The following is a 72089-nucleotide window of genomic DNA, read 5'->3' on the forward strand; positions in this document are numbered from 1 at the left end:
ATCTGGCGGCCTCTCCTCTCTCCTCCCACAGAGTCTTCTCCCCTCCCTTCTTCCTTCAGCACACCCCCCATCAAGGGGGTGTTTATATAGGCCGTGGGGGTGGGGAGTGGGTCTCCCCCCACGTGGGGGAAACTGCCCATGCAACCCCTCTTTCCCATCCCCCCCCCACACACTCCCTTTCCTCCAGCCATGCATCGGCTGGGGGAAAGGGATAAATACATTAAAAAAAATTGCCTTTAATTAATTGAATTTGCCCCTCCCAAGAGGGTGTTCCCGTGCGGTTAGCGGTTTTTATCCCTCGGTTCAATTTACTACTCGCAGAGGATTCTATTTTCCTCGTGCGGCTCACACATTACGCGGTCAACAATTTCAATGCAAGAGATACCCTTTACACAGGGTTTACACGGTATACGAAAAGTTAATATTTACGGTACGGTACGCGGAAATATTACGCCCGGCCAACCGGGACCACCCATCCATAGGACGGACCCATAGCCACATCCACCACACTTTCCTCAAGTTGTTTTAGTTTTCTAATTACCTACCACATTTATTTGGACATGCATCAAGCAGCTTCCTTAATCAGCCCATTAGACACTGATTCCTTCACATAATCTTAGCACTTGACATAGAAAAGAAGTGTCAAACAAGTTCCTTTTTAACAGGTTATCATATTTATCTTTGGAATGCATTCATAAAGTCCAGCCCGTAGACTTATCCATAATCCGCCTGAAGGCTAACTAGCAATCCATAGGGATTACTAATCGAAGATTCTGCCCATAGACTAGTATTGGGGCCTCGAGATCCAATCTTGAGTCACGTTGTCCTCTTGTGCAGGGCCCGGAAGGTGAGGGATTTACGGCCAAAGCCCCCCCTGGCACCCAAGCATCCTTCTGCTCCAAGGAGCGCTCAACAGAGAGACCTCATGAGGCGGGTTCGGTCTACCTTCCCGACGCGGCTAACAACCCCCTTGGTTAGGGTCAGGCAGACAGTCGGGGGTAACTGAGGCTGCCTCTCCCTTCAGGCCTTCAACCTGAAGCATTAGATATCTTTTCATCCTTTAGTTCCTTGAGCAAACAAAGCAAAGAGTGCTTTCTAAACTATTACAAGCACAATCATATCTAGTGGTTGTCTATTTGGCCAACTACTAAGGAGTGAATCCTTCTCTCCGAATGTATCCAGCATTCGATCCGGGATCAATTGCGACTTGGAAAGATCCCAAGGCTTTGTTTATTAACCCTTATTTCCTTGTCTTAGGGCCGTTACCCTATTAACCCAACGTAACCAATACCTTAAGTTCTATTAACAGTAAATATGTTGCTCCAAATTATCGGTTGGTCCTCTGCTTCCAAGCAAATATCTGATTCCCTTATCTTGGTCACTTTTCCCAAGAAAGGTGCTATATCAGGATGACTACTCATCCTCTTGCAAGATAAACTTGCGTAAGAATCTGCCAATCTTATTCCAAGGAATTGGCCATTCTCTTGTGATCAAACCACAAGATCCTGCGTCGTTGCAACTTGTTACACAAGTGTCACATCTAATCCATGGGACTATTTCACCCACCATCGAACGACGTCTTCTATTCACGAAATCATGATTAGATAAGAAACATGGTTTAGGGTTCTTCATATCCAATCTATTCCCGATTGCACTAGGCCGTCCTAGGGGTTCCAACTCAATTCGAGTTTCATCTTTTGAACAAGTGATCTTTAGGGTAGAAACCCTAGATCATTTCTTGCAAGTACGTCCAATTGTCCCTACATTCCATGAAGGTGGGCACGACTTTAGGGTATGAGAGTTTCGACTTGGCAATAAGTGTGACTAGGTCAAGTCCTTAACGTGCTAAACCCTAGTTAGCACTTGGGATATATTGTATCGATTTAACCATCCTAAATGAATCCTTTGTGGTTTAGATGTTTTGGGTAAACCAATTTACTTGTCTTACGACAAGGACGAGCCATTCCTGAAGAGGTTTTCTTGATCTAAGAGGGGAAAAACTAGTTGCATTATGTCATAATTCATGTAAGCACACGACTCATTTCCTCTAGATTCGCAATCCCTACCTTTTCTTGTTAAGACCAAGCACGTTAAAATTCGCATAACTTCCACTGATCCTACTAGGAAATGCATTCAGGATTCATGCTACTAAGCTTTTAAGGTTTTATGTTAAAATGAATCATGCACCCTTTCCCTAACTACATTTTTGAATGAAATATTCATATGCTGAATGAGCATTATGCAACCTTTCCTAACTACTATGCAGTGAAATTTATGCCAATTGAAGCTAGAGTTAACCTACTTCATGCAACCCTTAGAATCATTTCCATGCCTTGCAATTTCCTATGGATGTTAGCAACTTTCTTAATGAATCATTATGAAGAAAGATTTCTCTAATAATACGACATGCAATTTAATCTTTCCATGCATAATCAAAGGTGTACTACAATAATCTCGAATTTGTAATGATAGTCATTAGTTGTTCTAGATTCGTTACTTTGCAATGCACAAAGGCAAGTTGCTAACAATGCATAGACATGTTATGTTCTTTTTCGTTCATTCCATTGAAAATTTACAAATGACCAATCTTCAATCGTGAGTTACTTCTTTTAAAATAGCCAATGAATTTCAATCGCAAAAGTGCATCCTAATTCCATGAATTAACCATTCATAGCTGCAATACTTTGACATAAATCAAAATTACGAAGAAAACTTGGACTTGTGGATTCGGTGAAATATCCACATGAATATTGAGAGATGATCCTCCTGCAGTTGCCCCTTGTGACCTTTTAGGGGCCATCTTGAATTCGACTTCTGGTTAGCCTTTGTGGATTTTGAACTTCTTGCCTTGGCTCGCAGTCTTATGATCTTTAGCCGTCTCCCTCGTATGTGCAAATCCCTTTGAGGTACAACACCTTGACAGAAGTACCAATTTGCAGAATTGGGCTTTGGAAGGCCTTAGGATTCGGAGCTTGGGCCGCCTTCTTTCGGAAAAGAGGGATTCATGAGAGGGTTCTTGCGAAAGCCTTGCGGAAATAGAGGCTTCAGAGATTCTTTTCCTTGAAATTCCGGGCTAGGAATGATTTTATGGGGCCTTGTAGAAAAGGAACTCCAAATCCCAAGCCTAGGGGCTTGAGGATGATTGGTGGGAAGGACTTTATACTTATTTTCTTCAAAATCCTGGGGTAAAGACCTTGAAAAAGGGGCTTAAAGAAACCCTCTTCTTCTCTACAAGACCCGAGGCGTTGACGGCTTGTGAAGGATATTGTAGGAAGGCCTTATAGGCTTCCTCTTCAAAGCCTGGGGGTTAAAATTGGCTTTTGGAGGGTTCAATGGGAAGGGACCTTTAAACCCGTAAAGGGTATGGGATTGAGACGGATGCAATGGAAAAGGGCTTTAAATCCAGGGTAAAATTGGCTTTATGAGGAATCCACGAGAAGGGGGCTTTAAAACCAGGCCTAGGAAATGGCTTGTGGGGGATGCAATGGGAAGGGGGCTTTAAAAAAAACCAAGGCTGATATGGACTTATGGTGGATCCAATAGGAAGGGGGCTTAGAGAAGCCCCCATAGAAGCTTCCAAGAAGCTTCTGAGATGGGTGCAGCTACATGGCGACATGGAGATGGCGACTTGGAGGGCTAGATGGCGGCTTTTGAGTTGGCGGTTGGCGGAACTATGGCAGCTAGCGGCGACTGAACGAGCCACAAGCGACCTATGGCACATCCAACGGAGCTGGCGGATTGGCCGTGGCTATCGAGCCTCAGGCGGTGGCTCTTTTGCAGCAAGCGGCGATCACCTGGGTTCACAGCACCCTCCTCTCTTACGAGGGTCTACAACGCCTCACGCAGCAGACATCCTTTCAGCCTATCGTAGCCTCCTTCGTCCTTAACAGCTACAATGGCAACTTCAATGCCTCCATAGTCTAGCCCATCCTCTCCCTTTCACCCCCTTGGAGGGGTGTATTTATTATCTGGGGGAGAGGGGACCTTCCCCCTATGTGGCCCCTTGCATGGCTTCTTCCCTTCCACCTCCTCAAGTTGCCCATAATAGCCCATCCCCTTCCCTCAACCACGCTTCGGTTGGGGAAGGTAAATAAAAAAATTTGCAATAATTTTATCTCAACATTATTCTCTTGACCTCCTCCCAAGAGGGAGTTCACCTGCGGTTATGCGGGTTTTGAACCTCGGTCCGAATTTGCCAATGGGGAGGTCATGATTCCTCGCATATGGTTTATAGATTGCACTATCGGTAACTCCAATGTCGAAATCGACCTTTGCATGGGTTTCACGAGGGGTGTGGAAAGTCGGACTAGTAATATTTCTCAACGGAAATATTACATCCATCCACTTCATCATCGAGTGCTTCTTTCTTTTCGACCGATGAGATAAAGAATTTATTGCAAACTCTTTCTTGAGCCATTATGATGCAAAATCAGCTAATGTAGTTATCTATGTAGAAGTAACATCAGTTCCATCAGCAACAATTGGATCAGCAACGAATGTTGTATCAAGAACAAGAAGCATACACATGGTGCTACCAAGGTGATCAAGGCTGTGGTAAGTGAGCGTAAATTATTTAATAGTCAAAATATTTCAGCCTATCTTAAAGCCTTTGAAAGCTAGATGTGTTTCTTTAGAGTTTCTACCAACTAGAGCAACTATTTCTTATGGCTTGTCATGCCTACTTTGCAGGTCAAAGTGGTTGATTTATTTGTGCAAGACTCAAACTAGAATGTTTTCAAGAAGACGCTCAAAGATGAATATTTTCTGGAGGATTATGGTATTGCTACATGGAAGACATTTAGAGAATGGGTCTATCAGCCCAACAAAGGACTTATTGGTTTCAAGTTATTGTGTGAGTTTGAAGAATGTTACAACCCGTTGGATGCACTTGAGCAAAGAGCCCTAAACTGGAAGAAAGTGGAGTTATTCTTGCAAGTGGCTAATCTTGCACTTCAAGATGAGTTGGGAGAGCTTCTTGAAGACTATGCATAGCCTATGGGATTGAAGATGGATTATCAAAATGCTGTTGATGTGGTTTCCACATTGACAATGAGGCAAAGATGGAAGGCTTGCTTGGAGAATGGCATGCAAACACCTCTAGCGATGTATTCTCCTACTTCTCATGTTGCTTCTTCCAATACTTCTCCTATTTCTCATCTTGTGTCTATGCCTACTTCTATGCCTATGCCTATGTCTTTTTCTACTATTGATTTTTGCTAGACCAACTTCAATACCGACTGTCAATGATATGATGGAGGAGATATTAAAGAACCTAAAAGACCTTTAAAACAATATGACTAGAAGGAAGCAGCATGCAGCTCCAGTATCACTCCCAATTTCATCTACCCCTGCAACATCTTTCAGAATGGTGAACCCTCAGGGAGTCAAAGTACCTGTTGAGGAGAAGCGGAAAAGAGATGATGAACAGACTGAAGGTTCAAAGAGTATGACTAGGAGGAGTGATCCAATTTCTCAGCCTTCTTATTCAGAACCAAAGCAGTGTATGGCAGATGTTAAGAAGCCAAAAGTTCAAGAAGATAAAAAAGCCTCAAAGTCAAAGGATTCAAAGCCGAAAAAGTAACCTGGATTCAAGTTGCTTTCCAACATTGGATAACTATGGACTTGAAGAAGATTAAGAAGAATGATTCTGATGAGGAGATTACTCGTGGTCATTATGATGGGATATTATGCTCGAATACTATGGAGGATCTTTTAGCATTGCTGAAAACTAAAAATCAAGAGTTATCGTATGTCTCACATATCAATTCTCTGGCAATGAATTGTGAGATTGCTGATTTCATGCTGCAAGAAAATTTGGGTACTGAGAATTCTCAGCAAACAGTGTTCTTTGCTGAAATATTTTAGCAAAAAGATTTTCAAAGTGCTGATTTACAACAGCAAATAGGATCTAGAGCTAAAGTAAGTTGTGAGCTTCACTGTTGGACTATTAATATGTAGTCTAAAACATATGTGACTAATTTTTTGTAGTCAAAAGAAATGGGTGATGTTTATACACAACAAAAATTTGTGTTTTCCAAGGTATTTGCAGCAAAATCTGAAATTTGCAGGTTGTAGCAAAGAAGCTACAGTACAGAGACAATATAAGTCTGTTGACCAGAAGGTCATATTACCTTTAGATAGTGTTGATGATTTGCCAATGATGGATATGAATAAGATTGAAGTCACGAGATGGTCATGATCTACCAGCCAAAGAAGATATGGATGTTGTGATAATCTATGACAAGCCACTAGATGAATAGATGATTTATGAAAACTTACCTACTTTGATTCTTCCATATGATTCAGGAGGATGTTGTGATAACCTATGTCAACTTACGTACTTGTCATATTACCTAGATGATAAACCATATGATTTTGATGGGAACAATGTTGTAAGTGGTATAAAGTTGGCACATGCCAGAGGATGTGCAAGTTTAGAGGGGGTGGATGTTGTAGTATTGCACATCCACACATGAAAAAACTGTAAAATCTCTATAGGATTTACAAGAAGTAGGACTGGTTACTAGAATAGTTTGAAATATCTAATATCATGTTTAAATGACTAAATTCCCACTTTAGATGGATCCAAATATATATTGTGACTTATTTTGAAGGGAATAAGTCATCCAAGACAAAAGATGGAGAAAAATAGTGTGATTTACAAAAATAATATATTTTGTCTATTTGTGATGGATTTTTGTAATTCTGCTCACATTGGCTTGTTGACCATATACATTCCAATCCTTTTGAGTACCTCGATGTCTATATTCGAAGTTCATATGATGAAGTTATGATCCAAATAAGTTGTAGACATGCACAAAGTAGAAAAAAAATGAAAATAGAGAAAAGTAGTAGAAAAAACATAAGCTGGAGAGAGACTAGAGGTTGAGCTTGTATCCCTCGCCTTCTTTAGAGACCGTCAACGAATTTTGGAGAGAAGGCTTGACGACGAGCTCTAAGCCCCTCATCTACATTGTAAGTTTCCATCATTGCGAGTCCCTATGAAGCTTGTGGTCCTTGTCTTCCTCAATTCCACCTTCTTCTCTTCTTTCTCAAATTGATTTTGATCATATCTGAAAAGTCTTTTGAACATGTATCTTGCCTATATCTTAATTCAAGAATTAGTTTACCACATTCAAGATTTTTCTAAATAAGTTATATTTCGTTGAGTTCTTCTCTTATCTCAAAGCGTCCCTGTAGTGAGTGACTTTTCACAAACCCCCCATGTAAATCCCGTGCGACACTATTGTTGGAACTTTGCTTTCAGCTATAACACATTCACTCTCTCAATGGGCTAGTTGGTAAGCTAAGTCTTTAACACAGTCCTCATTCTTAGCTGCCCTTTCTTCATCTGCTCCAACCCTTGGTTTTGGTATTGGGCTAGGGTATTGATTACCTGCTCTTTCTCTTGCCATAATATATTCATTTGTTCCTTTTCTTGGTTCCAATGTTATACTTATTCCCTTAGGATGGCCGACTTGTGGAGTGTTGCATAAAGTTGGTTATACGGTTCCATCATCTCTCTTCTTGCTTCTTGCTCATATTGTGCCTTTGTCTCTTATAGCTTGTTGGATAGCTATTCTCTTTATTGCTTCAATTTATCAACCTCTTCCTTAGGGCATTTCCTATCCTAAGATACGAGAACATATTGTACCTCTAGAACAATGTAGCTCTTCCTTTCTTCATCATATAAGTTTTTTAAACTTTCTTCGTCCTTTCTTACCTTTAAAGCTTCTTTTAGTGCCATCACCTCCCTAGTTACTATTGTCATTTACCTTTTTTTTCTTGGTGGTAGGTTGCAAAGGTATTTCTTTCTTCATACAATGCAACAAGCAAGGCCTTTGTTTCTTCATTCATCTTATCCCGTTGGCTTTAAAGATCTTTCACTAGTTTATCATACTCTTCTATATTGCATATGGTTGAGGGCATCAAAGTAGTTAATATATCTAGGAGGGGTACCTTTAGCCTATTGCATGATTTGGCATTAGCTTTGCTTTTAAAAGTATTAATTGAAGATCTCGGGGTAGCCACCATAAGAGAAAGGTAGTTGATTATTTTAAGGAAGTCTTTTGAGTGCTGCACACAATTTTGCATAGCTCTTAACCCATGGAAGTGCATGTTTGGGGTGCCTTATGGGCTATTGCTAGGAAATGTAGTCAGTTTAGTAGGGATCGTGACGACTGACCCTGAAAAGCTCAAGGTCATAGTCACCATGAGTTTGCCAAGCACTCTGAAAGAAGTGCACAGCTTGCTATCCTCTATAGGGTATTATGGGAGGTTCATGAATGCCCTAGCAGAAAGAACATTTCCATCTAACAAATCTATTATCCTTTAGTTGTCTATTTGTATGGAGTGACCCTTGTAAGGTAGCTTTTGATTATGTGAAACAGGAGCTAGTAAAAGCACCAGTTTTAAAAGCACCTAAAAGAGGCAAAGTATTCTAAATATTTTCAATAACCACCATGCATAGTATCAGCTACTCTTTATCTCGAATGTAAGAGGAAAAATGGTACCATTCGATTGCTTTTGCTAGTCCAAAGTTGCGCATATCAGAAATCAACTACACCTACATGGAGAAGTTCTACCTTGCAATGGTATTTACGACTAAAAAATTCACGCACTACATTCTCTATGAGAAGGTAACTTTCTATACAAAGATAGAGGGGCTTGAATTATTGATGAACAAGCTATAGTTGTCGATCATTTAGCAAAGTGGTTAATCACTTTGCAAGAATTTGATTATGAGATTAGAAGTAAGCCACCAAAGTTACAGGGTATTGTGAAATGCCTTGTGGATTTTGGGGAGCCAAAAGAGACTTTAGTCAATGGAAGTGATATTGAGGAATTTTTAAAAGTTGATACGGCCTCCATTCCATCTTGGTATGCTACTATCGCGCATTATGTATCAAGAAGAGAGGCTGGAGCCAGTTTATCAAAAAAGAAAAAGGAAAATCAGACAAGAGGCTTTGAATTTTCCTTGATCGTAGGAACACTATATTCGTAGGGGGTTGATGATATCTATCGCCGTCGATGTGTGATGTCTGGCAAGGTGCCATTCATTTTGGAAGAGTGCCATGACTCCGCTTGTGGTGGGAATTTTGATCCCCAAAAATCTTTAAGAGTCCAATGTTGGTGGTCATCCATTTTCCAAGATGCATTTGAATATGTTAAGAGATGTGATACTTGCCAATAACATGATAGTAGGGAGAACAGGAAGTGACCACTTACTCCAATTATGGGTATACTTCCATTTGAGAAGTGGGGCATAGATTTTGTTGGTCCTATTACCATGTCCTCTTTTACATAGAAGAGATATATCATAGTGACGACTGACTATTTTACAAAAGCACAAGTGACGAGGAAAGACAACGCAAAGGAGACTACTAGCTTCCTACTAGAGCATATTATATGCTGATTTGTTCCACTAAAAGAATTAGTATCAGACCCTGGAACCCATTTCCTAAACAAGGTGATTAAAAGCCTACACTAAAGCATGGCAAATTAAGCACAATAAGACAACTCCTTATAACCCACAAGCAAAATGGGTAAGTTGAAAGTACTAACAAGTAGCTTGTTGCTATTTTAGTGAAAATAGAGTCTGAAAATAAGTGAGATTGGGATAAGAAACTATATGTGACGGTGTGGGCTTATAACATGATGTTTAAACGATCAACTAGCCACACCCCATTCAAGCTATTCTATGGGGGACGAGTGTGTTTTTCCCTTAGAGATTTAGTTTCCAACTATAAGATTCACAATTAATCATTCTTTGGGTGACAAGGATGCACTCTTCGAGTACTTTACAACTCTGGTCCACTTGGATGAGCTCAAATTGGAGAGTTTGTTGCACTAGGAAGTGGTTAAGCATCGAATGAAGCAACTGCATGATTCAAAAGTCATGAAATGTACCTTTAAGAAGGGATAGTTGGTTCTATATTATGATGTACACAGAGAACTATTTTTAGGAAAACTTGAGCCCAGATGGGACAGTGCCTACAAGATCATAAATAAGGAAAAGTAAGTCCATAGCATTATCGGCTAATCTTAAGGGATTGCAGTTTACAAATAAGATTAATCTTAATAAGATTAATCTTAATAAGATTAAACCTTATTATCTTTAAATGCACAAACGAAATAAATACCTTGCAGGTCAATGTGGGGCTAATCATACACTTGCAAGAGAAAATATTTGTTGATGGGGCGGCTTATTCCTTACTTGGAACACCCATACTTGGAGTAGCGATATCATCAAGGAAAGCTTATTTGGTGGAATAAGGGATATAAAGTGATTGAGCAAGAGGACGGATCATTTTTCTCAGAAATCAAAGTCTTCTATCAATACTACTTATGATTTTTGACAAGCATTCGTGTTATATTCAATGAAGAAGGTGGGATGGAATCTTCAGTACATCCTCTAAATATGCTAAATTTTGACTATCATAATTATGAGTAGAGGTGACGATGGTTGGCTATGTGAACCCATTGTGGAGGTACACATTGTACTTTGATGGAGCATCTAGGGGTCGCAACAAGAAAGGGAGTATAGGGGTAGTTATTAGAGATCCTTGACATAGAGTTGTGATGAAGTTAGCTCTTTATCTCTAGGATTGATTTTACCAATGATGGATTACAAAGCTTTCATCATGGGCCTAAATATTGCTAAGAAGGGAAGTATCCATTAGTTGTTAGTAAAGGGGGATTTCCAATTAGTATTGATCCAACTATATGGACTTACATAGTACAAAATCTCGTTCTTTCTATGTATTATGGTGCTCCTATGACCATGCGCGATGGGTTTGAGAGTGTGTCTCTTCACGTGGTTCCATGTTATTGGAATTATTTTGCAGACTCATTAGCAAACTTTGCTTATGAAGAAGACATTTTCTTCAATTGTGGTCCTGGTTTGGATATCTCTATTAAGGATGAGATTATGGGGGAATCTTGGACCCATAGGTTGGTTAGATGACATGTTATGTGTACACCTGTTGCTATTTATGCAAGAGGCATGGGTCACAATCTTATGCATTTAGTTTAGGGCAAGAGCCCTATTTCATCCTTGGGATGGAGCATCTTGTCGTATATTAACAAGATTTTTACAAGGGGGATATATACAAGCTATTTCATTTTATTCCATTAGGCCAAGAGGGCCGGTTATTTTTTGTGTTTTAATGCTTTATTTCTTTCGACCAAGAGGGCTAGTTTTGTTAGGTGTGAAATGTGATATTTCCTTAGGCTAAGAGGGCCATATGTCTGTTTGGTGCAGGTATGTTTAATGGTTTTATGTTTTAGTGATTGCATCACAAAGGTTGACAAAGTCACTAGAGGGAGCCTTTACTGCGAAGGAGCGTCTTGTGGCCATTCGAGGTGGTATCGTCACCTTTTCGAGTTTTTTCCTTAAGCAGATGATGTTATATGTGTATGTGGGGGTTGCTTTCTTTTTGTTTGTGGGGACCAGCAATCAAGGCATGAAGTCCTAGGTTTGGTTAAGTATATTTGGGGGAGATTTGAGTGGTTTTCCTACCTCCTGTTAGGACATTGTCAAGCTATAAAGACCTCTCATAGAGGATAGTCCTTGTGACCTTCTCCTTCCTACTTGCTTGGATAGTTGTCCTAGGAGTCCCTGCTAGTGTGAGGCAGTTAGAGAAGCTTGCCTAACTATCAAAGAAGAGAAATTTCTAAATATATCTAAAAATAAAAATTACAATAGTGTGTAAAAAGGGGTTCTAACCCGTCAATAAGAAAATAAAAAGGAAAAAAATTCTTACAACTAGTTGACTATCACCTTGCAAAGGCCTGATAGGTTCTTGGGAATGAGTCGATGCCTTATCTTCCTAGGGGTAGCAGCTAGTTGAAAAGAAAAGAAAGGTAGGTTGGAGAGAAAATCAAAGTGAGCATTAAGAAAAAAGGATTAAGTGTCCCTTTGTGAGATCTTGGTAGGCCCTTGGGTACCGAGACAAGACCTGAGGCCATCGATGCCTTGTTTGTTGGGTCACTCTACACTCAGATCCATCATTTTTACACTCCTGAGTATGGAAACCTTGAATGAAATATGTGTTATAGGAAAAATATGATGACCATGCTATAGGAGTCCTCGCCGAATAAGAGGTCTTAGTCCAGTTGTCCTAACCTAGGTAGGTAGCTTAGACCACCACTAGGATGACCTCCTTTATGGGATTTTTAGCCAATCTGTGTTTGAGCAGTTGGTTAGAGGATTTCTCTAGATTTTTGTTAGATTATGTTGGGCCTATCCCTTGTAGATTTCATGCCTTGGTTCTGTCAGGGGGTAGGGTGAGAAATGTTCTTGTGCTTTGTTTATTATAATTTTTGTGGTAGCTTGTTGCTCTTTATGGTTATACATGTGCAGATCTATTTGTGGGATTTGACGAGCTCAGTCTCCCTATCCCCTAGTCACCAATAAGAAAGATTTAAAGACCATTAAAGTATGGGAAAGATGTAGAGAAGATCAAATTTAAGGTAGAATTTGACCTCGTCGAAAGTAACAAAGATGGATTTGGTAATGTTTACAAGCCACAGAATATGAGATTTCAAAGTGGTTTTGAAGAGAAATTGCATAATTTTCATAATTTTTCTAGATATTAGATCGAGCCAAAGCCAGTAAGTGCCAATGTGGGACCCTGAGTCAAATAGGCAGATATTTTTAGAAGTTAAATTGTAAGCCAAACAGTCAAACTATGGGAGGCCGAACGAGACAAAGCAAATGAAGGGCCAAAAGGGAAATGTTGGGCATGGACTTTTTTGGGGGGGTTCAAAATTCCCCTAAAAAAACCTCTTTTTTCTTTGGGGGTGCGGTGGAGGGGGGGCAATGTTTTGTAATGACACCATGCAGAATGTACCGCCCCCCCTCCATCTGGTGACGATTTTGAAGGAGGGGGTTATGAGGGCTACGAGTAGGGTTCCAAACAGACATCAGCAATGAGTTTCTCCATTTTCTTGCTCCCAAAACGCGCCTTCGCCTTGCACAATGAGTGACTGATGGTTGAGAACAAAACTCAGTCTTTCTCTCTCCTCCTCTCTCCTCTAAGGGGATGATTACACCCAAAAATCAGGAAGAGGATACAATGAAGGATGCTTGTCGTCGGATCGCTCCAAGATTAAAAAGGGGATGAGAGGCAATGTCCACCATGGTCATGGAACAAATGATGGGTCCATTGGTTTCCCAAAACTATTTCATAAAAACACGCAACACGCAAATAAGTGGTATGCTTAATTTTTACAAAAAAAATTGCATTGTTTGATATTTGATGGCTTTCATGATGTGCACATGGAAAGAAAATTTGTATAAATCATGTTTGAAGTATGTTTGAGGGTTATACATGAAAAAGTGCAAAAACTTTAGTCGTACATAGTCGTAATTAATAGTTTTAAACCCAAAATGCATCTTAAATTATGAAAAATGAGGATTTCTCCCGTTTCAAGTTGGAAAATGGAATGCATATGGGATAAAAAATTGAGAAAAATCAATGTTTATTCAATATGACATTCAAAGCACATAAATTAGAAAAGGTCACATTTTTATGAACAAATGAATGGGGGGGAATAAGAAAAGTTTTAGTTTTTGTGTCTAAAAATTTAGGAAAAATACATTTTATGTTTGTGAGCATATAATGAGGCTACAACAAGAGGATTGATGAAGAGACTCAGTCCAGCAATCCAAAAAGATGCCTCTATAATTCTGCGAATGGCTGATGACACAACTTGAAGGTTGTATTACCAAAGTTCTTGTGACTATTGCTAGTGTGGAATGCATAGTGGACTTTAGGGTTATTAGGTTTGCAAGACGGCCAAGCTATCAAGTATTCTTAGGAAGGCCATGGATCTTGCAATCCAACTATCAAGTGGATATACCTTCTAGTCATTTGATATTTGGCAAAGGTGCACCAATCACATGGTAGTCGATGCTTACCTTGAGTCACCTCAAAGCGAGAGGGCTCCTCTATCCTCTATACAATTAGAGATAGTAGAAGATATATCTGCTAGTAAGATGTCATCGTGTGATGAATCCAAAGAAGGGTCCACTATAGAGGACATCTATCAAATAACTCTGAATGAGCCAATAGAGCTTCAAGATGGAAAAAGAGATGTGGATGTAATTGAGTGGGATCTTGGTACACCAAATGATCCATGACTAATTAAATTAGGGTCCATGCTCAATCTCAAAGAAAGGCAGGATTATATGTCCCTTATTCAAGAATTTTGCAACATCTTTGCCTAGAGTTATGATGAGATGAGAGGTATTCCTCCTAGCCTCGCTCTTCATACCATTTCTCTAAAGGAAGGTAGCCATCATGTGCATCAAAAAGTAAGGCATATAACTTTTGAATTGAGGGAAGGGTTGTTCGAGGAGTTACAAAATTGTGACAAGCTGGTTTGATCTTCCTTGTTTAGCACACTGAATGATGTTCACTTGTTGTTATTAACAAAAAGAAAAATAATCAAATCAGGCTTTGGGTAGACTTTAGAGAGCTGAATAAGCACACAATTAAGGACTACTACCCATTTTCCTTTATTCACCAAATTTTGGACCACTTAGTAGGTAGGGAAATATATTCGTCTATGGATTTCTTTGTGGGATACAACCAGATGGAAATTGCAAAAGAAGATAAGCTAAAAACCACTTTTATTACTATCTTTGGTACCTTTGCGTACTATGTGATGGCCTTTGGTTTATGCACTCCACCTGGTTTATGGCAATGGACAATAGACAAGACCTTTGGTGACCTCTCCCAAGAGGAGTTGAAAGTATTTATTGATGACCTAGGGGTAGCCACCATAAGAGAAAGGTAGTTGATTATTTTAAGGAAGCATTTTGAGTGCTGCACACAATTTTTCATAGCTCTTAACCCATGAGAGTGCATCTTTGGGGTGCTTTATGGGCTATTGCTAGAGGCCATGTGGTTGGTTTAGTAGGGATCGCGATGACTAACCCTAAAAATTTCAAGGTCATAGTTACAATGAGTCTGCCACGCTGTCGTGATGTTATGAGGACACAGTGTGAAAAAGTATGGAATGTATCATCATCCGAGTTCTCTATTGATCTAGAGAGTCAATGTGATCTGAGCCATTAGTACTAGTATGAGTTGCATGGATTATCCAAAAATACTAGATTTTTGGATAATTTTAGTCTATTTTTTATATTATTTATTGTAAAAATTTGAAAATTTTAGAAAAAGCTTCTAGATTAGGATGGCATGCAAAAAGATAGTTGTTTTTTCAGCCAATTAGGAGATTTATCATAAAAAAGACAGATTGACAAAATCACGCGCGTCGCGATCACTGTAAACAGACTGAAAAATGTAGATTGAATTGAAGAAAGAAGGAGTGATCTGGGAGATCCATGATCGACTATCTTGAGGTTTTACCCCCCTTTCGAAGCCAACGGAGCCATCACATTTATGTTGCGGCCAGCAGAGAAAGAGCTGATTTTTCTAATCTACGTTTTTGGTCTTTGAAGGAGCTCCAGGAGAACTAATGCCTAAAGATTGCTTCTAAGTAGGGCAAAGATTCTAGGCTCTTTCAATACATATTGTTTCGATTCATTGTGATTTGTTTTGGTCGTGTTTACCACTTGGGTATTCTCTATCTTCTCTTCCATCTCCTATCTCTACTTCCTTCTACTTCTGATCCTCGGTGGATTTGACCTTTCGACAAAAACCCCTCCGACATTGGTGAACCCGACGTAAAAGTCAATGGAAGGCGGGTAGACATGGGTGACTTATCACGAGGCATAGTTCCAACTGTGAGTTCTATGGTGGATTTGAAGCAGTTTATTGACAGGTGTTCTTGGATAATTGAATTTGGAGATGCAGATATTGGTTTCAAAAAGTTTTTATTGGACACATGTAGATAGTTGTATGAGCAACATAAGCATATAGAAGAGCAAGGACAAAGCATGCTGGAAGAGGTGAAGACTGAAAAAGATGATTTGATCAGGGATTATTTTCAATGGATGACACAAGAATTGGGTTTCTTTGATGGGTCATATGCAGCAACATATCTCAACTATTTTGACATAGCGATGCAAAGGCGCGATTTGCCTAAGGTACAAAGGGTTGTCTATTTTCTCCAGCCTAGTGCAGCAAAATTTTAAGGACCAAATTGAGGGTATACAGCGAAGGCATGGTGCAACTTGGAAGGGGCTCAAGGATGCCTTGAAAGAAGAACTCCCTGAGTTTGACAGTGTTGATACACATGTGCATGATAGCAGTGATGGAGATGCCTTGCCTTGTAGTTTCCGTTGATGTAGATAATACTGGGAGTTTATCCAATGATACTTCTTTACAGGTGAATGACCATGTGCATGAGGCACATTCCTTACTTGAGGCTCTGGTTGATGAGTTTTTGCAAGAAGATGTTACCCTGTGGAAGGCTTTTGATGAAGCTATAGTCGAGGTTTTCTATTCAAATTTGGTGGTTGAATTCTTTGCTCCAGAAGTGAAAGTGAATGCAGCTTGTTATTCTATGACATGATTACAAGAGACTACTGAAGATATATAGATCCACAAGGAAGAGACAAAAGTGTTAGACCAAAGGACTATGCAAGAAACACTAAACTCTCTGGCTACTTGTTTACATGCAGATGACAAAGAGCATGTTGGAAACATTGAGGTGTTTTATGAAGAGGCAAAGGGATCCATGTGTGGTTCATGTGAGACTCACTTGATTTCTAATGCAGGTGATGACTTTGATACTGTTGCTATGGATGAGGCTTGTGCTCAAGAGGTTCCACAATATTTGGAGCAGGGTAGTCAACAGGATGAGAAGGATGCACTAGATGATTGGACAAATGCATTGGAGGATGGCGTGGTAAGGGATGATGAGGACGCACAAGAAATTATGAATACTTTTCTTGATGTGCAAGAGACAGAATCATTGTTTGCTATTGAGAAGTCAGTTCTTGATGCTTTATGTGTTACAGGTAACATAGGAAAAGATGCTTTGGAAAAGGAAGTATCAAAGCCAGGGGATGCCGAGGAGAGTGTGCTTCAAGGAACCATGCCTATGGCTCTTACGCACTGAGAAGACCTTGTTAATGAATGCAGGATGCCATTTGATGCTTTGCCCAGGAACTACAATGGATACCTTATTTCTGGATGCTCATGATGCTATGGATGGCTTGGATATGGATGATGTTTTGAAGATCTTGGATGTGAAAAATCAAGTAAAGTATCAACATGGGTTGCTTCCAAAGCAATGGATTCAGAAGGAGCAAGTGTGTTGTTATGTCTATGAAGATGGGCACATTGTGAGTATGTTTATGGTATCTAGAGGGTCTTCAAAAGTGAAGCTATGTGGATTGAATACGTTGATAAAGCCTTATGATCCAGGAGGGGCGAGTTTGGATGGTGAGATGTTCCTATGTTGGATGGAAGAGCATTGGATTTTTTATCCTAGAGGTGCTTTGTAGGTGCTTTGTCTATGCGGCAGTTACTTTGGAAGATAATGTTGTGGCCCTTCGATCCAGGAGGACTATTTTATGGCACATACCGGAGGATGTGCAGGTTCAAAGGGGGTGGATGTCGTGATGTTATGAGGACACATTGTGAAAAAGTATGGAATGCATCATCATCCGACTTCTCTATTGATCTAGAGAGTCAATGTGATCTGAGCCATTAGTACTAGTGTGAGTTGCATGGATTATCCAAAAATACTAGATTTTTGGATAATTTTAGTCTATTTTTGATATTATTTATTGTAAAAATCCAAAAAAGTTAGAAAAAACTACTAGATTAGGATGGCATGCAAAAAGCTAGTTGCTTTTTTAGCCAATTAGGAGATTTATCATAAAAAAGAAAGATTGGCAAAATCGTGCACGTCGTGATCGTTGTAAATAGGTTGAAAACTGCAGATTGAACTGAAGAAAGAAGAAGGAGTGATTTGGGAGATCCTTGAACAAGTGTCTTTGGTTTTTACCCCCCTTTCGGAGCCAAGGGAGCCATCAGATTTGACAGAAAAAGAGTTGCTTTTTCTAATCCATGTTTTTGGTCTACGAAGGAGCTCCAAGAGAACTAATGCCTAGAGATTGCTTCTGAGTAGAGCAAAGATTTCAAGTTCTTTCAATACATATTGTTTCAATTCATTATGATTTGTTTTTGTCATGTTTACCACTTGGGTATTCTCTATCTTCTCTTGCATCTCCTATCTCTACTTCCTTCTACTTTTGATCCCCAGTGGATTCAACCTTTCGACAAAAACCCCTCCGACAATGCACTCCGAGAGAAGTGCACAAATTTATATCCTCTGTAGGGTACTACCAGAGGTTCATAAATACCTTGGCAAAAAGAACATTGCCACTAACGAATCTATTATCCTTTAGTTGTCTATTTGTATGGAGCGACCCTTGTAAGGTACCTTTTGATGATGTGAAATAGGAGCTCGTAAAAGCATCAGTTTTAAAAGCACATTAAAGGGGAAAAGTATTCAATATATTTTCAATAGCCACCATGCATAGAATCAGCTACTCTTTATACCAAATCTAAGAGGAAAAATGGTACCATCCGATCGCATTTGCTAGTCTGAAGTTGGGTATATCACAAATCAACTACACCTAGATGGAGAAGTTGTGCTTTGCAATGATATTTGTGACTAAAAAATTCAGGCACTACATTCTCTATGAGAATGTAGTTTTCTATACAAAGACAGAAGGGCTTAGATTGTTGATGAACAAAATCTACAGTCACTTGATCATTTAGCAAAGTGGTTAATCACTTTGCAAGAATTTGATTATGAGATTAGAAGTAAGCCACGGAAGCTGCACGGTATTGTGCAATGCCTTGTGGATTTTGGGGAGCCAAAAGAGACTTCAGTATATTAAGAAAATCCTTAAAATTGACACGGCTTCCATTCCATCTTCATATGCTGTTATCATGCATTATGTATCAACAAGACAGTCTGGAGCCAGTTTATCAAAATTTTTTAAAAAGAAAAATCAGACAGCAGGCTTTGAAATTTTCCTTGATCTCAAGAACACTATATCGACTAGGGGATTGATGATATCTATCGTCGTCGATGTGTGATGCCTAACAAGGTTCCATTCATTTTGGAAGAGTGCCATGATTGCACTTTTGGAGGGAATTTTGTCTGCCCAAAAAGCTTTAAGAGCCGGATATTGGTAGTTGTCTATTTTCCAAGATGCATTTGAATATGTTAAGAGATGTGATACTTGTCAATGACATGACAGTAGGGAGAACAAGAAGTGACCACTTACTCTGATTTTTTCTATACTCCCATTTGAGAAGTAGGGCACAGTTTTGTGGATCCTATTACCATATTGTCTTTCACGCAGAAGAGATATATCATAGTGGTGACTCACTATTTTATAGAAGCATGAGTGACGAGGAAGGACGACACAAAGGAGACTACTAGCTTCCTACTATAGCATATTATATGCTGATTTGGTCTACCAAAAGAATTAGTATCGGACCGTGAAACCCATTTCCTAAACAAGGTGATTAAAAGCCTTGACTAAAGCATGGCAAATTAATCACAATAAGACAACTCCTTATAACCCATAGGTGAATGGACAAGTTGAAATTACTAACAAGTAGCTTGTTGCTATTTTATAAAAAATAGAGTCTGAAAAGAAGAAAGACTGGGATAAGAAACTATATGTGGCGACGTGGGAGTATAACGTGACATTTAAATGATCCACTAGCCACACCCCATTCAAGCTAGTCTATGGGGATGTAACGTGTCCACCTGTTATCTTCAGGACACGTCTTAGCAGTCCATCGAAAAGTATATCTAGAAGGCTCTGCCCGGCACTCCCATGGAATGTTACGGGGTTTCCGATCTAGGAATCTCCGCATCTGCCATATAGCGGAAGTATTCCGGCCGTTCCCACTTAGGACCGACCTGAATTAGGGTTTTCCCTATTGGTCATTTCCTAACAGCAACTAGCGTCAAACCCGAGTGAACTACTTTACGCAGAAACGCCACGTTCAAAGCGGATTCACGCTACACTTGGTTCAAGGAGAATGGGAAACAACAGGGATGCAAAGCTTAACCTCTCTAACATAAGGCATAGTCCCATTCCGTTCCCCTAAAATAGCGTAAATCGGGATCAGTTATAATTCTAGGTCAACGCTCTTGTTGTTTGTGTTCATTGACGATCTTCTGGCTGTCCATCGTGATTTGAGAAAAGTTCCCGGCCAACTAGGACCACCCTGGTGCGCAGATCGGTCGCAGATAGCTCACGTGGTGAATCCCGGAAGGTCCCCAAGAACAAAGTACTCTACCTTTTTGCACAAAAACCTATGTAAAAGCATGCACGACAAGAGGCAAGAGACAAATTGGGTTCAATCTCCCCCATGCCTTGTGTGAGCGCTTCACAAAGCATGTATTTTATGTATATTTCCAATCTTCATGCTCAATAATAGCCCAATTACAAAAATATGACAAGCTTTTAGCTTTTGAGTTTGCTTTCTACAAAAATAGGAAAATAAAGCTAATGGACGGTGCCCATAGAGTCTGGCACGCCCAATCTCAATGTCCAAATAGAAATAACATATCCAGGCGCATAAACGCATACAAAATAATAATAAATAATCGATGTCTCTATAGACATAACAAAATATAGGCACGGCGCCTATCAAGATATAGTCCAAATGTCGAATACCCGCTAGACTCCAATGCTTTCCTCCGCCACTGCTGCTATCTCTACACATCAACTAAAGCATTCACAATCATTAGTAAAATAATACAATTAAACCGACAAAAGTGAATACCTAGCAGTCTTCAGCTACATAAATAAATCAACTGGTTAGAAATAAATCCTAACCTTAATTTATTACGAGTGCGCACTCTAAACTCATAAACGTTTATTAATTTAATATGCATTTTGCGGAATCACCCGCTATGGAATCACCCATGTACACACTAAATTAATGAAACGCCCGAAAGGGACAGGCGTCCCCATCAACTTCTCGCATAAAGAATCCTCTTTGTGTATGAGCCCCGGTCATCTAAGTTTACGGAATCCACCGTAAAACCTCACGGAATCCACCGTGAAATATGCCTCCTGGCATCATACCCCCGGGGTGGGATAGCAATTGACCTCAATTGCTATTAGCTCAATGTGGAGCTAACAGAGTGGGGAACTAGAATATGCTATTGGATGGTTGTCTTGCATTAATACAGCTCCTATTCCTGATCTACTAGCATCGGTCACAACTAGAAAGAATGGTCTATCAAAGTCAGGCAATTGTAGAACAGGGGCATTGGTTAATGCATGTTTGAGTAAGTCAAAGGATTTCTGTTGATTTTCAGTCCATTGATAAACAATTCCTTTCTTAAGAAGTTTGGTCAATGGTAAAGCAAGTAATGAGAAATTACATACAAACTTCCTATAGAAACTAGCAAGACCAAGGAATGAGCGTAGTTCATGTACATTTTTAGGAAGAGGCCAATGCAATATTGCATCAATTTTCTTAGGATCAACTTTAATTCCTTCTTTTGATACAATATGACCTAAATATTCTATTTCTGTCTTAAAGAATTCACTCTTGTCAGGATTTGCAAACAATTGATTTTCTTTCAGTAATTGAAAAACTAATGATAAATGCTCATAATGCTCTTTTTCACTTTGACTGAACACTAAAATATTATCAAAGAAAACAATCACACAATACTGATATTTTAGAAAAATATGGTTCATCATTCTACTGAAAGTAGCAGGTGCATTAGTTAATCCAAATGGCATGACTAAGAATTCGTAATGGCCAAACTGTGTTCTGAATGCAGTCTTAAATATGTCAGATCTATCTAGCCTCACCTGATGATATCCAGACTTAAGGTCAATTTTACTAAATATAGAAGATCCTTGCAATTTGTCCATAAGGTCATCAACTCTAGGTATAGGATACCTATTCTTTACAGTGATCTTATTTAATGCTCGGTAGTCAATACACATCCGATAAGTATTATTCTTTTTCTTGACTAAGAGCACAGGTGCACCGAATGGAGAACTGCTAGGTCGAATTAAGCCTCTATTTAGTAATTCTTCAACTTGACTCTGGATTTATTTTTGCTCTATTTGATTGTGCCTATATGGGGCTTTGCAAGGTGGTTGTGTGCTAGGTATTAGGTCAATCTTATGGTCTTCTGGATGTGATGGAGGTAAACCTGGTTGTAGGTCTTCTGCAAAATAGTCCTTAAAATATGCGAGAAATTCCTTATGCCTAGGGTGCATATGATTTTCCTTTGCATGCAATTCATTCACCCAAATGAGATATGATTTAGTATTCTTGCGTAGTGCACGTTTTGCTTGAGTATACGAAAGTAGTGGAAAAATATGAGATGCATGCATACCAAATAATGTAATAGATTTTCCTTGAAAATTAATATTCATTGTGTGTGTGGAATAATCTATATTGGGATTATGTTGGTGTCTCCATGGCATTCCCTGCTACCTTATCTTCAGTGTCGTGAGCTAAGGAGATGGCGTCTTCAAGGGTAGCGAATCAAATCTTCAGCTTGAGGTTCTTCTTTATCGGTGGACGCTCTTTGTAGCTTTGCCAATTGCTCTTGCAAGGCTTGCCTAGCTCTTCGCTCTTCTTCCAATTGCAGCATAATAAGATCCAGCTTTTGTTCCATGGTAGGCTCGGGTAGATCGTCTTCAGCCATAGGATCATCCATATGTGGGGTAGTCATCCTGTAAAACTCAACAAACCTTTCTCACTCAAAATCAGTTAGCGGGATGAGCGTAGCTCAAATTTGGGGTTACAAGGCTATGTATTTTTTTGGGTATTTTCTTCTTCAATTTTCAGAAATTCTGCAATATTTTTGTCTCCATTTGCTGAAAGTACTTCAACGAACTTGTAGATAGGTAGAACAGCTTGCTGCGAACAACTTTCCAATTCAGACTTTTTGCATACGAACAAGTCTTCTATGAGTTTTAAGCACTAATCAGTTCTGATTTAGTCTGACTTGCAGAGTTGCAGACTTAGCAGACTTACAGAGTTGTTGACTTGCTGGACTTAGGCCGACTTGCAAAACTTGCAGAACTTGATTAGAGTCGACTTACGGAACTTGACTTCAGAAGTGCGAGACCCGGAGTTACTGAACTTGTCTGCCCAGTATAACTTGCAGAGAATTGTGTGACTTAGCTTAAGGAATTAAGCTTAAGCTTAAGAAGCTTAATAACTTAGGCTTTGTGGAGATGAAGAGCCGTCAGAAAACGGCGCAAATCGTGGAGGACAAGAATATGTGTTTGATGACGTCGCGCAAATTTCAGACGCACTCAGTTACTTCGTTGATGAATTTTGTGGAGCTTCTTTACTTCCTTAAGCCTTTAAGCTTGTAGACTAAGATTTTTGAAGAAAAAGATATGGGCTTCTTACTGTTTTATCCACGACTTGTTTATGGAGATGAGGGAGTGGTCCTCCGCCTACAGAGCTTGGTCCTTCGCGATCTAACAGTGGAAACAGGGGTTCTTGATCGCCAGAAGTCTGCCTGTATCGACGGTTCGCGACGAGATTGACTGTAGAGCCCGTTTGTTCCTGGAGCTCCGCCTTCGCCCGAGATTGGTAGCGATTGGAAGCTCTTGATCTCTGCTCCGCTCTGATACCACTGGTGCGCAGATCGGTCGCAGATAGCTCACTTGGTGAATCCCGGAAGGTCCCCAATAACAAAGTACTCTACCTTTTTGCACAAAAACCTATGTAAAAGCATGCACGACAAGAGGCAAGAGACAAATTGGGTTCAATCTCCCCCATGCCTTGTGTTAGCGCTTCACAAAGCATGTATTTTATGTATATTTCCAATCTTCATGCTCAATAATAGCCCAATTATAAAAATATGACAAGCTTTTAGCTTTTGAGTTTGCTTTCTACAAAAATAGGAAAATAAAGCTAATGGACGGTGCCCATAGAGTCTGGCACGCCCAATCTCAACGTCCAAATAGAAATAACATATCCAGGCGCATAAGCGCATACAAAATAATAATAAATAATCGATGTCTCTATGGACATAACAAAATATAGGCGTGGCGCCTATCAAGATATAGTCCAAATGTCGAATACCCGCTAGACTCCAATGCTTTCCTCCGCCACTGCTGCTATCTCTACACATCAACTGAAGCATTCACAATCATTAGTAAAATAATACAATTAAACCGACAAAAGTGAATACCTAGCAGTCTTCAGCTACATAAATAAATCAACTGGTTAGAAATAAATCCTAACCTTAATTTATTACGAGTGCGCACTCTAAACTCATAAACGTTTATTAATTTAATATGCATTTTGCGGAATCACCCGCTATGGAATCACCCATGTACACACTAAATTAATGAAGCGCCCGAAAAGGACAGGCGTCCCCATCAACTTCTCGCACAAAGAATCCTCTTTGTGTATGAGCCCCGGTCATCTAAGTTTACGGAATCCACCGTAAAACCTCACGGAATCCACCGTGGAATATGCCTCCTGGCATCACACCCATCCGTAGGACGGACCTATGGCCACATCCACCGCACTTTCCTTAGGTTGTTTTAGTTATCTAATTACCTAACACATTAAGTTGGACATGTAACAATCAGCTTCCTTAATTAGCCTGTTAGGCACTGGTTCTTTCACGTAATCATATCACCTGACATAGAAAAACAATGTCAAACAAGTTCCTTATTAACAGGTTATCATATTTATCTTTGAAATATAAAAAGTCCAGCCCGTAGGCTTATCCACAATCCGCGTGAAGGCTATCCAACAATCCACAGGGATCACCAATCCAAGATTCCTCCCGTAGACTAGTATGTGGACCTCGAGATCCAATCCCGAGTCATGTTAGCCTCTTGTGTAGGACCCGAAAGGCAAGGGATTTACGGCCAGAGCCCCCTCTGGCACCCAAGCGTCCTCCTGCTCCAAGTAGCGCTCAACGGAGAGACCTCTCACGGTGGGATCGGTCCACTTATTCGGCGCAGTTCACAACCCCCTTGGTTAGGGTCAAGCAAGTAGTCGGGGGTAACTGAAGCTATCTCTCCCTTCAGGCCTTCAACCTGAAGTATTACATATCCATTTATCTTTTAATTCATTGATCAAACAAAGCCAAACAGTGCTCTTAAATGTGCAACAAGCACAAACATTTCCATTGGTTATTTTTATTGGCAAACTACTAAGGAATGCATCCTTCCTCTGGAATGCATTCAGCACTCGATCCGGGATGACTTGTGACTTGGCAAGATTCCCTATATCTTGGGTTAGGCGTACCCTACTAACCCGACTTGGTCAAACCTTAAGTTCATAGATTATTTCAGTTTATCTACTAGTCTTTTGCTTCCAAACAATTATCTTTACTCAAGAAAGATACTATATTAGGATGATTATTCATCCTCTTGCAAGATAACTTGTGTAAGGATCAGCCAACCTCATTGCGAGAATTGGCCATTCCCTTGTGATCCAAACACAAGATCATATGACTCTGCACTTGTTGCACAAGTGTTGCATAAACTATGAGAGTATTCTACTCATCAAATGGAGTCACAAATCAATCTGTTCCTAATTACATTAGGCTGACGTCGTCAGCCCTAGGGTTCCAAGTTCCATCTCGTAAGATTCTTAGGGACAAACCCTAGATCACTTCCCAAATATGTTTCACTGTCCCTACATTCGGTGAATGTGGACAAGTATTTAGGGTATAGGAGTTTCATTTTTAGCAATACATACGATTAGGTCACGTATTAATTCCTAGTGAATTTCTTGGAATTTAACTCATTCTAAATGAGTACACCACGGTTTAGGTGTTTAGGTTTATGCCAATTTGTTTAACTCTTGAAGATAATTACGTTATCATTTCCACATGACTCATTGTCTATGCGTAAATTGATTTTCAATCCTAATTTATCAATTTAAGGTTAGGTTAGGTTAATTCCAACTAATCTTTCTATAACTTGCGAACAAAATTCATGCTAACAAGCAACCTTTTACTAATAATTTATACAGTTAACAAACGATATTTGCCTAGAGTTATGCATCGTAAGAATCATTTCATGCCTTGCACTTTCCTAAGGATTCCTAGCACTTCCCATGATGACTCATTGCAAAGAAGATATGGCTTAATAATACAACATGCAGTTTATACTTCCATGTTTAAACAAAGAACACTATTATAATTCCATTTTTGTAAATATAGACTAAATGCATATCAATTTTCTAAAGCATTTAAGATGAAAAATGCATCCTTATTTCCAACAATTATCCTCGCATGATTATAACAATACCAAATAAAAATTAGGAATGAAAACCTGGACTTGGGGTGAGATATCCACGTGGATGCTAGGAGACGATCGTCTTGTGGTTGCACCTTGGCTTTCTTAGGAGGCATCGCAAATGCAGCCTTTCCATCGTGGATGCAACTTTTATTTCCCGTTCCAAACTGAGAAGGGTATGTTTCAAAGTCTTTCACGAATAAGGCCCATTAAAGCCATGGGAAACGCTTAATGGCCTTATAAAGACTCACATGAATGGGAAATAAAAGGTGTAAAGACCCTTACGAGGGCTTTTGTATGGGGAAAGAAAAGTTTCAAAAGACCCTTAACACCCTCTTTTGTATTTGTAAAGGGGTAAAACAAAAGGGTATATAAGGGTCCTTAGGGAGGAAATTTTGTGGATGGGGTATTATATGCAAGGGCACATGAAGGCTTTCGAATTCCCAAGGGCAGGGGGTGTTTTGAAGATCCCTCACGAACCAAGGCTAGGAGGGAAAAGAAAAAGGACATGAAAGGCCTAAGGGAGCCCTTAGGGAGGGATTTTGAGGGGGTGGGAGAAAAAGAGCTTATGGAGGTCTTAGGAGGGAATTCGAGGGGGGGGTAGTCTTAAGGAAAGGGGCCTAAGGGGGATTTAAAACACGGGGGATAAAAGGGATCTTTAAGGTCAAACTTTTTTTTTGGTGGGGGGAAGGGGGGCTTATGAAGCCCCCCTAGAAGCTTCTAGAAGCTTCAGTGAGCTTCTACACGGGGGGGATACAGTCGACAGACGGCGACAGCCACAAATGGCGAATGCAGGGCGGCTCCTCCTTGCCACAGTGCAACGATGGGCCTCTCCTCCTCACGGTAATGGCGACTCCCCTTGGCTACATGACATCCCAGCTCCACATTCTATGGCGGTCTCTCTTCTACACAGCAACAACAGACGGCGGCCTGAGTTTCTCTCTTCCTCTCTCGAAGTCGATGGCATATGGCTTCATGGCAGTGCTCTCTCCCTTCATCCGCTTGCACCCCAATTGATTTAAATAGGGGGAGAGGATAAGATCCTCCCTCCCCCACGCGTCGAGGTGCATGAGCCAAAGCCTAGGCAAGCTTCAGCAAGGAGCTTGCCTACCATACTATTCCCCTTTTCCTCCAGCTCGACAGTCGGCTAGAGGAGAGGAGAAATAATTAAAAAATTTTACTTTTATCAACTAAATTATCCAAATCCATTTTACTGAAGTAGTTCACGTGTGCCTGTGCCTTCGGGATATTACATTCTCTCCCCCTTGGAGGAATCGAGATGTCCTCATCTCGAGTTAAACTAGGGATATTGATGGTTGAGAGTGCCTTCATCTATCCAAGTGGCATCTTCTTCAGGATAATCTTTCCATTGGACAAGGCATTCTCTCAAGGTTCTAGATCTCAATTGTCTCTCCCTAACATCTAAGATCGTGTCAGGCCTTAGTTCAAGGACTCCTTGACTAGGCATTACAACTTGTTGGTCATCAAGTACATGGTTAGGATTAGGTACATACTTTATCAATAGACTGATATGGAATACATTATGAACCTTAAGGTTCTCAAGGAGTTGCAGTTTATAAGAATTAGGTCCTAGGCACTTGAGGATTTTGTACGGTCCACAATACCTTGGACTTAGCTTCTTGCAATCTCCTAAGGATAGGGAACTCTTCTAGGGCGTACGCAAATGAAGACCATGTCTCCTTCTTTCAAGACTCTATCTTGACGCTTCAAATCCGCGTAGGCCTTCTGTCTATCCTTGGCAGCTTGGATGTCCTATCTTATTGACTTTATTTGGTCATCCATCTCTTCCAACATTTGTCTTGAAGCTTCAACCCTCAAGGTTGGATCCGATAAGTTGAGGGGACGTCGATAATCATGACCATACAATGCTTGGAAAGGGGTCATCTGAATGCTTTGTTGGTAAGAAGCATTGTAGGCAAATTCAACCAAAGGCAAGTATTGAATCCACCTTTTTGGCTCACGACAACAGTATACCCTAAGCATATCCTTGATGATTTGATTGACTTGCTCTGTTTGGCCATCCGTTTGGGGATGGTAAGCTGTGCTAAAGTAGAGTTGACTCCCGATGGCTTCAAAGATAGCCCTCCAAAAGTGTGATGTGAAGAGAGAATCACAATCACTAATGATTCTTCTGGGTAACCGATGTAGCTTGAATATCTCCTTGATAAAAAATCTTGCAATGTCTAAGGCTTTATAGTTTGCCTTAACTAGAATAAGGTATGCAACCTTAGTAAGCATATCAACCACAACCATGATGGAGTTGTATCCTCCCTGAATTTGGGGTAGGCCAACAACAAAATCCATACTAATGAATTCCCATTTCATTTGGGGAATGTCAAGTGGTTGCAGCTTCCGTGGCATCTTGACATGTTCGGCTTTGATACGTTGACAAGACAAATACTCGTTGACATATTTGAGAATGTCACCTTTAAGTCTCTCCCAATGGTAGCTCTTCCTAACTGTATTGAGAGTCTTGGCATAGCCAGGATGTCCTGAAAAAGGGGAATCATGAGCTTTCCACAATGTCTTCTGCTTAAGTGACTGGCTTGCCGGTATACACAGCCTCATTCTATAGTAGACAAGTCCACTATTGATAGAGAATTCATGATACTTAGCCTGCAACTTTTGGTTCTGATCCTTGATAGAGATCTCCCTTAGCATTGTTTGGTAGGCTGGATCATGGCATGCATCCTCTCTAGCTAACTCAAGTATTGGATTGTTTGGCATATATACTTTTGTAGCTAGAGATCTAGCTGTTGATGGATTCTACAAGATTAGTGAATTAAGGAATGGCTTACGACTAAGTGCATCGGTAACTACATTCTCTTTTCCTAGTTAGTACTTGATTTCAAAGTCATACTCCTCTAGTACTTCAATCCACCGATGTTGCCTCATGTTGAGCTCGTTCTAGGTAAAGATCCACTTGAGACTATTATGGTCAGTTACTAGTGTAAACTTGTTACCCAATAGGTAGTGTCTCCAAAGATTTAGAGCATGGATGACATCTAGCAATTCGAGATCATACGTAGCATAATTCTTCTCATGACTCTTCAATTTCCTTGAAGAGTATGCTATAGGATGACCTTCTCGCATGAGCACACATCCCAAGGCAAGTGTGCGAGCATCAATTACTACCTCAAACTCCTTATTGAGGTCAGCAAGTTTCAGGATAAGTACTGATACCAAACTCTACTTCAACCTATCGAAGCTAGTTTGTTTGGGAGTTGACCATGCAATGGAAGTTTGCTTCTTCAGTAAGTCCATCAGAGGTGCTGCAATCAAAGCATAGTTTTTTATGAAGACCCTATACCATCTGTCAATCCCAGAAAGCTGCGGACATCTCTGACCTTGGCTGGGTCCACTGAGATTCCTTCTGCTGATATGATGAATCCCAGATATTCAATCTGACGCTTGAAGAATACACACTTCTTCATTTTAGTATATAGCTTATGTGACCTTATTGTCTCAAGGACAATCGAAAGTTGGGGTTCATGATTTTCTTCCTGTTTAGAATAGACTAAAGTGTTGTCGAAGAAGACGAGCATGAAGTCATCAAGATATGGTCTAAAGATATCCTGCATTAGCTTGTTGAAAGTGGCAAGTGCATTCGTAAGCCTGAATGACATAACTAGGAACTCAAAGTGCCCATATCTTGTATTGAAGGCCGTCTTGGGGATATCTTCTTCCTTGATCCTTATCTAATAGTAACCAGACCTGAGATCAATCTTGGAAAAGATCTTCGCACCTTGAATATTATCAAGAAGCTCATCTATTCTAGGAATAGGGTACTTGTTCTTGAAAGTTAAATGATTCAACCCTTTGTAATCAATACACAGTTGAAGCATTCTATCTTTCTTTTTCTGGAACAGTACTAGAGCTCCGCATGGTGAACTGCTAAGACGGATGTAGCCCTGATCTAGCAGTTGCTTAAGTTGTTCCTTTAGCTCAATTACTTCTAGGATCGACATTCTATAAGGTCTCTTTGCAATTGACGTAGCTCCTGGCACTAGCTTGATCTCATGATCCACTTCTCTTTGAGGCAAGAGTTCTATTAACTCTTTAGGAAATACATTCGTGTATTCCTTAAGCCATGAAGGTCCTTCACTAGACTCCTACTTCTAATCTAACTTATTGAGCTTAATCAAGTAGAAAGGTAGTCCCTTTCTAAATCCCTTTATAATCCGAGATGCTTTGGCCAATTGAATTTTTGGCTTTCCAACCTCACCTTGAGTTGTGACCAATTCCCCTTCAGAGTTTTGAAAGGAAACTTGGCCCTTTCCACAATGAATGTGGACATCATTAGGTTTAAGCCAATCCATTCCGAGTAGACACTCATGGATACCTAGGTTCATGACTCTGAATTTGACCAAAGTCATCTTTCCTCCCAGAAAGAATTCCACCTTAGCAGTTTGCCTAGCACAAGTAACCTCACAACCATTTGCCAATTCCACAAGCAAGATAGGTGCTTCTACTGTGGCTATTTCTAATCTTTTTACACAAGTTGGTGAGATAAAGTTGTGGTAATCAAGGTCTTGAAACTTTTACCTTAATAGTCCGACGGTGTCTGAATCACCAAGAACTGGCGATTCGGGCCTTTCTTGTGTAGAGTGGCATGGATTGTCGCCCTTTCAAACTCTGCTTCGATGGTCGGATCTTCTTCTTCTTCTTCTTCACACATTTGCCTATTGGCAATGCAGGCGGTTCTTTCCCTGCCTCGGGTAGCGGCTCCTTGACCATGGCCTGTTCCTTGGAAAGGTGCTTGGCGATGTCCTCCTCCCAGTTTGGGACATTGCCTCTTGAAGTGATCGGGCTTGTTGCAGTGGAAAAAATGGAGGTTTCGGCCATTGCTTTGAGGAGGAACAAAGTTTTTGAAGTTATTAGTCCTTGCTTTCTTTCTTTGTCCCTGATTATGACCTTGAACTCTCTTCATTTGAGGTCTGAATGGTCCTCTGTTAGGGTCATTATAAGACCAAGTTTTGTTACCCCTTGGTCTAGACTGCACCTCCTAAATTATAGGCGCAGCTCGAATGAGTGCGTCTTGAAGATCTGATGGACGTATAGATTCGAGACGGGTATTCACTGGTGGGTTTAAACCAGCACAAAATTTGGACACTTGCTGTGTCATGTCCATCTGTGGCGCATACTTTAAAAGTGAGACGAATTTAGAGTAGTATGCATCAAGAGTGAGCCCCAGCTATTTTAGCTCATAGAACTCATTCATTTTTTGTGTGCGATATGCAGGTGGTAGGTATCTTCCCTGCACGGCTTTCTTCAGCTTCTCCCAGGTGACGGATCCTTCCACAATCCCTTGATCCCTGCACCATTGCTTCCACCAAATCCTGGCTTTTCCGATGAGCTTTAGCTTGGCGAGCATAGCCTGATTGGCGGGTGCAGTACCGACTGCTTTGAAGTAATCCTCCATGGATTCAATTTAAATTTCAGCATGTGCTTGGAAGGACCTGCCTTTCTCATCAAACTCGGGCGACTTAATCTGCTTGAGAAGAAACTTCTTCTCCTGGATTACAGCAGTACTTGATGTAGGAGGCGAACTAGAAACTTGTACCTAGGGTTGTGCCTAGATAAAGATTTCTTAACGTTATTACACGATAATTGTTATTGATTTATATTACATCTTCAATTCCGCTATCACCCAAGCAATCTAACCACTTAAATTTTTATCGATTCTCATGCACAATCAGACATTGATAAAAGGAAGTCTTATTTGTATAGCCCCTTTCGGAATACAACATTTCTTGCGATGATAAGCCAACTGTTACCTTAAGTTTGGGGAGAAAAACATTGTATTACATTTATCTACAGGAACTGTATAATAGTATGGTTTCGGGTCGTGGATCTTCAGGAATTGGTAACTCATTGGAAGTTCAGGGTATCCTTTCCTTTGGAACCCATTCTTCTCATGGTGCCCCAACACTTTAATCCTGTCGGCGGGGATCACACGGGTTACTTCCTCATATACATATGATTTCATCTCAACCGTCCGACCTCGAATATATAAAGTTGAGTTTACGTGAGCTTCCACAAAAATGAACAGCTTCACGACTTTCAGGTCCTCCAACCACTTGATCATCTTTAGGTTGGTTTGTAGGTAAGCAAACTGGTGGGGAACTATATAGTGGATTCCTGAGGCACCCGTCCATCTTCGTTCCATGTACAAAGGCGATGGATTATAGATTTGCTCTAGGATGTTCATCATCTCAACCCTTTGTCGATAATTAGGGGAATGCATCGCAGTCATAAACATGCCTCGGAATACTAAGAACTTGTTCCATGCTTGGTAATTCTGTAAGATAGCATTGAAGGTAAGGAAATGTTTGAGACATCAACATTTGTTTTAATTCATCTCATTAAGATTTTATAAAAACAAATCCTTCGTTGGTTCACTTTGATACCAATTGTAACGTGTCCACCTGTTATCTTCAGGACACGTCTTAGCAGTCCATCGGAAAGTATATCTAGAAGGCTCTGCCGGGCACTCCCATGGAATGTTACGGGGTTTGCAATCTAGGACTCTCCGCATCTGCCACGTAGCGGAAGTATTCCGGCCGTTCCCACTTAGGACCGACCTGAATTAGGGTTTTTTCGATTGGTCATTTCCTAACGGCAACTAGCGTCGAACCCAAGTGAACTACTTTACACAAAAATGCCAGGTTCGAAGCGGATTCATGCTACACTTGGTTCAAGGAGAATGGTAGTTCACGCAGAAATGCCAAGTTTGAAGCAGATTCATGCTGCACTTGGTTCAAGGAGAATGGTTCACACTGCACTTGGTTTAAGGAGAATGGGAACCATTCTCCTTGAACCAAGTGTAGCGTGAATCCGCTTCGAACCTGGCATTTCTACGTAAAGTAGTTCGCTCAGGTTCAATGCTAGTTGCCATTAGGAAATGAACAATCGGAAAAACCCTAATTCAGATCGGTCCTAAGTGGGAACGGCCGAAATACTTCCGCTACGTGGCAGACGCAGAGAGTCCTAGATCGCAAACCCCGTAACATTCCATGGGAGTGCCGGGCAGAGCCTTCTAGATATACTTTCCGATGGACTGCTAAGACATGTCCTGAAGATAACAGGTGGACACGTTACAAGGGAAGAGTGTGTTTTTCCCTTAGAGATTGAGTTTCCAACTATAAGATTTGCAATCAATCATTCTTTGGGTGACGAGGATGCACTCTTCAACCACTTTACAACTCTAGCGTCCACTTGGATGAGCTCAAATTAGAGAGTTTGTTGCACCACGAAGTGCCTAAGCGTCAAATGAAGCAACCACATGATTTAAAAGTGAAGAAATCTATCTTTAAGAAGGGATAGTTTGTTCTATATCATGATGTACGCAAAGAAATGTTTTTAGAAATACTTGAGCCCAAATGGGACAGTCCGTACAAGATCATAAATAAGGAAAATTAAGTCCACGACATTATCGCTTGATCTTAAGGGATTGGAGTTTACAAATAAGGTTAATCCTAATAAGTTTAAACCTTATTATCTCTAAATGCACTAACAAAATAACTGCCTTGTAGGTCAATGCGGGGCTAAGCATACACTTGCAAGAGAAAATATTAGTTGATGGGGTGGCTTTTTTCTTACTTGGAACACCCATACTTGGAGTAGCGATCTCATCAGGGAAAGCTTATTTGGTGAAGAGATATAAAGTGATTGAGCAAGAGGATGGATCATTTGTCTCAAAAATCAAAGTCTTTTGTCAGTACTGCTTATGAATTTTGACAAGCATCCCTATTATATTCAATGAAGAAGGTGGGATGGAGCCTTCAAAACATCCTCTGAATATGCTAAATTTTGACTATCATAATTACGATTAGAGGTGACGATGGCTGGCTATGTGAACCCATTGTGGACGTACACATTGTACTTTGATGGAGTGTCCAAGGGTCCCAACAAGAAAGAGAGTATAGGGGTAGTTATTAGAAATCCCATGTAACGTGTCCACCTGTTCCCTTCAGGACAGACACATCAAAGCAGTCCATCGAAAAGGAGGTCTAGAAAGCTCTGCCCGGCACTCCTATGGAATATTATAGGGTTTGTGATCTAGGACTTCCCGCGTTTGCCACGTAGTGGAAGTATTCTGGCCGTTCCCACTTAGGACCGCCGACCTAAATCAAGGTTTTCCCTAATGGTCATTTCCTAAACGGCAACTAGTGTCGAACCCCAGCGAACTATTTTACGCAAAGACACTAGGGCCGAAGCGGATTCACGATGCACTTGGTTTAAGGAGAATGGGAAATGAGAGGGATGCAAGGCTCGACCTCTCTGCCATAAGGCATAGTCCCATTCTCTTCCCCTAAAACAGTGTAAACCGGGATTATTATAACCTAGACTCTAGGTCAGTGCCCTTGCTATTCATTTCCCTTGAAACGAGCTTCTTGTTGTCTGTTATGATTGAGAAAAGTCCCCGGCCAACCAGGACCACCCATCCGTAGGACGGACCCATGGCCACATCCACCACACTTTCCTCGATTGTTTTAGTTGTCTAATTACCTACCACATTTAGTCAGACATGCATCAAGGAGCTTCCTTAATTAGCCCGCTAGGCACCGGTTCCTTCATGTAATCTTGATATAGAAAAGTAGTGTCAACACAAGTTCATTTTCAACAGTTTATCATATTTATCTTTGGAATACATTTATAAGTCCAGCCTATAGGCTTATCCATAATCCACCCGAAGGCTATCCAAAAATCCATAGGGATTACTAATCCAAGATTCCGCCCATAGACTAGTATGCGGGCCTCGAGATCCAATCCCAAGTCACGTTAGCCTCTTGCATAGCGCTCGAAAGGCAAGGGATTTACGGCCACAGCCCCCTGGCACCCAAGCATCATCCTACTCCAAGTAGCGCTCAACGGAGAGACCTCACGGGGCGGGTTCAGTCCACCTTCGTAGCGTGGCTAACAACCCCCTTGGTTAGGGTTAGGCAGACAGTCGGGGGTAACTGAGGCTGCCTCTTCCATCAGGCCTTCAACCTGAAGCATTAGATATCTTTTCATCCTTAAGTTCATTGAGCAAACAAATTAAACAATGCTCTCTAAACTATTACAAGCACAATCATTTCCAGTGGTTGTTAATTTGGACAACTTCTAAGGAGTGAATTCTTCTCTCCGAATGCATCCAACATTTGATCTGGGATCAATTGCGACTTGGCAAGATCCCCAAGGTTTTGTTTGTTAACCCTTATGTCCTTGGGTTAGGGTTATACCCTATTAACCCAACTTAACCAATACCTTAAGTTCTATTAACAGAAAATATGTTGCTCCAAATTATTGATTGGTCTTTTTCTTCTAAGCAAATACCTAACTCCCTTATCTTGGTCACTTTTCCCAAGAAAGGTGCTATAACAGAATGACTACTCATCCTCTTGCAAGATAAACTTGCGCAAGAATCTGCCAATCTCATTTTGAGGAATTGGTCATTCCCTTGTGATCAAACCACAAGATCATGCGACTCAGCAACTTGTTGCACAAGTGCCGCATCTAATCCATGGGACCATTTTACCCATCGAACAACGTCTTCTAATCACGAAATCATGATTAAATAAGAAATAGGGTTAGGGTGTCTTCAGATCCAATCCGTTCCTGATTGCACTAGGCCGACATCGTCGGTCCTAGGATTCCACCCAATCCGAGTTTCGTTCTTTTAACGAGCGATCATTAGGGTAGAAACCCTAGATCGTTTCTTGCAAGTATGTCCTATTGTCCCTACATTCTGTGAATAAGGGCAGGTCTTTAGGGTATGAGAGTTTCAACTTGGCAATAAGTGTGACTAGGTCAGGTCCTCAATGTGCTAAACCCTAGTTAGCACTTGGGATATGTTGCATCAATTTAACCATTCCTAAGCAAGTCCTTTACGATTTAGGTGTTTAGGGTAAAACAATGTACTTGTCTATTCCTAAAGATATTGTCTTGATGAAAGGGGGAAAAAAACTAGTTGCATTACAATACCATTCTCGTAAGCACACGATTTATTGCCCACATATGATTAGATTTACAAACCTTAACTTTTCTAGTTAAGAACAAAGCGTATGTTAAGTTACGACATAATTTCCATTGATCCTTCTAGAACATGCATTCAAGATTCATAACACTAAGATTTTAGGGTTTTATGTTAAAACGAAGCATGGAGCCTTTCCCTAACTTCATTTCTGAATGAAATATTCATACGCTGAATGAGCCTTATACAACCTTTCCTAACTACTTATGATTGAGATTTATGCCAATTGACTAGAGTTTAACCTACTTCATGCAGCCCTAGAATCATTTCCATGCCTTACAAATTCCTACAGTTGTTAGTAATCTTCTTTAATGAATCATTGCGAAGAAAGAGATGTCTAATAATGCAACATGCGATTTAATCTTTCCATGCATAATCAAAGTGTACTACAATGACTTTGTAATGATAGTCCTTAGTTGTTCTAGATTCGCTACTTGGCAATGCACAAAAGCAACATGTTAAAAATGCATAGACATCTTTCGTTCATTCCGTTGAAAAATACAATTGATCAATCTTCAATCGTGAGTTATAGCCAATGTATTTCAATCATAAAAGTGCATCCTAATTTCATTAACAATGCATAATTGCAATATTTCGACGTAAATCAAAAATAGGAAGAAAACCTGGACTTGTGGGTTCGGTGAAATGTCCACATGAATGTTAGGAGATGATCCTCCTACGGTTGCGCCTTGTGCCTTTTTAGGGGACATCATGATTTCAACCTTCTTGCCTTCGCCGCAAACTTATGATCTTGGCCCGTCTCCCTCGTATGCAAAATTCCATTTTGCGGTACAGCTTCCTTGACCGAAGCACCGTCTTGCGGAATTGGGCTTTGGAAGCCCTTAGGGTTTGGAGCTTGGGCCTTCTTGGTTTAAAAATCCCGGGGGTTTAAGGAAACTATGGGGAAAGTCGAGTGGGAAGTGCTTTGTAGCTCCCTCTCCTTCAAAGCCTTGGAAATGTGTATTAGGGAACTAGTGGGAAGGCCTTATAGGCTTCTACTACGAAGCTTAAGAGAGAAAAGAAATTTGGGCTTTCGGAGGGTTCAAAAGGAAAGGGCCTTTTAACCGGCTAGAAAAATAGGCTTGTGGTAGTTACAATAGGAAGGATGGTTTTAAATCCGGCAGGTAGAGTGAACTTAAGGAGCACCAATGGAAAAGAGGGTTTAAAACCTGCTAATAGGGCTTGAGTGGAAATGCAATGGGAGGCTTTAAAGGACTTGTGTGGAAATCCACGGGAACGGTTCACAACTGGGGTAAAAATGGATTTTTGGGGGATGCAAGAGGAAAGACCTTAATTCCCAGGGGAGGCAAGGGGAAGGCTTAATTCCCGGGGGTAAAAACCCCTTTGTGTAAAAATGCAAAGGAAAAGGGGTTTAAAACTGGCTAGTGCGACTACAAGGGAAGGGGGTTTAAAACCCTGGGGTAAGGTGGGCTTTATAGAGACTTGGAAGGAAACCCACGGGAAGGGGGGCTTGGAGAGCCCCCTTAACTTCCAAGAAGCTTCTTGGAAGCTTCTAGACTGTAGTACTTGGCATGGGGATGGGAGCTTGATGGCGGCTCTTGGTGACTACATGGTGGTGTACTCTAGCACGGCGGTGGCGATTCTATCAGGGACGCGCTCCACGACTTTAGTGGTTCTTCCCTCCTCGTGGCAAAATGGTAGTGTCCATAGTTAGATGTCATTCTTCCTCTTTCACCCCTCACGCTCAGAATCTACCACTCCCCCTCCTCTACCCCTTAGAGGAGGTTTATATAGTTGAAGGGAGAGAGGACCCCCCCCCCACATGGCCTGTTGCATGGCCCTATCCCCCCCACGACCTCCAGCAATGCGCTTACTCATCCACTCCTCACTCCCTCTCATCCAGCATGGCCTTCGGCTGGGGGGAAAGAAGGGTTAATATAATATTGTTAACCCCAACACGAAGAAAGAAAAAGAAAATAAAAAAGATGCAGGGCAAAGGCAGAAAAAAGGTAGCTCGACTGAAGAAAGAAGACAAGAAAAGGCCAAAAGCGCAAGGGCAACCTTAAAAGTCCAAGGCAGCTGTAAAAGGGGAAAGGTGCATTTTAGAATACAAAGGTGCACTCTGAAATCTTGTAAAAGAGTGCCAGGGAGTGGAAAATCCAGAATGCTAAAACAAAAGACGAAGACAAAGACAAAGGCCAAGGCAAGAGAAATGGAAGGAAAAGGCGCACCAAGAAAAGTGCAAGACAACTTCTGTAAAAGAGCACAAGCGCACCGCGGTTTAATTAAAGGAGTGCCGAGCTCTCATATGTGCAATTTGTAAATATAGAGGGGCGGCGAATAGGAAGCTAGGAAGATGGAAGGACAATGGGAAAAAGGGCCTAGGCTATGGCCGGCCATGTAAAAAAGGGAAAAGGGGATGACCGCCCAAAAGGGATTTAGCGTTTTGTATATAAAGTTGAAAAGTGAATGAGAAGCTCATTCTTGTGTGTGGCAAAAAGTGGCTCTCCTCTTCTTCTTCTTCTTCTTCTTCTTCTTCTTCTTCTTGCTTGCTTGAGCTTGTGCTTGAGAGAGGGGAGTGTGAGAGTGTGAGGGAGTGAGTGTGTGAGGGTGAGGGACCGTGGGATGGAGAAGCTCTCCATCTTCTCCTCTCTTCTTCTCTTCTCTTGCTCGCGGCTATGGAGCTTAGAGCGTGGATCTTGAGGATGGAGCTTGCTTGAATCTTGCACTTGGATCGTGGAGCAACCGGAGTGCGTGGGAGACGAGGTAACTCGAACAGCATGGAGGTAAGCTCACTACACCCGTAGATATGGATGGCGCATTGGCTATGTGAGAGGTAGCCATTAGTGCTCGGCTTGGAACATTTGAAGCAATAAGCAGTCCATGGGTCTTGGCGGTTGAGCGAAAGCTCCCACACACTTTCTCTCAAGCACAAGCTCAAGCAAGCAAGCAAGAAGAAGAAGAAGAAGAAGAAGAAGAGAGCCACTTTTTGACACACACAAGAATGAGCTTCTCATTCACTTTTCAACTTTGTATACAAAACCCTAAATCCCTTTTGGGCGGTCATCCCCTTTTTCATTTTTTACATGGCCGGCCATAGCCTAGGCCCTTTTTCCCATTGTCCTTCCATCTTCCTAGCTTCCTTTCCACCGCCCCTCTATATTTACAAATTGCATAGGTGAGAGCCCGGCGCTCCTTGAATTAAACCGCGGTGCGCTTGCGCTCTTTTACACAAGTTTTGTCTTGCACTTTTCCTGGTGTGCCTTTGCCTTCCATTTCTCTTGCCTTGGCCTTTGTCTTTGTCTTTGTCTTTTATTTTAGCTGTCTAGATTTTCCACTGCGTGGCACTCTTTTACAAGATTTCAAGGTGTGCCTTTGTATTTCAAAATGCACATTTTCCCTTTTGCAACTGCCTTGGACTTTTAAGGTTGCGCTTGCGTTTTTGACCTTTTATAGTCTTCTTTCTTCAGTCGAGCTACCTTTTTTTAGCCTTTGCCCTGCATCTTTTTTATTTCCTTTTACTTTCTTTGTGTTGGGGTTAATATTACCCCCCTCCTAGACAAGTGCCAGTCCCATGGCACTCACCGTTGTAGGTAGCAGGCGGTATCATGCACCAAAGATGTGGATGGCAAGGATGGTTGTGGTTTGCCTTGGGGGAGTTCTGAGGTTGGTGCGGATGAAGGTCATTGGGGGTAGTGGCTATTCTGATTGGCTAGGTGATATGACTGTTGTAGGTGGCAATAGGGTGACTCTTTGTTGGAAATGGCCACTCATAGCTGGCACGGGGGTTGGTGTGCGTGGGATGCTCTTGGTGGAGTTTGCGCGTGATGATTCTCTAGTGATTGTGACGATGGAGTGAAGGACAAAGGAGTTGACGGCGCTGCCGTTGGAGTCTTGAATACTTACAATTGGAAAACCTCTCAGGTGATCTCTCCCTTAGGGGTAGTGCGAGTCGTCTTAGCATGCACAATACATATTTTGATGAGTTTGGGAGACAGGTCGAACTCTAAGCAAGCTTGGAGTATTGTCCTGCACTTGAGGACCCAAACAGTGTATAGACTTTCGTGCAGATATTATGGGAGTGCTTGTGCATACTTAGATATTATGTAGGTAGAAGACAGCAGCCTGGGCGCTCATAACGTCGTGTGGATGAAGTAGAGTGGTCCATGGTGGAAAGAAGTGCATGTGAAGGTGGGTGCGACATCTTGTGCATTGTGATTGTAGACGTAGTAGGATAGGGCACGGGGATAGTGTATGAGCGGTAGGTGGGAGACATTGGGCCTGTGGATGGGGACAGTGTACTATTCATAGCCGTTCGTGCAGGGCATGCCCCAAGTGATTGCCATGGGTTTAAGGCAGAGTGGAAGTGGGAATTGTGTGAATGGTTCAGGGTAACACGTCTAACCAAAGGAGAGACAAGCTCCCTAGGGCTGTTTTGCCCTTGATGTGCCCTGAACTATTGTGGGTGATGCTAGGGGGCTAGGGGACTAGGGATGGAGCCAACTGACCAAGGTCACTGGACGTACCTTTTTTTTTTTGCCACAGTACAACCATTGTAGCATGCGGAGGCTATGAGCCTTTCAATGGGTTGGACTATGTCAAGATTTGGAGGCTCAGGAAATGGATATGACCTTGATGATTTGGCCCTAGCCTCATTTTTAGGGGAGCCGTTGTTGCGATATCAGTACGATTGCAGCGTCCCCCGTCGTGAGTGTAGAGCTTGACCCAAGAAGAGAGTGTAGCCCATGACTACGCATTGGTTCGTGTGATGTGGGCACTCGCAAGGGTGATTGTGAGCGTTCAATAGCATGACTTTGTTACGATTAGTGCACGGTTATGGTTTTGCGGTGACCCAAGTGTTGAACATGTTTGCACAAAGACCTGTGTTATCCTGCATCCACTTGTCACATCGTGAGAGCACATGCTTGATTTCTTTAAGTAATTCAACAAATGTAGTTATGTTAAAACATGACTTTTTGAATGCTATGATGTTAATTGCGATGCCCATGTGATCGCTTGTCAAAGATGCGGCATATATTAGCGATAGGCAGAAGAAGTTGTACCAGTGGTGGGGAGTTGCCCTTTTACCCATCAAAAGACAAAAAGTTAGGTCCTGATAACTTCTCAAGCTGCTTGTACATCAGAGGGGCTTAGTCAATTTCTACTAGGCGGGGCGAGTCCGATCGGTTAGGCGACTGGGCTACTGCTAGTGCGGAACTATCGTGAGGTCAAACAGGACACATGTCGGCTGGGACATGGATGGTATAGCCCCGAGCCGCCACCATTTCCAAAATTCCTTTAAATAATTCGTTGAACTCTTCCCTATCCCTGGCCACCTTTCCTGCCCTTGGGCATCTGGTGCTTGTGCGCTCGTGGGGGATTTGTACAATTGGCATTGCCATGGCTTGCATGCTTTGCTGAGCTTTGACTTTCCTGGTCTGAGGATTTTTAGGCCTTCGTCCGGGGTGGTGCCGTTTAGGTCCACGTTTCTTTGCATATCTCTTGAGAGTGGGCACATAGCACACTGATGGAGGGGCATGTGCCGCATGTTCTTGTCATCCGCGAAGAGCGTCTCTGCATGCCAGCTGCCCGTGGTTCTCCATGTTTTCCTTCTGGGGGCTTGCAAGATGCAATCCAAGGGTTAGGCCTTCATATGGAATAAGATTGTTTGCATAGGAGGGATTTTAGTGTGGGTTGTCAAACGCATATGACTAGAAGAGAAGGTGTGGAACATGTTGTACTCGTTGTAGAGGGATGGCCCTCGTAATGGTGTCCATTTAGCCTCTAGCTACTAGTAGATCTTGACTTACGTCGAGTTACATCGGTTGGTGGTCCTGCATTTTGGAGGGCTCATCCTTGGAAGGATAGGCTGGAAAGGGAAAAGTGTATAGAGAGGACTGTGACCTACTTTCATCATCAAAGATGTTGGTCAGGGCTTTCCATGGTGGCAATGCGGGGTGCATGCCCCTTGCCCAGAGGCGAAGATGATCCTGTGAAAGGGGGACCAGACTAGCCTAGCCTGTTGGCCCTGATTCTTCTGTCTGCGCTTGATTTTTTATTACTTGTGTGTGTTGATAGTGTCTATACAGGGTGACACAAAAATCATTGTTTATATATATATATTTTTACGAGTCCCTATCACTTTGCGAGGATAGAAACCAATTGTAGAACTCGGGATTGTAATGAAGCATGGCACATGCATCTAGTACACACAGCAGCTTACTCAATACTGATAGATATTTTGCCACATCGAGTAGCATGGAACCTTGTCCAAGTTTACTGGCGACATGTAACTCCTCCTCAGTGAGAACCTTATCAAGCAAAGGGTTTTCTTGGCTTGGTTCAACCTAGTCCATGCCCCGAATGGCAGTTAGTACTCGAAGAGAAGTTGGTGCCACATAGGTTGGGTCTCTTTCGGATCACCATTTGGACAATCGCTCCTCAAAGACTGTCATGATTTGAGCTCCTAGTTCGGCCATTGCAACACGGGTTTCACACCAATGTTGTTCAAATCAACTTCAGCCTTCTGACAGTCACTTTAGTTGCTCTATCTCTAAGAGATTTAGTTGGCAGAATGCCTCATTGAATGTGACAATTAAGCGTAGTTCGTCAGCTTCCTCGCCTGAGATGAGTAGCAAGCATTCGTGCAGGAGCCTGCTATAGTGCTCGTCAAGATGTTCCTGCTCTTCCCAAGATAAAGGAAAGGGCATGTATTCTCTGAGCTGCTCTTTAGGGAATGCGTGCATATCTGCCACGACATAGACATGTACGAACACCTTAAGCTTGGCATCCAACTCAGCTAGGCATTCTGCGACACTTCTATGTTCAATGAGGGCTTGCTTCGTTGCCATCTCACGCAAGGTTCTAAGAGTTTGCCTGGGCTTTAGCATAGCTTGGGGCTCAGGCCTAGATGAGCAAGATTGGTCAATGCTAGGAGTGCTCATGTGCTTGGGGTTTCCATGTTTCTCTTGAGGCTTCATTATTGCGTCATGGTTCTCCTTGGACGTGACTAGTGTGAATTTGTCGCCCTGTTGTGATAGCATTATCTCCACTCTTGATTGGTCGATGAGAGTTCTATTGTCGGTGGATTGAGTGTTGAAAGCAACTGTTGATGGCAACGGCTACTTTAATTTTTTAGAGCACACGGATGTGTCTGAGGTTTCACCGCTATTAGGAGAGACATCAATGGGTTCATTGGTGGATGGACTTGATGTTTTATTCCCCAGCTCTCCAACGCTCTTGGTCTCAATGCCCTTGGGGTCCACGACCACCTATAACTACTGTTCTTTACGCTATTTTCTCCTCTTTCTCTTGGTCAGTGAAGGCATATCTCCCAATGGTCCAGGACCTTGGACTAGGTCAACCATTGTTGTGCCTGGTTGGGCCTTAGCATTTCCTTTCTTTAATGTGTCCTCATGGAACATAGCCGCGGCCTGCTGAATAGCCTTGCTAGGTGGAGTGGTTTGATGCGTAATCTCCTTGGCCACATGCTTGAGGGGTTTCTTCTCAAGCCTAGACTTTAGGTGCTTGGGACAGATTGGAGTTGTCAAGGATACTGATTGCGGCACCTCCTCCACAGATGAATTGTTAGGGACACATTCTGCCAGGGGTGTAGTCACGACCGAGGGCTGTGACTGCTGCGATCCCTGATTGGAAGCAGTGGCACATAGTCCAGTGGGCTGGTTACTCTTGGTGGATCACAGTGTCGAGTCCCTGGGGTGATTGGTTATGGTCGTGTCTTTTGTTGTCCTCTGAGCATTCACCTGTGTAGATCAATCCTGAGTTGATCCAGTCACATTGGGTCGCACGAGCATATCCTTGGGATGAGAGCTATAGCTAGTGTCATGTTTTCCCTCTTGGGTGTTTGAAAGCTTTGATGGAGACAGAGGTTGGGAGTGAGCCCCTGCCATTGAAAACTATCGTTGTGCTTCCTGGGTCCATTTGGGAAGAGAGGACGTAGGAAACCTAGGACTCTTAGGCGGGCTGAATGATTTGCTCGTGATTGTTGGAGGATTCCGTCATTAGCTTTGCTGAGAAATCAGCCTTATCATGAGTGACGTTGTGCCCGTGGTGCTCATTATCCTCTTGGGAAGTCAATGGCTCCTTGGGCACTAGTGGACCTTGTGCACACTCGACAGATCCCTCTGATATCTGCTTGCTAAGCACGCTAGTCTAAGGATCTAGTTTTTGATGGGTCACGTTCCGTTTCTTGATTTCAATCGCGAGGGGCGCAATCACTTCAATATTTTTGGTTCGAGACTCGGATTTTCGTTTAGGGTTCCTCCCATGCCTCGTTGCTTTTGACCTAATTTGGGCTTCTAACCGAGATGGTTTAGCAGGGGGTTCTGGTACCCAAATCCATCGGTTGCCTGTATAATACCCTTGAGCACAAGCAACGCCTTGGATATCCATCCTGGCATCGTGCTAGCTCTCCATTGATGCCTTTGTCTATAAGGCTTGGGCTTCTTTCCTGATCTTCTATGATATTTGTAAGTCCAAACCCTATCCTTGGGCTTGTCTCCTAACCTCTTTGTTTCAAGTATGGCCTCACTCAATGGTTCTCTCCGTTCAACCTGCTCTTGTATCAACTCTTTCAACAACTCCTTGTTCTCATTACTAGGCTTGCTTTGGCATGTCAGAATGCTCCTTGCCCTTCCCTCAAGGTTTCGTGAGGTCACCCTTGCTAAAAGTCGCAATTCTTCTCACACCTGGTAGTGCTAGATGTATCCTCTGTGCTATATAGCCGGTTTCACACTTCGTTGCCTTTTTGAAGGGCCTTCCTAGGAGGATTTCCTTTCCACAATTCTTGCTATTTGGAGGAACATAGAACAGGACTGGCAAGCTTTCTATTTCAGTAGTTACAAGGATTCTGCACTTCCCTAGAAGTGCTTGTGGGTGTTCCTCATAAGGGTTAAGAGTTGCATCAGTCGGTTTGAGCTCTGATTGACCTAGTAGAGTCCATGCCTCATAAGTCAAGATATTGAAATCTACTCCTTCATCAATGAGAGCATCAACACTATGCTCTCTTCTTGCAGTGAGTTTGACCCTAAGATAAGAAGGTGGCACTATGTCTTCATCATCTGGGTCTTGGTTTACAGCTTCAAGCCTTCTGATCCATGCCTTTGAGTCCCTAGCTGCACAATCAGACGTGGATTCTCTATGGAGATCTTGGGTTGTCTATGCAGCGCTGCTCAGGATACATCTATCATCAGGACTGTCATGTCTAGTCATCCCCGCATTAGTAGCTTGATGATGTGGCATTTTGCTTTGACTAGACGCAGTTTGAACATAATGTACATGTGTCCTTGTAGTGTGGCCTATTTTCCCTTGATGGCTAGATTGGCCCGTTGAGGTTCTAGGGTCTCTATTTGCCTCTATTTGGGTGCGGGCTTCTAGTTGCTCCTTTTCAAGTGAGAATCCATGCTTGTGTAGAGCCATTACTGCCCAAGGGTCTAAGTTGGAGGCTTGTCACGGTGCGTGTTTTCTCTCCAACCTACTTGGGGAAGGTGCAGAGGGGGGCAAAGCCCCCTCTGCGGTGGTCTGGGGGGCAATCCCCTCCCCGGCCCGCAGGGCTATTACGATAAACACCATGTGAAGTTTGGAGGATCGTTCAACCAAATCTTGAACCACTTGCTCGAAGGTTCAGCCCAATGATGGATCTATGATGCGCCTTTAGCTCTATGTGGCCTGCGGGGTCAATTTCGGGGTTCAGAGTTTTTCTAATCGTTGCCTTGTTCGTTTTTGGGTCCAATCAGGCTTTTTCACTCAGTGGTTTGCGTCTAAGTCTATGGTCTCGCAACTACCTACTTCTAGCTCTGCTGAGCGACTGTGCCCTATGATTTTACCTATCCTGTGTGCTAGAATCAAGTTCTGAGTGTCCTGAGGGCTTTTGACAGTTCGCGCTGTTGAGTTTTAGCTGGGTCAGGTCACGTTTTTCGAGAATTTGGTGAAACTGCACACTCGGCCCAACTAGTCTGAATTACAGGGTTCGAGTGCCCGATTTGGCACGTCCGAGGGCCGAGTGGAAAGGGTCGTATATAACTATCTGAATGCCAAATTTGGCTGGTCTAAACCCAGGTGTTCGAGGGCCAAGTAGGCCGAGGCTGGGTCAGGCGGGCCGAATGGGCCGAGGCCAAGTTCTGAGATAGTCTGAATGCTCAATTCGGATGGGCCGAGTGTGGGTGTCCAAGTGGTAGTGGCCGAGTGGGTCGAGTCGAGCTGTCCGAGGGCCGATTCTCGGTCTCGGACGTCACTCGAACACACCGGGCGCTGCGCGTTTCTTCGCCGAACCTTACAAAATTCACCGTGTCGGGTGCTGGAGGCCTTCCCCCTAGTCAAGGAGCTCTAGATCCATCCTACTCATGTAGGGAAAGGTGTAGAATTACCTAGGCTAGCCAAAAATCTCTCTGATGCCAAGATTGAAGCGGATCCCCTCACCAAGCTTTCCTCTTCTCTCCTGCTCTCCTGAAACCCTGCAGTGCACAATGTGGCCTTTCTTGCCACTTTTGGTCCTTATACCCTTTCCCGGGTATGGTATTGATGCCCCCAATAGCTCACTTGCCGATCTTAGGCATCACAATTGATTTTTTTACCACTTTTACACGATTCTTGCCCTGTTTTTTCCCTATTTTGCAATAGTAAACCCTAATGTTTATTTTCTTTGTTTTTCTTTGTTTTCTCCTACTCTAATGCATCCAAATCGGAAAGTAAATACCTACACTACTCTATGTCACAACACCAATCTCAAAAAGCAAAAATCCTACTTCCCAAGGAGATCGAATACCATCTTCAAGCCCCTCACTTCCTACCTATCTCAAGCACCGGTTTGGGGGAAAACCCTTACTTCAATGCTCAATTCGAAGTGCACAAGCGCTCAAGGCTTGAATCCATTGGTCCCGAATGGAACCAAAATGTGGGAGCTTTCATTCAACCACCAAGACCCACGGACCGCTTATTGCTTCAAGCGTTCCAAGCCAAGCACTAATGGCTACCTCTCACATAGCCAACGCGCCATACATATCTACGGGTGTAGTGAGCTTACCTCCATGCCGTTCGAGTTACCTCCTCTCCCATTCACTCCGGTTGCTCTACGATCCAAGTGCAAGCTTCAAGCAAGCTCCATCCTCAAGCTCCACGCTCCAAGCTCCATAGCCGCGAGCAAGAGAAGAGAAAAGAAGAGAAGAGAAGAAGAGAGGAGAAGATGGAGAGCTTCTTCACCCCACGATCCCTCACCCTCACACACTCACTCCCTCACACTCTCACACTCCCTCTCTCAAGCACAAGCTCAAGCAAGCAAGAAGAAGAAGAAGAAGAAGAAGAAGAGGAGAGCCACTTTTTGCCACACACAAGAATGAGCTTCTTATTCACTTTTCAACTTTATATACAAAACCCTAAATCCCTTTTGGGCAGTCATCCCCTTTTCCCTTTTTTACATGGCTGGCCATAGCCTAGGCCCTTTTTCCAATTGTCCTTCCATCTTCCTAGCTTCCTTTCTGCCGCCCCTCTATATTAACAAATTACACGGGTGAGAGCCCAACGCTCCTTGAATTAAACTGTGGTGCGCTTGTGCTCTTTTACACAAGTTTTGTCTTGCACTTTTCCTGGTGCGCCTTTGCCTTCCATTTCTCTTGCCTTGGCCTTTGTCTTTGCCTTTGTCTTTTATTTTAGCTTTCCAGATTTTCCACTGCCTAGAACTCTTTTACAAGATTTCAGGGTACACCTTTGTATTTTAAAATGCACCTTTCCCCTTTTGCAGCTGCCTTGGACTTTTAAGGTTGCCCTTGCGCTTTTGGCCTTTTCTTGTCTTTTTTCTTCAGTCAAGCTACCTTTTTTCCGCCTTTACCCTGCATCTTTTTTATTTCCTTTTTCTTTCTTCGTGTTGGGGTTAACAAATATTAAAAAATTTGAATTTTTTCATCTCCACGTTATCCTTTTAACCTCTTCCCAAGAGAAGGTTCACATGTAGATATGTGGGTTTTTAAACCTTGGTCTCGTTTGGCCAGTGGAGAGTCATGATACATCATGTACCGTCAGAAACTTTAATGTTGGCATTGTCATTTGCATGAGCCTCATGCGGCTAGTAATATTTTCCAACAGAAATATTACATTCTCTCCCCCTTGGAGGAATCGAGATGTCCTCATCTCGAGATAAACTAGGGATATTGATGGTTGACAGTGCTTTCATCCATCCAAGTGGCATCCTCCTCAGGATATAATCTTTCCACTGGACGAGGCATTCTCTCAAGGTTTTGGATCTTAGTTGTCGCTCTGTAACATCCAAGATCCTGTCAAACCGTAGCTCAAGGACTCCTTGGCTAGGCATTACAACTTGTTGGTCATCAAGTACATGGCTAGGATGAGATACGTACTACTTCAATAGGTTGATATGGAATACATCATGAACCTTTAGGTTCTCAAGGAGTTGCAGTCTATAAGCATTAGGTCCTAGGCACTTGAGGATCTTGTATGGTCCATAGTACCTTGGACTTAGCTTCTTGTAATCTCCTAAGGATAGGGAACTCTTCTTTGGGCGTACGCGAATGAAGACCATGTCTCCTTCCTCAAAGAATCTATCTTGAATCTTCGAATCTGCGTATACTTTTTGTCTATCCTTGGTGGATTGGATGTCCTGTCTTATTGACTTTACTTGGTCATCCATCTCTTCTAGCATATTCCTTAAAGCTTCAACCCTCAAGGTTGGATCTGAGAAGTTTAGGGGACTTCGACAGTCATGACCATAAAATGCTTGAAAAGGGGTCATCTGAATGCTTTGTTGGTAAGAAGCATTGTAGGCAAACTCAACCAAGGTCAAGTATTGAATTCGCCTTTTTGGTTCATGGCAACAGTGTGCCCTTAGCATATCCTCGATCACTTGATTGACTCGCTCCATTTTGCCATCAGTTTGGCGATGGTAAGCTATACTAAAACAGAGTTGAGTCCTAATGGCTTCAAAGATAGCTCTCCAAAACTGTGATGTGAAGAGAGAATCACGATCAGTGATGATTCTTTTGGGTAGCCCATTAGCTTGAATATCTCCTTGATAAACAACCTTGCAATGGCTGAGGCTTTATAGTTGGTCTTTACTGGAATAAGGTGTGCAACCTTAGTAAGAATGTCAACCACAACCATGATGGAGTTTTATCCTCCCTGAACTTGGGGTAGGCCAACAACAAATTCCATACTGATGAATTCCCATTTCATTTGGGAAATGTCAAGTGGTTGTAACTTTCCTGGCATTTTGACATGTTTGGCTTTGATACGTTGACAAGACAAACACTCAATGACATATTTGAGAACATCACCTTTAAGCCTCTCCCAATAGTAGCTCTTCCTAACTCCATTGAGAGTCTTGGCATAGCCAGGATGTCGTGAGAATGGGGAATCGTGAGCTTCCCACAATATCTTCTGCTTAAGTGACTGGCTTACCGATATACATAATCTCGTTCTATAGTAGACAAGTCCACTATTGATAGAGAATTCATGATACTTAGCCTATAGCTTTTGGTCCTGGTCCTTGATAGGGATCTCCCTTAGCATCTTTTGATAGGCTGGGTCATGGCATGCTTCCTCTCTAGCTAGCTCAAGTATTGGGTTGTTTGGCATGGACACCTTTGTGGCTAGAGATCTAGTTGTTGATGGATTTTGCAAGATTAGAGAATTAAGGAATGCCTTGCGACTGAGTGCATCAGCAACTACATTCTCCTTTCCACATCAGTATTTGATTTCAAAATCATACTCCTCCAGCACCTCAATCCACCAACATTGCCTCATGTTGAGCTCGTTCTGGGTAAAGATCCACTTGAGACTTTTATGATCAGTCACTCACTAGAGTAAACTTGTTACCCAACAGGTACTGTCTCCAAAGCTTTAGAGCATGGATGACAGCTAGCAGTTCTAGAACATGGGTAGCATAATTCTTCTCATGGCTCTTCAGTTTCCTTGAATACAGGATGACCTTCCTGCATGAGCACACATCCTAAGGCAAGCGCGCTAGCATCAATTATTACCTCGAACTCTTTATTGAGGTCTGGAAGTTTTAGGATAGGTGCTAATACCAAACTTTGCTTTAATCTATCAAAGTTGGTTTGTTCGATAGCTGACCATGCAATGGATGTTTTCTTCTTCAATAAGTCTATCAAAGGTGTTGCAATCAAAGCATAATTTTTTATGAAGACCCTATACCATCCTGTCAATCAAAGAAAGCTGCACATTTCTTTGACAGTTAATGGTATTGGCTACTCTAGAACATCTCTGACTTTGTCTGGATCCATTGAGATTCCTTCTGCTGATACGATGAATCCCAGATATTCAATCTGACATGTAAAGAATGCACATTTCTTCATCTTAGCATAGCGCTTATGTGCTCTCATTGTCTCAAGGACAATCCGAAGTTGGGGTTCATGATCTTCTTCTTGTTTGGAATAGACTAAGGTATCATCAAAGAAGACAAGTACGAAGTCATCAAGATATGGCCTAAAGATATCCTGCATTAACCTGTTGAAGGTGGTAGGCGCATTCCTAAGCCCGAATGACATAACTAGAAACTCAAAGTGTCCATATCTTGTGTTAAAGGCCGTCTCTGGGATATCTTCTTCCTTGACCCTTATTTGATAGTAAGCAGACCTGAGATCAATCTTGAAAAAGATCTTCGCACCCTGAAGACGATCAAGAAGCTCATCTATTCTAGGAATAGGGTAGTTGTTCTTGACAGTTGAATGATTCAACCCTTTTTAATCAATACACAGTCCAAGGGTTCCATCTTTCTTTTTCTGGAATAGTACTGGAGCTCCCCATGGTGAACTACTAAGACGGATGTAGCCCTGATCTAGCGGTTGCTTAAGTTGTTCCTTCAGCTCAATTGCTTCTGGGATGGACATTCTATAAGGTCTCTTTGCAATTGGTGCAGCTCCTGGCACTAGCTTGATCTCATGATCCACTTCTCTTTGAGGCGGGAGTTCTGTTAACTCTTCAGGAAATACATTCGCATATTCTTCTAGCCATGAAGGTCCTTCACTAGACTCTTGCTTTTGATCTAACTTATTGAGCTTAATCAAGTAGATAGGTAGTCCCTTTCTAACTCCCTTTATAATCCGAGATGCTTTGGCCAATTGAATTTTTGGCTTTCCAGCCTCACCTTGAGTTGTGACCAATTCCCCTTCAGAGTTTCGAAAGGAAACTTGGCCCTTTTCACAATGAATGTGGGAATCATTAGGTTTAAGCCAATCCATTCCGAGTAGACACTCATGGATACCTTGGTTCATGACTCTGAATTTAACCGAAGTTGTATTTCCTCCCAGAAAGAATTCCACCTTAGTAGTTTGCCTGGTACAAGTGACCTCACGACCATTTGCTAATTCCACAAGTAAGGTAGGTGCTTCTAATGTGGCTATTCCTAATTTTCTTGCACAAGCTGGTGAGATAAAGGAATGTGTATTGCCACAATCAATCAAAGTCTTGAAACCTTTACCTTAATAGTCCGACGGTGTCTAAATTACCAAAAATTGGTGATTCGGCCCTTACTTGTGAGGAGCGGCACGGACTATCGCCCTTTCAAACTCTGCTTCCATGGTCGGATCTTCTTCTTTGCACATTTCCCTGTTGGTGATGCAGGCGGTTCTTCCTCTTCCTCAGGTAGCGGCTCCCTGGCCACGGCCAGTTCCTTGGAGGAAAGGTGCTTGGTTATGTCCTCCTCCAAGCTTGGGACATTGTCTCCTGAAATGACCAGGCTTGTTGTAGTGGAAACAACGGAGATTTCAGCCATTGCTTTGGGTAGGGACAAAGTTATTGACATTATTAGTCCTTTTCTTCTTTCTTTGTCTCGGATTCTGAGCTTGAACTCTCTTCATTTGAGGCCTATATGCTCCTTTGTTTGGGTCATTATAAGACCAAGTTCTATTCCTTCTTGGCCTAGCCTGCACCTCTTGAATTATAGGAGCAGCTCGAATGAGTGCATCCTGAAGATCTGATGGGTGCATGGATTCAAGATGGGTATTCACTGGTGGGTTTAAACCAGCAAAAAATTTTGACACCTGCTATGTCATGTCCATTTGTGGCACATACTTAAGAAGTGAGACAAATTTTGAGTAATATGCGTCAAGAGTGAGTCCCAGCTATTTCAACTCGTAGAACTCATTCATTTTCTGCGTGCGATACGCAGGTGGTAAGTATCTTCCTTGCATAGCTTTCTTCAATATTTCCCAGGTAACGGATCCTTCTGCAATCCCTTGATCTCTGCACCATTGCTTCCACCAAAGCCTGGCTTCGCCAGTGAGCTTCAGCTTGGTGAGCATAAGTTGGTTGGTAGTGCGCAATACCGACTGCTTCAAAGTAATCTTCCATGGACTCTATCCAAATTTGAACATCTTCTTGGACACTCCTACCTTTCCCGTCAAATTCAAGTGGCTTAATCTGCTTGAGAAGAAACTTCTTCTCCTAGATCACATCAGTACTTGATGTAGGAGGCGAACTGGGAATCTATACCTGGGGTTGTGCCTGAATAAAGGATTCTTAGCGTTATAACTCACCTTTTCCTTTTTCTTATAATCTACACAGTACTAGTAGGTTCAAGCAAGAGGACCCATCAACAAGATGGCATTAAGCCAACTGTCAGAGATCTTCTCATTGATCTTGTGAGGAAGATCCTTCCATAGCCCGCTCAGAACGTGAACTTGGTTAGGGGAGAAGGTGTAGACCACCTCCTTCATATGCACAAGAACCTTCCCTATCGCTCTCGAGATGCCTTGCGCTGCCTCAGATCACCCTGGCCCGAGAGTCGGTTGCTTCCTTTTGTCTCGCGTAGTTTCTTTTGCAACACGGTCTTCCATTTCTTTCTCATCATCTTCTTCAGCTACAGTTACTCGCCCTTCTGAAGAGCTCGCCAGTTCGTCAACTTCAATTTGTCCTCGTTCTTGTCTTTTGTGGCTCCTGTCTGTCTTGTCTATGAGCTTCCTCCTTCATCATTCGTTGATTTAGTCTTTTGCAGGCTGTATCACTGATCTTTAACTTTGCAGTAGCTCGCTAAACTTCTCTTTGTCATCGTCTTCCCTCCTATTGTTGTCTTCTGCATATCAGAAATCGTCGTCGACTTCCTTCGCCTTCAATAGTTTCAATTGTTCCATCCTCCTTCATTTCGTCGGCTGTGGATATATCTTAGCATGGGCCCCACAGATTTTGATGGGTTCAGCCCGTACCAGGTAATTATGGGTCCCACGGATTAAAAAGGCCCCTAAAATGAGGTTTGGTCTCTCCTCGACTGATTGCCCGGGTTTCGAACCTTGTTCCGTGTCTGTCACAAGTAGATCCTCAGAACCATGCGCCCGCGTGAGAAGACGATGTCAGGCTTGTATTATCCAAATGTATTATTCAAATAAATATAAAAATTTAAGCTACCGGCAAGTCACCGGGAAAGAACCGACATGTCTGTGAAAATCTGGGGCCCATACTAATATTTATCTTCAGCCCATTTCGCCACCTTGGTCAGCAATTTTTGTCTTTATCGTCCTCATCACCAGGTTCCAATATCGCTCCTCCTGTTGCGTCTACAAGCTTTGTTTTCCAAAGCTCTCTGTATGCCAAACTCACCTACTCTGGATCACCTTCATCATTCATCCCTTCTTCAGCTGCATCACGGCCTCGTCTTCTGCGTCTCCTTCCACTATGGCTTTGTCTGCCACCTCATCCTCGTTATATACTCAGTGTCATAACATATGGCTCCTTTAAGATTTTGGAAAAGCTAAAAGCTTCATATACATCTCTTCTATTTGAGACGCGAAAAAAAAAACACACCATTGATGTCACCGATTATGTCATTATTCTGCCATAAGTTTATGCCCAATCGAGTCCCAAGCATTGTGGAAACTTGGTTTATAACTTTGTATTGTGACCTCTCGCCCTTAGTAAATATAGCTACTCTATCTTCATGCATGTTGCTGAATGCTTTTATGTGATGCTGATCTATACAAGTAAGTTGAACTTGTTTAATTTAATGGGTCCTGGAATGCTTCAAGAGAGAAACAACGAATCCACATCCTTAATCTCTTCTGTCAAGTCTTTTTATTCCTAAGAGAGATATATAAATCTTGTAAGAAGCTTCTTTATATTAGCGTGCCTTTACATTTGCCGGTCCTTGTGTTAATGCTATTGGGTATTTCCCATGACTTTTAGGTACTTGTATACTTCGACTCCTTCAGGTATTGATCCTTCCTTTAGTTTTGTTATATCATATCTCTTAGAGCAGAGATACATGGATGAATAAAGGTAAAGGAACCGTGGTCACAATTAAAGTTTCCTCCTTCTCCTCAAAGAGTACTAGTGTTAGTTTGTAGCATAATTCCACTAATATGAACGGATATCCATGGACTACTAAATATTATTCCAATCTTCATGCCCAATCACTCACGCTTTGAGGAAATAAAATTTTTTGATTCATGATATGCAAACAATGAAGTGATACTCCACAAAAAAAAATATGAATACATTAAGGAAAAGGCCATCATAGAGACCATCTATCCGATCTTCTTCCGGCAAAACACCTGCAATCATTAATTATTTTTCTTTTCTTTTTACATACTTCATGGCAGCTCTAGGCATATTAGAAATATGCTGAAAACACAATGTACTTTCACTGGATACACCAAAAACACATGAAGAAAAACTGCCACTGCCAGGAGGCAAAAGCTTTCCCTAACTCATACCACCATCGTCTCGCAAGACAGTGGTGCCTAGAAAAAATCTAGCTCTCGTCTTGGAAGAGGGAAATCCCTCAAGGAATCTTTATTCCACTGATTATTAATACAAATAGTCATGAACTCAACAGCTCTCTTCCCATCCTTGCTTTGAATTTGGGCATAGGCAAATCCATCATCCAGAATCTTAGTCTCCATCCGAGACTTAGCACTAAATGGCTGCCCCAAAATAATAGGATAAGAATAAGTGTTTTGTACAAAGAAATGATAGGACTCACCCACATCTCCAATTGAAATCTTCAAATTTGGACAAGCAGCATATAAATCCCCTGTAGTGTTGTTGGCCGCACGCATGCACCAACCATGATCAACATCAACTAGCCATCTACCAGTATCATATAAACCTCGCACAATTACATTAATCTTTGAACCATGATCCAAAAGGGCAACGAAAGGAGTCTCAGTCTCACCAAGCCTGGCGACAGTTTTTGTAGTCGCACAAGCCCAGTGACTTCGAGAAAAATGGCTTCGAGGCACCAATCTAGGACGCATCTTCGCTCTCATCATACTGCATCAGATGAAGTAAAGGATGAAGATACTTCTTAGTCTACATACATAGAGCTCCATCTATAGATTCATCGATGATTTTTCTTTAGAATCAACCTCCTTAATCTGTAATCCATAGAGAATACCCTCGGTAATAGCTAAAGCCTCTCAATGGATCATATCTTGTGATGGGTCTTCAATGATTTGGTGCTTTCTTTTTATGATGTCAATAATAACATCATGGAACTCTTTCTTGGAAATCCCCAAAACTTCTCCAAGTGTAAATTCAATCTTGAAATTAAGAATTCAATCTTCAAGTACCTTTTTCAAGTCTATGGAAGTCTCGATGTCGGATAGCAGCTTGAATCGAGGTTGTCTCTTCGGCTTCGAATCCTTTAGCTTTGGGGGATTTTGGTCTTCTTGTACTTTTGGCTTTTGCACGTTAGCCATACTCTGCTCTGGTCTTGAAGAAGAAGGCTAAAGAACTGGCTCACTCCTCCTAGTTTCCTTCTTTGATCCTTCAGGTTGATCATTATCTCTTTTGCACTTTTCTTCAACAAGTGCTTCAAATCCTTGAGATTTTGCAATCTAAGCATAGATAGAGAAGACATTTACACAATCATTCCATCGAATTCCTTTTCTAATTGCATCTCCTATGAATGAAAGTTCAATTGAAGAAGCTTTACCTTTATTTTCTGCCTGTAGTGCATAGGACCATAAAGGAGACTTATCTTTCGATAACTGCTCCAATTGAAGACCATAGGCAGTAGCTTCTCTTACCACCTCTTGCTTTACATAAGAAGAACGTAAAAGAGTTTCCTCCAATAATTTCTTCATACTTCCTTTGCTAAATTTTGTTTTGAGTGATTGCTACGAGTCTTCAAAACATGTCATCATATCCTTCTATACCACCAACTTCAATCTTTTTGCCTCTTCGAAGTCTTGACAATCCTTGTGCTTATGGTCTAGACTATCGCACCATATGCCACGGTGAACACGATCATTTATGGAAGAATTCATAGGAGTAGAAGAAGAGGGAACCTAAATTAGAGTTGGTTTAAGTGGTTGTTGATCTCTTCTAGCCATCTTTATTTGAAGATCCTTCAAATTCTTTGAAATTTCTTCCACCATGTCCTCGACAGTTGGTTTGGCAAATGGCTTGACAACTGCCGTCGAAATAGGCATAGGCATAGAAGTAGGCATAGACATGGGATGAGAGGTAGGAGAAGAAGTGGAAGAAGTAGTAGGAGAAGTGGAGGTAGGAGAAGACATCATTAGAGGTGTTTGCATACCATTTTGTAAGTGAGCCTTCCATCTCCGCCTCTTCGTCAATGTGGAAACAATATCAACAACATCTTGCCAATCCATCTTCAATCCCACAGTTTTCATATGGTGTTCAAGAAGCTCTCCCAACTCATCTTAAAGTGCAGGATCAACCGCCTGCAAGAATAAATCCACTTTCTCCGAGTTTAGGGCTCTTTGTTCAAGTGTATCCAACTAGTTGTAGCGTGCTTCAAACTTGTGCAATTAATCGGAAGCAATAAGTCCTTTGTTGGGCTGATAGACCCACTCTTTGAACATCTTCTAAGTAGCAATACCATAATCCTCCAGGAAATATTCATCTTTGAGTGCCTTCTTGAAGACATTCGAGTTTCAATCTTGCACAAATAAATCAGTCACTCTAACCCACAACGGAGGCGTGACAAGCCGTAAGAAATAATTGCTCCAGTTGGTAGGAACTCCAAAGAAGTGCATTTGGCATTCAAATTTTTTAAGATAAGCTGAAACATTCCAACCATCAAATAATTTACATTCACTTACCACGGCCTTGATCACTTTGGTTTCTCCATGTGTATGCTCTTGTTCTTGATGTAGCATTTGTTGTTGATCCAATTGTTGTTGATGTAGCTGCTATTGCTGTTGCATACATAACTATATCTGTTGATTCTGCATCATAACAGCCGAGGATAGAGTTTGTAATAACTTCTTCATCTCATCGGTTGAAAATAAAGAAGCACTCAATGATGACGTGGGTGGAGTATTTGAACAGACTCCCATCTCGGCCAATCAGAAGTAATAATTTCACGTTAGGTTCACCAAGTGTCGCACAGGATTCATATAAAAATTACATGGCATAGTGAACAAAATCTGAGAAAGAGATAGAGATAGAGAGTACACAATAGATAAGAGAAGAATTAGAAAATTTCTTTAGCTCCAAATAAGTGATACAGAGATGGCTTGGTCCACCCATGCGCTTCCACAATGAAGCTTAGATGGCGATCTAGATAGAAGATAGGTGAAGAGCTTAAGGCTAGCTGGAACAACTCTAACTAGGTGAAAGATGGATGATCGATGACTATGAAGGGGTTTTTCTTTTATAGCCTATTAAGGCGATTAGGTCAGCATGACTGACCTACCATATGAGTCTCCACTAGTCGGCCATGGAATATTCCCTTTTACCCCGGAACGCCCTTACCCTGCAGCTCGATGCAATGTGCGTGGAGTTGCTACCAGCTTAACTACTCAGTCCAATCCAAATATTAGACCCACAATGGTCACCTTTTTGCCATCCGGTCACATAGACCTCATCTGATATACAATTCAAGACTCAACCAATGTCTGGGCTCACATTTGTCTTCTCCTCATAATGGGGGCCTTACAACTTTGAGCCCCATGGATAATTGGTGGCACCTTATGAGGGCGGGGCATTGAGTATATCTAACACCCCCCCTCAATGTCCACCCATAGGTGAACTATCTCCTAGGCCCAATGTTGAGTCTCTGAAGATGAACTTGAAGCATATCCTTTGTAAGTGCTTTTGTGAAGATATCTGCTTCATTCTCCTCTATTGGACAGTAGACCAGTTCCACTATCCCATCCTCCATCAAATCACACACATAGTGATACTGGATCTCTATATGTTTGGTGCATGCATGAAACACTGGATTTTTGGCAATGGCAATGCAACTCTAATTGTCACATCTCAGCACAATTGGTTCGTCATCCTGCACTCCCATATGCCATAGGATCCTTCTCAACCATATTGCTTTACATGCAGCGAAACAGTTGCCTTGTACTTTGCTTCGGTAGAAGACAATGCCATTGTTGGCTGCTTCTTACTAATCTAAGAGAAAATTCATGAACCCAAAGAGAAAAAATAACCAGAAACTGACTTCCTGGAATCACTGTCTCCTACCCAATCTGAGTAATAATTTCCCACAAGAGAAGTTCTGAAACTGTTTGCGATACCATAGTCAAGAGTTTCCTTCAAGTATCTGAGCACCCGCATCCACTATAATAGAAACGAGGCATAGACGCGCATGTTAGACGTGCAAAGTCGGGCGCATCTATCATTGCGTCTATATGTGTGTGTAAAAGAGCGTGTAAATAGACGTGAATTTTGCGTCTATATATCCACGTAAATAGATGCCAATATAGATGTGCAATTATTTAACCACCTGAAATTGGACTTCATATAATAAAAAAACCAGAGTTAATAATTATTTAACCACCTGAAATTGATTCTTGAGTATGCACGTGTTTGCATAATAAAAACCATAGAATTAAGAATACACATTGAATCATTGAATTAAAAAACCAGAGTTAATAATTATTTTTGCATTGCTCTCTAATGAATGGCAGTTCCTCCAATTGACAAGCCTGATATAAGTAATTATCGACAAGCAACAAAAACCTTATTATACAATTAGTAGCAAGCATTGCAATATGTATCTCGTAATTTCTCTACTTGAAGATGATAAAAAATACTTCCTTTTTATTATGGAAAATTCAATTTAGCTTTAAACTTGACTATTGATTCTTGAGTATGCATGTGTGCGCATGATAAAAACCATAGAATTAAAAATACACATTGAATCATTAAGCAAATTAAGTATGTTACAGTGAATGATCCATCTCATCTTCAATGAGATCAGCCCTTGCTAAACTATCTACTTCTAGGTCTATGTTACCAAGAGGTAACGAAACAAATAAGTCTATCCCATAATCAAATGTGTTGCTATATTGCTCAATAACTTCATCAATATCATCGACAATCACATTATTGTCTTCTTCTGCGTTTCCTTGAACATCCTCACGAGGTTCATCATATACTATATCACGCATATTATCCATTATGTTGTCATCATGTCCATCATCATTAATTGTTGGATTGTCATCTACTATCTCCATATTGGTAATATTACCATATATTGGTTTTAAATGATTAGATATAGGGATGACATACCACCATCGGTTATTGTTTACCATTGGATGATACACAACCTGTATTTGAAAAACAAAAGCAAGAAACTTAAATACTTATTATATTGTGTATATGTATCACATGTATACATATTAAAAAATTAGCTTTTGCATATATACCTGCTCGCATTGTTGAGGTAGTACTAATGTGTCATTCTTTTTTTGGTGAAATTTTGTAGAGTCAATGATTACAAAACCACTTGGATGACATTTGATTGTGCAATGCTCACCATTTGTTACCACTTCTTTAAACCACTTCACATCCAGTACATATATAAAGAATCGTCTGAAGTCAAGCTTCAGAATATCTTGGATCAAGCCACAATAACCTTCCATAGTACCATTGGCATCCTGGAAGTGAGCAAGGATACCACAATCTTGGGTATTTCTCTTTTCATCTATACGTTGAGTTCGAAGATGTTTACCCTCACACCAAATAGCATTAAATAATGTGCACTAGTAGTAAAAGATAAAAGATCAAACATGTCAATTATTTATATACAATAAAACTTATAAAAACAAATTAATTGATAGTATGTCTCACCTTCGATAAGCAACCTTGTGCGTATTCCCACTCTTCTTGAGATATATTAATTTCCTCCTCTTTTTCCATTCTCTCCATTTTTTCATGTAACCAATCTATATCAATATGACGTGGGAGCGCATTTAGATGATCTGAAAATGAGACATTACATTCATATCTGGTGTGAAATGCTTGTCTTTTCCTTTTTCTTCTTGCCCTTGCTTCATTATATAGTGTCACCCATTTGCTCATTACATCACTATTGAGCACACAAAAACTATTTAACTTAGGAAGTTCTTCTTTTGTTAGCACTTTACTCATTCCTTTTCCTTGAGGTATTATAGAGGTCATCCTCAAGTCTTCATCATCTTTCCATAGTCGTGGTTGAGAGGGGTCCACTTCAGCAAGATATTCAAATATATAAACAAGGGATGATTATACTAACCAACCCTCAGCCATGCTTCCCTCAGGCCGTGCTTTTTGCCTCACAAAATCTTTCAAGGTTTTTATGAAGCACTCAAGAAAAAACATCCACCTTGCATGAACTGCCCCACAAAGCGCCATCTCATCAATCAAATGTACGAGTAAATGTAATTGAGTAGTCAAAATGGATCGAGGAAAAATTTCCTCCACCAAACAAACCACCCCAACAGATAATACTCGAGCATCTTGCAATGTGTTTGGATCAATTTCCTTCGAGCTCACGTATCTGTCAAGATGTATTTGAGAATTGTTTATTTTTGTGTAGAAATTCAAAGATATATAATGAAAAAATACAATGTATACACATCTCACAAGCTCTCCCATCTTGTAAATGATATCACGTACATCTTTGGAGGCACAATGGGATATACTAGTAGGAAGTACGAACTGAATGTAAACAATATTCATAGATCAAATGATTAGTTGAGGAAAAAGTCATCATACCCCAAAGTTTACACATAGTTACTCCACTAATTACTATATTCATGGTTAGAGATACCCTTACTTGAATCATTTTGTGCCAATCGTGGGACTTCTAACCAGATAGTTGCTCCACACCTCTTTTCTTTTTCTTTATGAAGGCTCCCTTGAGACATCTCATACATCTTGTGGGTGTTCGAAAGCTACATATTTGTTCCTTCACTATTTTTTCCTCGTTCTTTGACAACATCCAAGGTGCATGGGGTAGCTCAATCTTTCCTCTGGGTCCAATGCATGGCTAGGCTCATCTCATGCGACTAATGTTACGTAAATCCTCTCTTACATTGACAGAATCGTGAGCCCCTATCAAGTGATCCCATAATGTAGATACAACATTTTTTAATATGTGCATGGGGTCCAACAGGTGATTGATCTTGAGTTCAGTCTAGTACGGAAGATGAAAAAATAGAGAAACTAACAAACAAACAATATATTGTGTAAATAATTCATCATGCTAAATACTTTAAAGTCAATCGAGAGAAATGCACTTCTTACCGACTCATGCCGAGTGGAGGGTGGCTATCGGCATTAATCCATCTCTCCTTCCAATCTCGAATGGTTAGATATTGTGGAGTCATTCCATTAGTAGGGAGAACATATTTGGGATGGTCAATAGGAAGAAATCGATGATGATTGACATAGATAACCTTCTTTAAACGTGCCGGCCTAGAGGAAACTAGAGAGGGACCACAAATAGGACATGCATGATATCCTGATGTGGTTAAACCTGAACAAACAAGTGAATTAATAAAATGCAATTGATTCAAGTCTTGAATTTCAAATATAGAGTTATATACATGTACTTGAACACTCTCCGTATCCTAGAAAGTCATGCATGGTCCACAACAACATGGCCTTCAATGTGAAATCTCTAAAGGATACAGATGTGCTTGTATCTTGCATCTCAATACCTTCCCATAGCATTTCTAACTCTTCAATCAAAGGCTCTAAGTAAATGTCCATGTTTTTTACCTTGTGCTTTCTAGGAATCAGAAGGGACAACATTACATGTCCCTTTTTAATTACAATGGATGGAGGAATATTATAGTTCACCAATACCACTGGCCATACACTGTATGATGTGCTTTTGATGCCAAATGGATTGATTCCATCCATACTTAAACCAAATCTCAAATTTCTTGGCTCTTCTTTGAAAATGGACCACAAGTTATCTATATGTTGCCATGCTGGTGTGTCTGCAAGGATCCTTTATTTTCCATCACTTGAACGATGACTAGCATGCCATGACATGAGCTTTCCAATAGACTTACACTTGAACATAAGTTTTATACGTGGAACAATCGAAAAATGTCACAACACCTTACGAGGCACATCCATTGACTTAATCTCCACTTTGTATCTTGATTCGCCACAAATAGGACACTCTCGTGCAAACTCATGAATCCCACGAAATAAGACACAATCATTGACACATGCATGGATCTTGACATAATCGAGGCCTCCCAAAGATGTCAAGTAATGTCTTGCTTGCTCTCTCTTAGTTGGCAATTTATTTCCTTTTGGAAGCATTTGTGATAATAACCTACATATATTTTTAAAAGTGAGTTAAAAAACCACCAACATATATTTTTGTCTGATTTCAAAATAGAACAATTAATATTATGATTCATAATCCAAACTGAATTGATACCTACTTCAATAACGCATCCAAACTGACATTATTCCATCCATAAATTGTTTGCAAGTTAAGTGTCTTGAGGGACGCACGAAGAACGAAGTACATACAAACTTCATACAACGGAATAGATGACGCTACGTATAGTGGATCATCTGGCTTCGTAGAGTGACCTTCTCCCTAAACCGGTTGCGAAAATAGATGGTGTACCATGTTGTCCAAAATCTCATCCTCTACGACTTGATGGGACATTACATGAGGGCTACTATCATGGTCATGCGTCTCCACTCTTCTTGAAGACTCTGCCTCCTGGTATCGACGTTTTGCAGCCTCTCCATGCCTGGGAGGGAGCATCTGAGGATGTGGCACTGCATCCTGCTCAACCACAAAAGGGAGTTTCATGTACGTTGATATATATTGAGTAACATAGACTAGAAATCTTAGTTTAAAAAAAAACAATGAATACTAGTGATTTTTCTCGGTCCCATTCCCCATACAAGCTCAGGTGTGACATTACAACTTGATGTGCTCGAAAAATACACCCTCGACAATGATCACACATGCATTTAATTTTTCATCGTAGCCATGCATCTCGATTATGAAGACGTAATGTTTCATCCTCACTTGAGGATGTGCTCGTTGACTCATCAGCATGCACTGCACTAGGTGATGACGGCGACATGATTAAACCTAATTCATGACAACATCAAAATATTTGTCATTCATATGTTTACATAAAAACTTCAAGATGGCGTATTAATTATTCTAAGATCTCAATTTTAAATACACAAAACTCATCATAAATACGTTAAAACTTATGATAAGAATTCACTATCAAAACTTATCTTAAAAACAAAAAATTATGATAAAACCTAAATGCACATCTATATCTGCGTTTACGTACACGTCTAAATTAGCGTCTATTTGCACGTCTACATTCCCATCTAAACGCGCATTTACATAAACTTAGACGCACATATACACGCCAAAATAAACGCACATGTCAAAATTCAAAACATACTTAAATCATTTCTTTTCAAACTGCGCCTTTCCTTTCGTGTGTTTTTTGCGGTTCTGAAGCTCGAGTTTAGCGGACATGCAGTCTCTTCATGCCTCACCTCCTCATGACTCACCTCTTCTTTCATTTCAAACACACAAGAAGGGAAAAAGGAAAGCCAAGGAGAGGAAGAAAGAGAGAACAAGAGAGAGGAGAACAAGAGGAAGAAGAAGCAAAGGGAAGAGACAACAAGCAACAAGCAAGCATTAAGGGAGAGTAGCTTACCAAGGAGGGAAGAAGGAGAAGGATGAAGCACCACCACCGCCACACCAAACACCCAAGGTGAGTCCTCTTTCTCTCTCTCTCTCTCTCTCTCTCTCTCTCTCTCTCTCTCTCTCTCTCTCTCTCTCTCTCTCTATGTATTAGGAATTCTGATTGCATTATGTATTGCATTTTGTAAATCATGAATGGCGGTCCATCAGACTAAAATAAGCCGACTAAGAGTGTCTGGCAGTGCGTCTACATTTCAGTGTAGACGCAGGGATAGACGCGAAGAAATGTTTTCTCTCATTGCATCTGAGGCCATGTCTCAAAGCGCGTGTATTCTACGTCGGAGACGCGAGAATACACGTGCTCTGCATAGCGGCTTTGACTTCAGAGTCACGTCTCCAGGCATGTATATTTTGTAGTCTACATGCGATGATACACGCGTGAGCCAGAAGCATTGACCTAGAAACCGCGTCTGACAGCGCATCTATAATGCATCTCAGATGCAGATATAGATGCGCTCTGGACAGAGGGTTAACTTTAGGGACACGTCTGAGAGCGCGTCTATCCTGCAATTTAGACGCGGTTATATACGTGCCAACGCCAGCTGTGATAAAAAATAATTTTCATTGCCTAAACAATATATTTTTGCAATGATGAATGTGACAAATCCCATGTTTTTGTTTATCAATTTTCTTGTTTATGAGAAGCATTAGCACTTAAGTTTTATGCTCAATGTCTAAAGAAAGCTAGATTATTAGCACTTTCAAGTGCCATGAGCATCCATATATTTTTTCTATGGGATTTCCACACCTTTGTTTCACTTAAATGGACCTTAGTAAGTGCTTGCAAAATACACTTGAAGAAAATGAAATTGTGTGAGCATCAAAAGCCTTCTCTTACATAATGATTCTAGGCTCACTAAATGATTTTTCATAATTAATGTTGGATTGGATGAAGAATTATGGCTCTTTGAAAATGTTTAGGTGTGGATGAAAATAATATATGTTTTTTTGCATGCAAACAAATTTGTCTTTTTCCTGTGTTTTTTTTTGCAGATGTCGCATCCTGGTTCATCTAGCAATGACCCGGATTTGGATCGCATGAATGATACATTGGCCTTGTTCGGCAGGGGGATCAATGCATTTTTTGGAGGTTTTCCTAGTAGGGAAGACTTCATGGGAGAGATGACTAGACACCTTGGCCGCTCTCCCACAGCAGACGAGGTGTTCAGCGTCATATCTGGAATACCTCTGACGTCTTTGCCTAGCACTTCTTCCCAAACTCCAATTGCAGGTACTTCACATGCAGGTACACCACATGCAGATACTCCACGTGCAGGTACACGACATGCAGCACATGTACATGCATCGGCTGAAGCACAAGCGTTAGCCGACGCATGTGCATCTGCAAAAGCAAGTGCATCCAGTGAGGCACAGGATAGTCGACAGAGAGGGAGGAGGGAGGGGAGGACGAGACTTGTTTGGGGGTTTCCTAGGTGGTGGTGAGCAATCACCCTCACCAGTAGATCACGTAGAGGAGCTTGTACGCCAATCCTATAGAGTTACATATACTGGTGGCATCTTCCATGATGATGAAGGAAGGGATGTAATGGCGTACATGACGAGCATCGTGCATGCAATGTATAAAGATTGTTTCGTCTACTTCAAAAATTAGAAAAGCGGCTTGTGGCAAGAGGTGTTGAGGGCAGTCCATAGGAGGTATCCAAATCCTGAGGGTCAGCGATTCCCGGATGATTGGGGACGCACAAAAGTGAGGGATTTGCTTCACAACAAAAGATCCCACCTCATGACACGCGCTAGGGATTCACTGCGGAGGCAAGAGGAGGGGCGTGGAGCCTATAGCCGACCACCTATGTGCCACCTCATAGAGTGGAAGAAAGCAAAGAAGAAAGCAGCAGAGAAAGTGAAGAGTCGCCAGTACGCAAAGGCGCGACGCATCCAAATGGAAACCATGGAATTGTCGCATTACGGATCGGGCGGCAGAGAGTCGTGGGAGGCAGAGTTTGTAAGTATATTTTGATTTCAAGTTTTTTAAAATTTATATTTCTTTCAATTCTTTATATAATTTTTTCTAATACATTGTGTCTCATAATTGTTTGTATATATCATGATTGTTTTGTAGACTACTATCGTTGGTAGGATACCTACTCCTAGAGAGGTAGGTTACCATTGAGGCCATAACTGTGTAGCCACATGGCTTCACTTCTATGAGAAGGGTCTCATCAATGAGGACCAATACAACTAGGCTTTGAGGATTCGATAGCCAGAGGATGTATGTTTTTCTTACTTTCTTATTAAAAGTATAGCTAATTATAACTTTTTCTCCACCATGTCTACGTAAGGAACCTTGATCTTTTGTGTGTGTAGGCGAACCCGGATGTGGAGCATAGCGAGGAGGGGGATAGTGACGCTAGTAGCCATGGTGGTGCTAGAGAAGATGTTTCTTCTTCAGATTCGTAGAGGATCACCATACCTCCTCTATGGCCTTGTTTTCTTGTATATGTATTATCCATCTTTGAGCCTACTGCTTGCGGCCACGCTTTAGGTTGCAAGCAGTTAAACTCCCCATGTAAATGCTTTTGATCTATAATGAATACATAGACTTTTATTTTCAATTCTCATGCTTTTAGATCCATTGTCTTTTTTCCAAATGCACAATCTGATGTATGGGAGGGGGACTCTGGTTTTTTTTTTCCAGTTCTATTTTGCGTGTCTATACGCGCATCTAAATTGCAGAAAACACGTGTTTATAAGCGCATCTAAAATGCAAAGTACACGTGCTCATACACGCGCTAGATAATTTAAATGTAAAAAAGAAATTAAATATCTTTTTTTTTTAAATGAGATTTTTTGTTTTTCGTTCGCGTCTATGGGTGCTTGTAAAAGCATATCTACGAGCGTGTCAATATGCCCATCTAATTTGCCAGATAGACGCGCTGGTAGATGCACTGAATAAATTAAATAAATAACAATTTTGGTTTTTTTATGTGCTTGTATTCACGCATGTATATGTGCGTCTGTTGCGCGTCTATTTTTGCGTGTAAATTCATTTATATATGCGATTATAGACGCGAATCTATAGACGCACAAATAGACGGGTGGATAGACACGCCTGTAAAATCTCTCTATATTCAAAAATCACGTCTAAAAGTGCGTCTAAGAGACCTTTTTATTGTAGTGATCCAAGCTGTCCAATGACTGTCATGAGGTTTGTTTGAGAACTTGCTAAAAATATCAACAGCAAAACTGATATCTGGTTTGGTATTACACAAGTAGATTAGACTGCCGACCATCCTCTTGTACCTTCTTATGTCTGCTAGCGCTGATGTATCCTCAATGGATAACTTTGCATTCACCTCCATAGGTGTAGCTATCGCCTTGCACTTGGTCATGCCAAATGCCTTCAAGATCTCCCATGCATACTTCTTCTGAGAGATAAAGATCTTTCTTGGCTCTTGCCAGACTTCAATTCCCAAACAATAGTGCAGCAAGCCCAAGTCTATCATTTCAAACTCAGAACTCAAAGCCTTTCAAGTTTTGGTTGATCATATCTTCATAGTCACCTCCAATAAGAAGGTCATCCACATATAGGACAATCACTACAGACTTTTCACCACCCTATAAACACACAAGTTAGTATCTGAGGCACATCTTTTGAAGTTTCAGCTTAAAAAGAACTTATCTATCCGCTTGTACCATGCTCTGGGGGTTTGTTTCAGCCCATACAATTCCTTCTTCAACTTACACACTTTGTTTCCAGAATGGGGGGCCTCAAACCCTGGTGATTGAGCAACGTACACCTCCTCCTTGAGGTCACCATTTAAGAACGTTGACTTAACATCCATTTGGTAAACTGGTGTAATACATCCACCTGTTATCTTCAAAACACATCTTAGCAGTCCATCGGAAAGGATATCTAGAAAGCCCCGCCCAGCACTCCCATGGAATGTCATGGGGTTTTCGATCTAGGTCTTTCCGCGTTTGCCACATAGCGGAAGTATTCTGGCCATTCCCACTTAAGACTGACCTGAATTAGGGTTTTTCCTAATGGTCATTTCCTAAACAAAAACTAGCGTCGAACCCTAAGCGAACTACTTTACGCTAAAACGCCAGGGCTGAAGCGGATTCACGCTGTACTTGGTTCAAGGAGAATGGAAAATGAGAAGGATGCAAAGCTCAACCTCTCTGCCATAAGGCATAGTCCCATTTTGTTCCCCGAAAACAACGTAAATCGGGATTATTATAACTTAGACTCTAGGTCAACGCCCTTGCTATTCGTGTCCTTTAAAACGATCTTCTTGCTGTCCATCATGATTGAGAAAAGTTATTGGCCAACTGGGACCACCCATCCGTAGGACGGACCCATGGCCACATCCACCGCACTTTCTTCAGGTTGTTTTAGTTATTTAAATACCTACCACATTTAGTTGGACATGTATCAATCAGATTCCTTATTTAGCCCGTTAGGCACTGGTTCATTTGTGTAATCATAGCATTTGACATAGAAAAGTAATGTCAAACAAGTTCTGTTTCAATAGCTTATCATATTTATCGTTGGAATACATTTATAAAGTCTAGCTTGTAGGCTTATTCATAATCCACCCGAAAGCTATCCAACAATCCACAGGGGATTACCAATCCAAGATTCTGCCCATAGACTACTATGCGGGCCTCGAGATCCAATCCCAAAGTCACGTTGGCCTCTTGTGTAGGGCCTGCAAGGCGAGGGATTTACAGACAGAGCCCCCCTTGGCACCCAAGCATCCTCCTGCTCCAAGTAGCGCTCAACGGAGAGACCTCTTGTGGCGGGTTTGGTCCACCTTCGTGGTGCGGTTAACAACCCCCTTGGTTAGGGTCAAGTAGACAGTCGGGGATAACTGAGGCTGCCACTCCTTTCAATCCTTCACACTGAAGCATTTAGATATCTTTTCATCCTTTAATTCTTTGAGCCAACAGTGCTCTATACAACTGTTACAAGCACAATCATTTCGAGTGGTCGTTATTTAGCCAATTGCTAAGGAGTGAATCTTTCTTTCTGAATGCATCCAGCACTCGATCCGGGATCAATTGCAACTTCTCAAGATTCCCAAGAGTTTGTTTGCTCACCCTTATATCCTTGGGTTAGGGCCGTACCCTATTAACCCAACTTAACAGAAACCTTAAGTTCTATTAGCATAAAATATGTTATTCCAATTTACTGATTGGTCTTTTGCTTCCAAGAAAATATCTAATCCCTGTATCTTGGTCACTTTACCCAAGAAAGGTACTATATCAGGACGACTATTCATCCTCTTGCAAGATAAACTTACGTAAGAATCGGCCAATCTCATTTCAAGGAATTGGCCATTCCCTTGTGATGAATTCACAAGATCATGTGACTCTACAACTTGTTGCACGAGTGTCGTATCAAAAACCATGGGACTATTTTACCCATCGAACGGCATCTTCTAATCATGAAATCATGATTAGATAGGAAACAGGGTTAGGGTGTCTTCATAACAATTCGTTCCCAATTGCACTAGGCCGACATTGTTGGTCCTAAGGTTCCAAATTCAAGCCGAGTTTCATCCTTTTTAGCAAGTGGTCCTTAGGGTAGAAACCCTAGATCGTCTCTCGCAAGTATGTCCTATTGTCCCTACATTGCATGAATGTGGGCAAGTCTTTAAGTTTTAGAGTTTCAACTTTGGCAATAAGAGCGATTAGGTCATGTCCTTAACGTGCTAAATCCTTGCTAGCACTTAGGATATATTGCATTGCTTTAACCATTCTTGAACGAGTACCTCGCAGTTTAGGTGTTTAGGTTAAACAAATTTCCTTGTCTATACTTGAAGATAGTTATGATACCATTTTTGTAACCACATCATTCATTGCCTATGTATGAGTAGATTTACAATCCCTAACTTTTATGGTTAAGATCAAAGCGTAAGTTAAGTTATGGCATATTTCCAATTGATCCTTTTTTTTTTCATGCATTCAAGATTCATGCTACTAGACTTTAGGGTTTTATGTAACCCATACAACTTTTTCTAACTTCTTTTCTAAGTGAGATATTCGTACGCTGAATGAGCATCACACAACCTCTCGTAACTATTTATGTAGTTGATTGAGATTTAAGTCAATTGTCTAGGGTTTAATCTACTTCATGCAGCTCAAGAACTATTTCCATGCCTTGCAAATTCCTATGGATTATTAGCAACCTTCTTTTAATGAGTCATTTCGAAGGAAAGATGCCTAATAATGCGACATGTGATTTAATCTTTCCATGCATAATCAAAGTGTACAACAATAATTTTGACTTTATAAATATGGTCATTAGATAATCTAAGTTCGTTACTTTGCAATGCATAAAAACAAATTGCTAGGAATGCATAGAGATCTTATGCTCTTCTTTTTCATTCGTTTAATACAAATGACCGATTCTTTGATCGGAGTTATTTCCTTTGATTTAGTCAAGGTATTTCAATAAAAAATGTGCATTCTAATTTTCATAAATGAATCATGCTCAATTGAATTATTACGATGTAAATCAAAATTAGGAAGAAAATTGGACTTGTGGATTCAGTGAAATGTCCACATGGATGTTAGGAGATGATCCTCCTGCGGTTGCGCCTTGTGCCTTCTTAGGGGCCATCATGAATTCGGCCTTTTTGTCTTGGACGCAGATTTATGATCTTGGCTGTCTCCTTCACACGCAAAACTCCCTTTGTGATTCGGCTTCCTTGATTGATTCTAGTGCCTTTCAGAATCGAGCTTTAGAAGGCCTTAAAGGCTTCCTCCTCAGAGTAGTGATTTCACAATTAGGAAATGGATTTAAAAGGCTTGTAATGGAAGGACTTGAAAGGAAACAGGGTTTTTAAAATATTTGTGGGGATGCGAGGGCTTAAACTCCGGGGCTATAAGGGAAGGAAAAGGCCTTAAACTTCAAGGAAAAAAAGGGTGTAAAAGATTGCTTTGGGAAGGCAAATAAAAGGGGATTTTTAAAAGATCCCGGGGTAATAAGAACCCACTTGAGAGACCAATAGGGAAGGGGGTTTAGAACCTTGGCTAATGGAATCACAAAATAAAAAGGGGGCACAGGGGGTTATTTCTTGGGGTAAATGGGCTTTTAAACCCACTTGAAAGGGCAATAGGAAAGGCCCACGGGAAGGGGGGCTTTGGATCCCGAGGTTAAATATGAACTCTTGTGGGACTTGCAATATGAAAGGGGGCTTAGGGACCCTCTTAGAAGCTTTCAAGAAGCTTCTTGGAAGTTTCTATGGTCTTAGTAACCACGTGGGGGGGAGGGGATGACTATATTTGACAGCTGTTGGCGGGCAGGAGACGAAATACGATAGCAGCGGATCTTCAGGAAATTCCTCCTCCCTCTTCTCTAGAAGAGTGGCGCGGCTCTCTCCTCCCCTTCTCTCGTCCCGGTGGCGTCCCGACTCTCCATACGCTCTTCCTTTCCTCGTAGCTCTCCTCCACGATAGCGTCACACTTGCAGTTTCCATTCTCACCACCACCCCCTTTTATCTTCTCCCTCCCACTCGAGTGGCAGCCTTATGCCCTCCCTTCACTCCCATAGCACAGGGATTCTATAGGGAAGGGAGAGGTACCTCCGTCCCTCCACGCGGCCTGGCTAGATGGCACTAACCTTTGGCGAGCTCCAGCGAGGAGCTTAATCATTAGCACCTCTCCCCCTCTCCTCCAGCACGACCGTCGGCTGGGGGAAGAGGGGATAATTTTTAAAAAAATTGTCATTATTGCAATATTATCCTTTTGGCCTCCTATCAAGAAGAGGTTCTTATGAAGAACGTGGGTTAGGAATCGGAAATATTACATTCTCTCCCCCTTGGAGGAATCAAGATGTCCTCATCTCGAGATAAACTGGGGATATTGATGGTTGAGAGTGCTTTCATCTACCCAAGTGGCATCCTCCTCGGGATAATCTTTCCACTGGACGAGGCATTCTCTCAAGGTTCTGGATCTCA

Source organism: Lygodium microphyllum, chromosome 12 (assembly GCF_053477565.2).
Source record: "Lygodium microphyllum isolate KBCC chromosome 12, Lygodium_microphyllum_v1.1.10, whole genome shotgun sequence".
Taxonomy (NCBI): domain Eukaryota; kingdom Viridiplantae; phylum Streptophyta; class Polypodiopsida; order Schizaeales; family Lygodiaceae; genus Lygodium; species Lygodium microphyllum.